Source organism: Cyanistes caeruleus, chromosome 6 (genome assembly GCF_971803275.1).
Source record: "Cyanistes caeruleus chromosome 6, bCyaCae1.hap1.1, whole genome shotgun sequence".
Lineage (NCBI taxonomy): Eukaryota > Metazoa > Chordata > Aves > Passeriformes > Paridae > Cyanistes > Cyanistes caeruleus.
Genome location: NC_141706.1, coordinates 31,205,774 through 31,266,219, shown reverse-complemented (window position 1 = coordinate 31,266,219; position 60,446 = coordinate 31,205,774). Strand labels below are relative to the sequence as shown.

Genomic DNA, 60,446 nt, shown 5'->3' with positions numbered 1-60,446 from the left:
TGCTGCGTAAAACCGATGTGTATTTATGGGTCGGGTATGGAGATAAGGGAATGACAGGCAAACACAGAGAGCTAACTGTCACTTAAGCTGCTGCAGTGAAGGTTTGTTAGTGACCTACGGTGCCTTTCTCATTTTAGCACAAATTAGTGAAAGAAAAGACTGAGGAGCAATGAAAATACCTGTTATGTTATTTTACAGAGATAGTTTCATCTGTTGGACTAGGTGGCTGCAATTGCACAGTAACTAATTTACACTTCCTCAGCAGCTCTTTCAAGGCTGAAAACTGTTGCTGGTCAAGTCTTGTGCATGTCCTGTATTGACCCTAATTTCTACAAGCACCCCTCACCTACAGTAGCTAAAGTAAACGCTGTGCCCTGTGCTGCATCCTGCTGCATGTTGTCTCAGCACCAGTGGGTGCTATAGCTACGGGTATATCCCAGCATCTGCCTCCCTTCATCGGAGTCGTCAAAGAGGAAAGTGATGTAGGGCTGCAACCAAACTGAAACAACTCAGGCAAAGCACTGCCCCAGGCTGTACCCCTCTCACTCATTCCAGCTCCAAAATCACTTAGACTGAAGGGCTCTGCGTTGCTGTGGAATTGTTTTTAACAGGTGCTAATAACAAGGAAACCTGAAAGGATTTCTCAGAAGCAGAGTCCATTCTTAAAATTGTTGTTTTGTCACATGGCTTTCAAGTGAATTCGTGCAGTCTTTTAAAACTGAATGCCAAGTTTACCTGCAGTCCTTGAGCTAAATCCATCATCTTATCATAGTTACTGCAAATTACGCTGAAAGCAATAAATTGTACAGTTTGGTCTAAGAAGTCTATACGCTTGTTAAGAGCTTGTTAAGAGAAAAGGCACTGCTTAGCACGATATTTTGGTCCTGACGTGGTCTGTGGTCCTCAGGAGCTCTGAAACTGAGGTTGAGGAGTCTTTACAGCCGAAGGACCTCAGCTCCTCCTAGTGAATTCACAGCCCGTGGCTCAGAGATGTGCTCACCTGGGGGGAGCCAGGCTGCTGAGCAGAGCACAGCGGCCCTCACTGAGGAAGGATTTGGCCAAAGATGTAGGTTAAAACCTTAGGTCTTGTTATGTGTTCAGCTAATTTGCTTGTAGTTTCTTTGGCAAGGACTTGGGGATGTGCACACGTGCACAGATTCACATATGCTTTCCATCTCCCCCTGTGTGGAAGCAGGCACCGCTCCTGTTTTTCCTGTGTAGGATCTGTGATCTATTCCGGTAGCTGCATCGTGCGGTGCTGCCTCCAGTAAATATTCACAGATTTCCTTGTAAGATGATGCTTTTTTCTTTTTTCCTCTCTCCTGTGTGGATACACAAAGGCATGTGTTGTACCTGCTTTACCCCATGGGATCTACATAATCAGGTCCACGGGTTTTAATGGATTTCAACCCCCTTCTGTCTATGGGTACAGTTTCCTGTCATGTTTGGAGCAGGAAGAGCCGAGTCTTTTTTGGTCTTAGCATTCCTGCTTGCCTAGGCATTGGGAAGAGTTCTCTGGCTATTTTCCTGTTTGATTTTTGTGTGTGTTTTGTTTTAAGCAGGACAGAGTGCATGTGTGTATGTAATCCATGTGCTCAATTAAGAGAGGCATCTGTTGGGTTTATTTCACATTGCCGAGGAAGGACTGCAAGCAGGGAGCATCTGCTCAGCTTTTTGTCAATGGCTTGTTTTTCATAATTTGCTCTACAGGGTGAATGTTTGGGGAGGGGGAGGTGGCTTTTTATATCTGAGTTTCATCTTAAATTTATTTTTTATGGTAGCTGGGGAAATTGGCTGGGATTTGAAAGTTAATTTCACTGTGAGAAGGTCTAAAGAGGGAGAAACAAAACCATCCCAAGTAAACAGTACTTATGTAACCTTAATAATACACTCAGAAGGACCCTTATGAATCATTATTTGCAGTATTTTAATGACAAAGTAAAAAGAATTTGTTATGGTGTTTTTTAAATGTCGCAGGGGGGTTTAATTTTTCATTTTTTGAAAAAAACCAGCACAATTTTGCTTAGATTTTATTTTGGGGAAAGATAGAAAAGGCATCCAATATTCAGATGATTTTTTGGCACTTTGTCAACAACAACAACAAAAACCTCTGATTTTAAAATAGAGCAGCAGTAGTTTCCTGTTCTTATAGTTTAGCTTTTGTGCATTCAGATGTTGGCTGTATTGCACCTAGCTGGTTTAGTGAGAGACTTAATTGCCTGTAAATGTCTGTGCTTCAAAGGCTACTAAACCTGCTGGGAGTGTTTATACAAGGGTGCTTTTTACACTTTTTTTTGGTGGAAATGTCCTCCAAGAGGGCTGTGGAGGATAATGACTTCGTGATGCCCCGGGAGGACACAGCTGCTGAGGTAGTTTAGGGAACTCAGGAGGAGAAAGCCTCAAACTCCCCCTAATCCCACAAGTGAAAGACAGATCTTACCCCTTGCAATCAAACAAACAAGGATACAATCTCACATGTGTAGATGGAGATGCTGGGCCAGAGTAACCTGTGGACAAGATTTGGATCTTACTAAAAGTGTTTAAAGAAATAGGATTAAAAAAAGATAGTAATAGTGTTTTGCTCTGTAAGTGAGCCCTAAGACAAGGCATTTATAAAGCCACTTTGAAATGGTATTAAATCTGCATCTTTGGTGTAATGAGTTGTCAGGGGAGAGGAAGAGTGAAGCATTAATAAAAATAACTTTCCTGACAGCTCAGTCCCACACCATAGCAAGTATATATATATACATATACATATATACACACACACACATATACACACATATATATGTATGTGTATATATAATTTAAATATTATCACAATATAAATATGTATAACATTTCAAAATGTCAGATGAATGTCACTCAGTTGAACAACTTTGTTGACATGTGCTAACACTGTAACTTTTTTTATAAAAAGCAGCTGATACCAGTTGGTGAGCAAAATGTTAATGCAGGACTGTGGGGACCAGGCAGGTGAGGCCACTTTTGGGGAGCTTTGCTAACCTGGGCTGTCACAGAATAACATGTGTAAAAGGACAAACCACAACAAACTTTGTAGTAGCAGGAAAGTATTTTCATTGCTTGAAAAAAAAAATAAAATTCAAACTTTGTCATCACATTAAAAACATTACATGAGAAGTAATAAACATATTTACACTTCTGTTTTGATTATAAATATACATTATATACAAAATAATGTTATAAAACGTAGAAAGTTCAGTGCTTCTGATTTTTTTTTTTAAATTACTGAAATACTAGGCTTCAAAATAAACTACAAACAGACAAACTAAAACCCATATTATTGATTTCTGAAGGTCATCTTCAAAATGGTCCTACGTGGTCGGAGCAGAAGGTCAGTAGTGGACAATATGAAGGGGTCTTGTCTGCACAGTTCAAGGGAGTAGATGGGCTAGTCCAACAACAGGCTTTACAAGGGCAGGAATATCGCTGTCAGAGAGATAGCACAGTCTGGGTTTCTTCTAAGAGATCTTGTTTCTCCCTCCTCATTCTGCCCCATGCCCTGGTCTCATTCATGAGTGTCACGGCACTTTCCACTGGGGTGTCTGGTATTATTGCTGTAAATATGTATAGAAGAAAGGAGCTCCTGCCCGCCTCTGGTTTCCAGGGACAGACACAGCACATTTTCCATGTAGCAGTAGGTCGGCAAGAAAGAAACAGGATGAGCCTAAAGCCTTCTAACTCTAATCTCCACCTATCTTGGCAGAGGGCATCTCAGTGGGTGCTTCACCACTGGGCATTTAGAACCGGAATGAAGAACAGGAGCTGGAGTTTTGCAACCAGATGGAGAAGTTGGGGGGGGATAAGTGGGTTTTGTCACACTGCTGCTGCTTCTTCAGAAAGTAAAACAGCTGCAATTTTGGGACTATTTGCAGTAAAAGGTGGCACCTAATTCAGAAACACGACATAAACCCCCGAGTTTGTGTCAAAATAGGGCAGGGGGAAGAGAATGAGGAAGGAGAAGAAAAGAAGTAATGTCTATTCACAATCACTGGTAGTGCAAAGGGCATGAAAACAGCTGAGACAGCTCAGCACATAAAGGTTCTAGGAGCTGATTGATTTTAAACGCATTCGTAAGGCTTTATATAGAGCTGGGATCACACCTCCTTCCCTATCAATGGGGACGAGGCAGTACACATTCCTTAGCACAACTTCCACAAAAATCATGTTCCCCATCGTGGCTTGAGACAATCAGTTCTCCAAAGCATCACCAAATGAGATGACATGTAAATTCGGTTTTCTTCTTTCCTCCTCCTCTCACCCCTTACACAGTCTCCAGTACATGCAGCAGGAGAGAGGAGATGCAAATGGATGTGTAGCAGGAAGTATCAACCACCTCTGCCCAGTACTGTTCAGGTAACTGCAAAAAGAGCAGTCAAGTTTCTGTTTGGGCTTGTTAGATTCTCTTGACACATTATAGGCACTTTTAAACCCAGAAAAAATTGAGACCTCATTTATATTGTATCCATTATCTGCATAGCAATGTGTCTTGCTTCGCACCTTCCATGGCAACATCTGTGACAGTTATGTGCCTCCTTATCTACCAGCACCTCCCATAACCAGAGTTCTGGAAAGCCAGGGGTCTGTCCATGAGGAACTGGCCTCAGCATCTTTTAAAACACCAACATTTTTAACCTCTCTCTTCCCTCTGCCTCCCCTTTTCAATAGCAAATAAGATTTCTGGTATCAAACATCAAACAAGGGCAGTAAGAATAAAAAGGTGTATTGCATCTTTCAGTAAATTCACAGTCTGTCCAGTTCACTCAGTTCCATCCTCCGCCTGAGAGCAGCAAGTTGCATGTAATTAAAAACAGTCCAATCCAGTTCTGAATTGTAAACAATGCAGCAGGAACGTCCATCTACTGGCATCACCAAATCTGAGGTGCAAATGGGCCGATCTTCAATCTTATACCTGTCAGGATATAAAATAACACCAGGAATGAGAAGGAATCACAGCATACAGAGTAGTACAGAACTAACAAACTATAATTCAGCTATGTCTAACCAAAGCAATTTAAGCCAAACATTACTGCAGTTTAACTCTTAGTGCTCAATGTTTTCAGCTGGACCCAGGGTCAAAGAATCACCAGCAAAAAAAAAATAGTCATCTGTGTGGCCTCTCTACCTGGTCTGAGAGGGAGAATGCGTACAAACCTGGGTGCTTGACATTAGGGAACTGTAAAAAGTACATAGTATAGTTAAATAGTTTGTGTTTAGAAGCATTAAGCCTGAATGATGTGGAGAGAGATTCTAGGGGTTGTCATTCTGAAAACAGAAACATTTCTGGAGATGCCTGATGTAAATTTGGGAGCCTAGCTTTGGTCAGCAGGATCTCCGAAGATACAGTATTTAGGTCACTTAATGGGAATGAAGAGTCTAGCTGTCATTTGTATCTTTGAATCCTTTCACTTAGTCTTAAACTTTTAATATTGTTGGTTGACTTGTGTTCCAGCTTGCTTTCAAGGGGAAATCTGATATCCACCTTGGAAAGGGAGACTGAATCCTGCAGATCTGACTTCACAGATCACTGCTGTATGGCACAGCAAGCTTCTCTTTCCTACAGGGTGAAAGTAGTCCTAAAGATGGCTACACTGAAGAAGACAGGTATTGGCTACTGTCAAATTGCCTTTAACTTCCACTGAGACCTTTTCCAAAAGGCTGATAATTCTTCAGGAACTGGCTGGTTCCTCAATACCTGCTTTTATGTCTTTAAAGTTCAGTGTTAGGCCTTTCCTTTTTCTGTGTCTCCAACTTTTCAATATAATGTAAAAATCGAGATGCTTTTATCGGTAGCAGCATTAACTTCTGTTAGAGAATATTTAGCTGGACCTTAAACACTAGGAGGTTGAAATTACCTTATAACAGACTTCCTAAATGCCTGTTATGCCTATCCACTAACACATTCCACTACCTTCCATCTTCAGCTAGAAATCAATAGCTTTGCCTGTTTCCACAGAACAAGGATTATCCATTGTAGTCACAGGAAAAAACATGGCTTTACATCAATGGGGCTAAGAACGATTATTATTTCCATTTTTTCTGACCACCTATTTAAGAGGAAATAATCCTACAATGTGCTGAATTTTTATGGGCTGATGTTCTGTGTTTTCATCTATTACTGACTTATCTATGCCCAAAACCTTTGGTTTAATAAAATCAGAGCGGCAAATTTTTTTTATTTTCCCCACTGTATGTTCTGTGTGGGCCACAGAAGAGGAGAGGAAAATGCTGGGAAGCATCACGCTCCCTGGAAATAAAGGAACCTTCTCAGAAACAATACTAAAGGATAATTTACCCTTTCACTTTGTGAATTTATGCCTGTCCACCTCTGTACCTACTTACCTCTGTGGCTATGATGCACTCATTCCTTTCTTCTGTTATCACGAAGACGGACTGGTACATTGAATCCCTCGGAGAGCATATCGCTGATATTCTGCATTCTGGCTTTTCACTAAGGCAGGGCAGAGAAAAAAGAACATTAGCTGACTACTAACAAACCTGACTCTCAAAATCTACCATGAATATGGAGCGGTGGAATGAGATAGCCATGAAGGTGTGGAAGGGAGATACATGGCATCAAGTTTCACATGTTCTGTGTCTGTCGGGATATTACGCTAGAGAAGTGGAAGTAAGGAACAGTGAGAGTCTTCCTATGCTCCTGCCACGTCCAGCCTCACAGCACATTCCTCAGAGCCCTTGGTAACAACCACACCAAGATCCCAGACAAGACCTTCAGCACATGAATCAGAAGACTGATAAGCCACTGAATACCCGCCCTTTTCTCCTTTTGAAAAAGAGTAGTTGTTTTCACTCCACCATTCGTCTCAGTAAGCAGATCATCTTGCCTTCTTACAAAGTGAAATACTTATTTTTAATCACTGTATGCCTTAGCTGTTGTTCCTCCAAGATCTACTGAGGAAGGACTGACACTTCTTACTTTCACCACTGGCCTAGCTACTGCGGGTTCCTTCACAGTGTCCATGCTAACAGCACCCTGCACAAACAGTCAAATTAACTGACTTAGCTAAAGATACCACTTGGTTGTGACACACGTACTCCAGTATGAAGATTCCTGGCTTCAATCTGGTTTGTTTTGTCTATTATCTGCTTGAGGTTTCTTTTTCTCTCTTATGCTCACCTGCCTCTAGACTGATAGGAAGATGAGTGGCTTTAGGAAAGACTATAATAGAAACTGCATTCTCACCTGTGTAGTCGGAGGGGAGACTTCTCTCCTAAACACTTTTCACTTTTGTAATATTTATCTTCTGGTGTCCCTCTACTCGTCAGGTCTTTTACCAGATTGTAGTCCAGTTTATGGTTCTTGGGTTTGTAGTTTGATTTCTCCAGCCCACAGTCCACTTCCAGGTCTTTATTTTTATTGGTGTTTTTCAACTGGGAAGCTGGAATGAGATTGTCCTTCTGGAAGTCAGACAGGTTGTTCATTGTCTCCAGCTCCTGCTCTGGGTGCATCCTCATCTGCCTGATGACCATTGCTATCATGCAGAACAGTATGAGCAAAGCCACCAGCCCCACCCCCATGGATATAGCAATCCAGGGGACTGGTTTAGGAGGAAGTGTGACGGGCACTGAATAAACTGGCAATTCACAGCGGTTGCCCATGAAGCCAGAAGGACAGTAGCAAACAAAGTTGGCACTATAAAGTCCACTGTAGCATGTGCCTCCATTCTCACACGGCCCAGAAGCACATTCATCTCTGGTTTTGATGTCACAGTTCCTGCCACTGTAGCCTGGCATGCATGTGCAGGTGTAATCGTTGATTAGATCATGACAAGTTCCCCCATTGGAACATGGGTTTCTGGCACAATCATTGATGTTTATCTCACATTTCTGACCAGAGAAACCAGCCCGACAGCGGCACACACGAATCTGCCCGAGGTAAAAGCAACTACCATCTGAGGGGAAAAAAAGTAAAACAAAAATTAGTTTGCAATGCACTTCACTCAGAGATCCAGATCTTTCCCCAGTCAGCATGTTATACTACCTCAAGAAGAGAGACGTTATTTTACAAAACAGCCGCATATCTAAAAGTTCATTCTAATTTACCTAATTGTACTACCGTGCATTAAAATTATGCCCCTTCTAAATATGTAATAGAGTTAATTTAATTTAATTCTGACATCTTCCCCATCATATGATAAACCTCATGCATTGTTTTGTTGCACAGAAAATGCCAGTCAAAGTCCCGCCCCAGCAAGAGACTAAAATTAGGGTGGATGTGGAATGCAGCGGGGGAGAGGGACTAATGTTCTAGAGGAAGAGTAGAGGTCAGATTGGATTTCTATCACTTCTGCACTGAAAAGCACAAATGAGTCAGGGTCATGAGATTTTTTGATAAAAAGTCTCACCATTTGCACACGGGTTGCTCGTGCACCTGTCTACTTTTTTTTCACAGTTTGACCCTGTGAAGCCGAAAGGGCAAACGCAAGCATAGCTGGCCCCTTGTTCCTTTTCCAAGCACGTGCCACCGTTGAAGCAAGGAGAATCTATACACGTCAGAGCGCTGTGCTCACAATGAGTGCCATAGTAGCCAGGGGGGCACAGGCAGTGATAACCGTTCTCCATATCCTGCAAAACACAGCATTAAGCCACTGTTATTTAATGGAAACCAATGATAGCTCCCTGCAGTCTTAGTTCTGGTCAGCAGCAAGCGCTGCTCAGTCCCTTCTCATCCACAGCCTGATGTGGCAGAAGCGACATCATCAGAGTAAACACCTGCAGGTCAGACTGTGAGGGACAGAGCTGTGCATCAGCCGTACTCAGTGTACAGCAGTAATCGTGCAGCTACCCACGCAGAGCAGATGCAGTTGTAGGGAGCACGCAGGCAGCTAGACAAAAACACTGCCAACACCACTGCTGTCTAATGGAATCCAGAGGTCTTCCCAGAGCAGAGTGATATGTGTTGACCTCACAGCTGTCATCAGGCCATTCATCCTCAGTGTGAGAACCCCTTTTTATTTCACAAGGGTTTAAGTTGCTTTGGCTTGAATAAGTCCCACCACTTAAATCATTACAAACTGTTTCTTCTTTCCAAGTACTGTATGTCCAAGGCCTTGGCAGAAGGGAGGTAGGGTCTTGTGCTTTAATCTAAAAATTGCATTTGCTTTAATCTAAACATGCATCAGATCCCATTTGATATCTATAATCAATCAGCCTTTACCAATCCCCCTTTGGTAAGAATCCATCATTAGGCTGAAACAGTAAACTACAAGAATCTATAAGTGTGGAATTCTGTTATACAGAAAGTTTCAGCTGATTGCCCCCATATTGTTTGATGCTATCTTCTCATAGCGGAAAGCAAAATTTTCTTTTATTTGCTATTAAAATACAGACTTAGTGCATGTCTCTGTATGAACGGTGGTTTGAGAAGCTTATTTTTAACAGATCTACTCCCTCATCAGCCCTGGATCTTGCCAAGTTCTCATAATGGCTGCCACAGAAACCCAAGGATCAGTTGACTAGTTCTAATCTAGATGATACATCTCCTCCTGTAACAGACTTCCTCCCCTGACACCTCTCGGAAAGGGTTCAGTACGATAGTTGTGAGCGTCAGCAATGAACCTGTGTCCTATCGAATTCCCATTATGTTGTTACAGAACCATCTCTGAAAAGGTACACCAGGGCTTGCTTCACACAAAGGCTTTACATTTAAAATGCCCCTACCGTGCAGCTACCGCCGTTCCTACAGGGATTGCTGTCACACTCGCTGATCTCGTGTTCGCAGTCGACGCCGGTGAAGCCGGGTTTGCACGCACACGTGTAGCTGCCCTGGCCGGTGTTCATGCAAGTTGCTCCATTTTTGCATGGCCTGTGGTGAGTGCAGTAGTTCAGATCTGCAAAGACACCAGGAGTTAGGAGACTATGTCTTTGACAGCTGGGAAAAGATATACATACGAAAAGGCTGTAGCCAAGAAAAAAGACAGAATTTCCAATGAAGCAATTAATTTTGCTATCAATGGGAATACTGGAGATTGTTATCCAGGTTATTATCAGTCATAATCAGATTACCATCTACCACATGAGCTCTGAATTTTCAGAGAGCTGGCAAAAATATAACTTTCTTAGTGTTTTGTATATTCTCCCTTTTTTTGTGGACATAAAACTGTTGCCTGCAATGGGATTTATGTACCAAATTGGAAAAAGTACTTCATAAGCGTGTGTTCTCCGAAACATACACCACAGCACTACGGCCACTTCATGTACAGCATGCTACACACTAAAAGAGCGAGCCCCATCTTTAAAAAGTGTGCTCTGAGGCACATTCTGGAAAGGCGGGGAGGAAAAATAAAAGATGTTTTGGCTTTGAGATTTAAATAAACACTAGAAATCTTTTATTGTTTGTTTGCTCTCTTTTTATGGATGTTAGTAGATTAAACTGTCAAACGCTCTGGCAAGCTTGACAGCTTTATTATTTTTTTTTTCCTTTAAATTTGAGACAGAGATTAAGCATAAGGTAAGTTCATAGGACATAAGAAAAGCTTTATTATCTCTATAAATACTATGGCGTAATTTGAATGCAACTGGTTAATAGATAACTATAAGCAGAAAAAAAAAAAAAAAAATCTGCAACTTTACTTTTCCTGCTTAATTCAGGCTTCACAATCTTAATCCTATAACTGTCCTGGAAACACTTAGCCTGCTTTGAGCACTTGATGATCTCAGTGCCAGCAGTGCATATACGGCCTTGAGGACATGACTGCTCAGCTGGCTACGGTTCAGTGATTGAGTGGGTTGAATAGGTGGAAGTGGTCTGGTGTACCTTAAAATGGAACCTGTACTTTTCATTCTTGCTTACATGATTTTTCTCTCATGCTCCAGACTTATCACATGAGTTAACTTCCTTGTATGCAAAATAAGGAAGGTTCAAATGGTGGTGTTTACTGCTGCTCAAAACTGTTTAGTAAATTGTTATATTTCTAAAAGGAAAAAGTTAAATTTCGTTTGAGCAGGCAGAAAACTTGTCTGTTCAACCAGATTGTTAGGTCTTTCTCCAAGAGAAACTTCTTCTGCAAGAGAAAAACTGCAGCTGCCAAAAAAGTTTCCTTGTTTTCAAACAAAATTACTACAAGAACTGGTATGTAAGGCTGCAGTGCTACAAACTTATGCCTGTGAAGATGTACCTTGGGGAAATTTAACTCCAGCTCCAGTGGGTCAGATTCCTTAATGCAGTACTAAGGAGTACCCAACCTAGAGCTGTAAGTGCAAGCTTCAGAACTAACCTTGATCACAGAAGAGGCCACCCCATCCTTCATCACATATGCACTGCCACTGTGTTTTACAAGTCCCGTGGCGGCAGCCTATGTGGGGAATGCATTCATCACAGTAGCGGCCTTGCCAACCGGGACGGCAGCTAAAAGAAAAGTCCAATTACAACATTAATGACATGGAGAAGAGTTGAAGTTTCTGTTACAAGGTGACATTTTAACTGATGTTCAGACTGCAATTGCCATCTACTCACATGCACTCTCCAGGCTTGTTGCAATATCCATTCTGTTCGGTACATCCAGCCAGACAGATGGCTGTGAAGAGAACATAAAAAAGCATAAATGTTTAGGTAAATACACATGGCGCTACAGAAGACACTTTTAAAGGATAAAAAGCTTTAAAAAACACTTAAAAAAAAAAAAGATTTTTACACTTTCAAACTTTGTTTTAAAACTTCTTGGTACAGGGAGTTCTGGAGCAGGAGGAAGTGAGTAAGGGAGCGCCAACACTTGTTAAGTTGTCCTTTAGTTTTTCTGTTTATGCAACAAACATGAACTCTTGCAACTCTTGCTAGAAAAGCAGCAAGAGAAAGTGGCTTTGGCTTGTCCTGATGAAGGGCTGAAAAAACCCAATGGTACCCTGAGCTCAAAGTAAAGGTTCCCACTACTATACGGCAACACCTGTCTCATGTCCTCTGGCTGCAGGAATGGTTGGCTGGTGGCAGACTTTGTGTGAGCAAGCTGCTACCCTTTTACCTTGCAGCAGCTACTGCTATTCAGGGCTATCAGCCAAGGTCCCTTTCCTGCCAGCTCGCTCTTCGCTGCTAAGGCTCGAAGAGGTGCAGCACGGCGTTGGGGTGGTTGCAGCCAAAGGGGACAAAGTCCTCAGCGCACAGCTTTTCCTCTCCAGACAGGGAGTGGAGAGGTCGGCATGAAAGCACGGCCCGGCCCACGGGAGGCCTCCGTGAGCTTTGGAGCCGCGGCCGCGTGTGCCCCCCGCCCCACCCCGCTGCCCGCGGCACTCACGCTCGGTGCAGTACTCGCCGGCCCAGCCGGGCAGGCAGGCCAGGCTCCCGTCCGCCGCACACACGTAGTGCCCGAAGCGGTCGTCGCGGCGCTTGCAGAGGCGGGAGCAGCTCTCGCCGTAGTAGTTCTCGCTGCAGACCACGCGGTAGGAGTAGCGCAGCTGGGTCTGCGGGCCCTGATGCACGTCCTGCGACCAGTCCTCGCCCACCGACAGCGACCGCTGGATGGACACCTGGCTGATGAGCCACTCCTCCGGGGGCGGCCGGGAGCCTGCGGGACAGCGGGCGAGGGTCAGCGGCTCGCAGCCCGCAAATCCGGGCCAGCGGAGCGGGACACCCCGCTCGCACATATGTATACACACACACACACACACACACACGCATCCACACGTACACACATATACACGTACACGGGCACGCGTGTGGATATTGCTGCATGCAAGGGTACAAAAAGGTGGCCACCAGGGTGTGCGAACCCGGGCCAAAGGGACTCGGCCGAGGGGCCTGTGAAAGGAGGGCTGCTGTGAAATATCCTTTTCCTCTCCTCTCAGAAAAACATCCCAAAGCCATTATTCCTTTCCAAAGGGCGGAATTCGAGCAAGGTGTAAAATACAGGAAAAGGCGGACGGGGCTTGCTGGCAGGCTCCCGGCTTTCTCACCGCAGCCCGCCTCGCTTTCCCACGCCAAAAATAAACCGGAGGAAACGCAATTGTGTTGGAGATTAGGCCGGGGCAGAATCAAAGCGGCCCCTGATGGATATCGTTGGGGGACCGGCTCCTGATGGCGGGATAAAGCCGGGCCCGGAGTTATGGTATAAACAGCTGAGCCGGGGGGGGCCCTCGGGGCCGGGGTAGGCGCGGGACGGGCCTGAGGGAGCTCCCGCCGCGCGGGCGCCCCCTGCCGGCGGCGCGCGCACTATTCACCTTCCGGCAGGTAATTGTCGGGCGCGTGCCAGGCCTGGATGATCAGGGAGAAGGTTCCCTGCGGGAGAGAAAGCAGCGTCAGCCCCGCAGCCCTCCGCGCCCGGCCCTGCCCTGCCCTGCCCTGCCCCGCGTTTGCTGCACGCTTCCCTCCCTCCTACAGACCAAAGATACACATCCCCACCTCCAAGCCCCCCAGCCCCTTGCTTTATTTCTCTTAATAACATTGGTTATCCCAAGTGCTTCTAATCTGGATGAGCTTTTTCACTGCGCCCTATTTTATTTATTTTATTTTTTTTTTTTTTAAAGGAAGTTATGGAAATAAGTCTAAAGGCAAAAGTAGTTTGTTTACATTACAGGTTATCAGCCCGCCGCGGTTAGCCTGCTCCTGCCACCCTCCTGCCCCACCATCGCAATCGGGTTTAAAGTAGAGTCTCACCGGCCACGTGAAGTTAAAGGGCAGCTTAATGGGGCTGTCAAATATCTCCGTATCCTTGATGCTGAAGGAGTTTATTCCCAGAACCGGGGTGATGATGCTGCCGAAAGTGCAGGAGCCCGGGGAAACCACTGCCTGAAAATGCTTCAAACAAACGCGAAAGAAGGTCCTGCAGTGGGGGGAGCAGGGCTTCCCGCTGGCCAGAGACCCGTGGCTATTCACGAATTCGTGTAGCTCCAGCTGGAAGACGCCGGAGCCGGACACCCTCTGCACAAAGGGGAGACACACAAAATAGCCAAATCAGACCTTACCCGGCTTTGCCATGCAAACTTGCTTCCATCACCCACTTTACATTTCGCGAACCCTTTTTTTTTTTTTTTTTTTTTTTTTTCGTGTGCGATTACCTGCTGCAAAATCGTTAACAGAAACGTCAAGCCAAAGATGCGCAAGGCTGTCATCCTTGTGTTATTCGAGCTTCCAGTTCTTAGTGGGTTTAGTTTTCCTTCTGTATTCCTCAAATGGACCAAGCAAGCGCTTCTTCGGTCGAGGGAGAAAAGAGAGGCGTCACGGCGATTCTCCTGGAGCAACCTGCTCTTCCAAATATTCCCCGAGCACCAGCAGAAATCGGAAGGTAAAATCCAGGTGTCGATCCGTCCTCTTCTGGGAATTAATCCTGCAGCCAGCCGCCGACCTCTGATCGCTGTCGTCGCCTTTATAAACTCCAAAGCCGGGTGGGTTTGGTGAGAGACGCGGAGGGGAGTGCTTAGTGTGGAACCGCTCCTCCTTTAACCGGTGCTAACAGCGCTCAGTAAATGGAAAACTTGCTTCGCTTCGAGCTGTTTATATAGTTGCCTCGCATCCTCACAAGCTCATTATGTAAACTGTCAGTCAGACTCACGGGCGATCCCTCCCCTTTTCCATCTTTCCTTTCTGGAAAAAAGAACCAAATGTTGCGGAGAGCCCTCATATCCCGAATTAATACCCTGCTGCCGCCGCCGCCGCCGCCGCTGCCGCGCTGCCCGCCGAGGAGCCGAGCTGATTACGAACGAGCCGAGCATCTGTTGAGATATTTACGGCGCTCACACTGCGAGAGAGAGTTCCCTCGAAAATCAGACGCCTCTCCGCAGGGCAGCTTTCTACGGCGGCCGAACAATAGAGGATGAAATGTTTCAAAAATACGCTTATTAGCTAGTTAGCTAGTTAGTTAGTTCCCCGTTGGCCTCCACCCCACCACTCCACGCGTGTCCCCCCTCCCCGGGCGGCGGGACGGGGCGGCGCGGTGCCCTGCAGCCCGGCGGGGGCTGGCCCCGGCTAGAAACCAAAAGTAAAAGGGTGTTTGCCCGGCAGGCGGGCACCCGGGGCGCAGCGCCCAGCTCTGGGGCGGCCGTGCCTCAGGCCCGGCCCCGCTGCTGACCCCGGCTAAGGGAGCCCACCGAGGAAAGGGTGCGCGATGGCAGGGGAGGCGGGCACGGCGGGGATCGACGGGCGCTCGGCCGCCCTTCCGAATTCGGCGGCGAACGAGCGCTCCTGCGAGGTGGCCGAGGTCGACAGCAGGGACGGAACTGGGTTTTCCCGAGCCTGCCCCGGCTCCCAGAAACACGGGCAAGGGGAAAACTCGGGCGCCTGCAGGCAAGCGGGGCGGGAGCGGGGCCGCGGGCCGTGTCTGGCCGCGGCCGGGTTGCGGTCTGGCGTGTGCCATAAAGCCCTTGGCCTGATTGCAGCGTGCGCTTATTGTTGGGTCGCGTGTCCCTCATTAAAGCCAAGCACAGAGAAGGCCTTTCATGTGGCTTTTTATTTCAGCTTGTTAAATGGATGGGAGGCCGGAGGGGGGGAGGGAAGGAGGGAGGGAGAGATAAACCCTCAGCTGTATGGTAATGAGGTGTTGCCACCTTTCTGCCAGCGCCCGGCGCGCCAGGCTGCGGGCCTCCTCGGCGTGGGTCACCCGGGGAGCAACGCGGGGAGCAGAGCGCTGCCGGTCCCCTTCCGCCCTTCTGCTCTCCCGAAGGGTCTGTCCTCGCAGCGTTACTTCCCCGCTCCCAGTTCTTTGGGGGGGGGGGATAAGGAAAGCCGGGGGTCTGGATCATTTGGAAGCGAGGCAGCATGGGGAGGGCACCCTCCAGCCAAACTTCCCAGCCCGTCGCGCTCCTTCGTACAGTAAAGCGGCTGCTCTCCCTGGAGACCGGCCTTGGGCCAGGATGTGGTCGGGGTCCAAACGCCCGAGGTGTCACCGGCAGGGCCGGGAGGGAGAATGGGTAACACGACACGGCTTCGCAGAGAAAGCGTGGGGGAAAGCCACGGGTACCGCCGCCGTGGATTGGTTTGGGCAGAGTCACAGGCTAGAAAACGGGGTCGCCGGCAAAAGAGGATTAGAACTTCTCCCCGTCCCCTCTTGCGCCTGTGAAAGCCGAAGCCGGGAGGAACAAACTCTGGCAATGTCGGAGGGCTGCACCCGAGGCCGGGCACCCTTGGCTTGGCTCCGTCCCGAGCAGCCCGGCTGTCGCCTGGGGTACGTGTTTGTGCGGACGGGAGCCGTGTCCGTGGTGGAGATAAACCGCGAGGCAAAGAGGCACAGGCGAGGAGCTCTTTTGTCTCGGCCTCGTAAACAAGTGGGAAGGAGGAATGTGTCGCCGCTGATGAACTCGGAATTTTGCAGCGATCCACCCGGCCAGATCCCGGCTTTACCAGCAGCAGCGTCAACTGTCAAAATCAAATCTGATGCTAATAGCTTCGGTACTAAATAAAATGAGAGGCCAGATAACATCAGTGCTTGATAAATGGTAATGAGTGTCTAACCTAGGGGAACAGAAGGGCTGTGGGGCTCTTTAATTCAGTATTGAAAGGCTAGCTGGGTACTGCAGGCTCTAGCAGATGTTAGTATGTGTGTGTTTTGATTTTTGACTTGTATTGGACGTTTATTAGGCTAACCAGAGCCACCCCACGCATGGCCACTTGGTCCAGGCACCATCTGGCACAAGCAGGGCGGCGTGCAAGAATAGGGCCTTGCTTTGGTGCTGAGGATCCACAGGCAGCATCTACCATATGGACCCGGAGCTAATGTAGGTTAAAGCAAGGCAAGCTCATCTCTGCTTTTCACAGCTCCGCCAAAGCTCTCTGCCATCCTGGCGGAGTGCACCTTGGCGGCTGGGGAAGAGCTGCCACCTCTGCCATCCCCTCGAAAGGGGTGCAAGCCCCCCAAGCACTCCACAGCCCGCTCAACCGCCCTTGGGTGGTCACTGCTTTTCCAGTCAAGCTTTGCACCTAGCTTTGCGTATTCCCGGCAGGAGCACACGTCGTTCCAGCTCCCCCCACGTGTCGTGCCCCCCAAAACCAAATATTTTCAGAAGATCGAGTGAGTGGTGCAAAACAGACGCTAAATCCTCCTCGAAACTCCAGACCATTATTTTGATTGCAGCTATAAAAAGAGTTCGTAATAAAATAATAACAGGGGAATATAATAAACCACCTGCTGCATGTTGACACACACGCACAGGGAGTTCAGATAAAATAAAAAAAAAAAAAAAAAAAGTTCCACTAATAGCATCAAACAGCTGAGCCTGAAAGTCGGCCGAGAGCAGATTAGAAGCACAACTCCGGCAAACTCTTTTCTGTGCCCAACACGCCATCCTGAGTCACTTGGAGATCCACGGCCCAGCCACCTCCCCTAAAATCCTCGGCTCAGTTCGAGGGGTACCTGTCCTCGGGACGTGGGCAAAGCCTGCAGAGCCCCCGGTTTTATCAAGCTGGGATGCTCACAGCCCCTCTTGGGATGCTGTGCACTGACCGCACCGGACGTACCCGGTGGTGATGCTTCCCCGTCCTTTCCACCCCGCTCCTTCTCTCTCCAGCTCACTTACTCGAGGTCAGGGCGCTTTCTTCCCCTCTTTCGCGCCCCATTTGCTGCCGATTTATCTCCAGGCTGCCCGGCTCAGCATACGCGTGGCCGGGCCAAACGCATCTCGCTAACGAGACAACGTTAATTAATTCCAGGCGGGTGAAAGTTGCCAGCCTGCCCAAGCCATCCCTCCCCCCGAGCCCTCGTGCCAGGCTGCCCTCCTCCGTTCCCGGGGGGACGTCCAGCGCTCCCCCACCCGCGGGATGTGCCCGAGCCCCCCCGCCCCCGGCCGCCCGTGTCCTGCTGCTCTCAGCCTGCCAAGCCCCGGCAAAGGGGCCGCGCAGGGCTCGCTATCGCCCGCACAGACGCAGCCAGCAGCACCTGCATCGCGACCATCAGCTCCGCTTTTCTTTTTTTCTGAAGGCTCCATGCTTTCTAATCTGCCCACCACCCACGGAGGAAAACTCCCGCCGAGAGTGGGTCTGGGCGTAAGCGGCTCCCGGGAATGTTGTTGCCACCATGCGCTTTCTGCGTGGCTTCTGCTGGGCTGCTTTTCAGGTCCTGAAGATACGGAGCACCCGTACCTAGGGCCGCGCCAGGACCTGCGTGATGCTCCGGTTCCACACGGGGTTTTTGGAATGGGACGTCCGGGTTTTTGGCATGGAATGGGCCCGAAGCTGTCCCTCCCTCCCTTGTGTCCCAGGTGTCCCAGCCTGTCCCCTAAAGCAACATGAAGCCACAGCCGGGCTGGCCTGGCTTCCCGGCCGGGTCAAGCTTAGCTGGGGGTGTCCTGTGTCTTCCCCTTTCCCCTAACCCGGGGGACCCTTCCCCGTGCCCGGGAGCGGTGCGGATGCCCGAGGGCTCACGCCCCTCCCCTGCCCTCAGCGCCAGCCGCTGCCCACCCACCTCCTCTTCTCCGCACTCATTTGGGAGCGGGGCGGGGAGCAGCGCACTCGTGCCTTGGAGCCCTTTAGTCACATTTCCCCGGGAGCCGAGCCGGAGCCGACCCCCTCACCCCCAGGGTCGTTGCCTGCGGGGCGCCCAGAAACCCCTCCCAATTCCAGAGCCCCGCAGGCTGTCCTACACTTCTTCAAATTTATCATAACAATTTTGTCGGCCAGTGCAGCATCCCCAGCGCAGCATCCCCAGCGCAGCATCCCCAGCGCCTGCAGGAGCGCGGTGCGGTGTTTTACTGTGCACCTTGCGCGCTTTTCTCGGGAGCGTTCCTGCTTCCTGGCTCTGCGGTTTGTTTCGGGGCTGGCCTCGCTGGTCGCCTTTTTGATCACGGAGTGAGTTTGATCTCTCAGTCAGTGACTCGCCCATTTATTCAGTGCTCGTCAGCCCCTCCATGCGCACAGCCCCGCTTTTTTGAGACGGATTCCCCGATGGCTTAAAAACCCCTTAGCTAGAAAGTTGCGCATCGATTCAGGGCTGACACACCCCGAGAGCCTCTAAGAAAAAAAAAAAAAAAAAGGAGAAAAGAAGAAGGGGAAAAAAAAAAAATCCCCCTTGCTTGTTTTGTTTCTGCCTAAATGCCCGTAGCGTGGAGCATCCCTCCAGGGAGCGCCGCTCGGAGGGGTGTTAATGTGGTCGATTTGGGGTACAAATGTTTGGAAATGTTTCCCGATTCGCACAGAAGGAGGGGGGATTTGCAAACTGTTGCTGCCACATGGCCCCTCCAGCCTGCCCATTCTCATTGTAATGAGGCCGGCGCGTGCCTCATCTGCCGCGGGGCGCTGCCACGGGCGGCCCGGACACGCCGCGCCGCAGCGGGGGCGGGCGGTACCGGCACGCAGCGCCCGGCAGCGCGGGGCCGGCCCGGGAGCCGGGGGAGCCCGCGGCAGCCGCCGCCGGCGGGCCCGGCCACGGCCGGACTGCGCTCCCCGCTGCCCGCTCACCCCGCGCCCAGCCCCGTGAAAAAAAAGCACATTTCTGTTAAAGGCTGTAACGATCACCATTGAGTCTCTCGCTACAAATCGATGGCTTCTTTTCCATACAAATGCCTGCTTATGCCTTTATGTTCTCCATCTGTTTGTAGCTAACACCTGCCATTCAATAAATCGATTTGGCCATTTAATGTAACAGCTTCCCGGGACATTTTTTCATGCCAGATGCCACAGCAGCTCCAAACCTCTACCCCAGCCCAGCACGGGGCTGTGCCTTGGCAGAAACCTGCTGCTGGGGTGTGGAGCAAAGTTGAAAAGTAAAGAAAATATTTAAAAGTCCTTTTAAAACTTTATTAAAAAAAAAAAAAAAAACCCAAAAACAAACCACTAGCCCCACTGATTTCACCCTTTTTCTGTAATGCTGTGGTTTCTGTGTGCCTGGGGAAGTGGCATCTGGTCCTCGCTACCGGTGGTAGGTGTAGGAGTGGTGCTGGGATTCCTGTGGGTCACAGGCATCAGGGCAGTTTGTGACATTTTTGGTTCCCTTTTATTTTACTCACCAATAGATACTTCGCATGTTTTAGGGAATTTCATGTTTTAAGGACGCAAAGACACGGCCTGCAGATTATCACTCCCTGACATGGGGCAAGTTTCCTTACAGGGACTTGTGGGATGAGAGAGCCCAACATTCTACTTGTTTCAGGGGGTTGCCCCTCTTTGAGAGGCCACTTTGATGGGTGCCAAGGTTGAGACCCCCAGCCTGCAGTCCCTGACAGGAAGGGCAAGGAGAGATGAGTGCTTGCCCATGTGCTGCTCTGCCCCACACCTTGGGTTTCCTTTTGGCTGTCCCAAAACACTTTCCCTGCTATGCTGACACAGAGGGAGAAAAGTGGATCTCTCTAGGTGTCACCCTGTAGGTCTCAGGGGAGGGAAAGCAGCATCTGGGGATATGGGAAAGTGATATAATATAGCATGGGGAAGTTACAGGACTGTCTTCTCATGGAGGAAGTGAGCAGCTCTGGGCCAGCTGAGTTCCTCCAGAGGAAGTGATTTCAGTACTGCTGGGATTTTGTTTGAATGCATTTGTTGTAAAATTTATTGTGCCTAGAGAATTTGAAAGGTGCCTTTGCTTTAAATTTGAATAAATACATAAAATGAAATGTAATACAAAAATAGTTAGGGATATACACATATTTCAGCTATGAGAGTCCGTTCCTTTCTTAATTAATTTAGTGCAGGCCATGGATACCATTTGTAAACGCATATGTAAAAGACTAATTTGCTTTGAAAGACACAAAGCCGTGCAGTTGTTTGCACTTTCACCCAAGATAGATGGATAAAATTGGGATTTCTCATAAACAGCACTCCTGGAAGCTGTGGCAGGAGCTGTGAGTAGTTACCTGGGAGATGACCAAATCTTTATTTTAAGCCTGAGAATTGTGGCTGAGATTGGCAGGGGAGAGTTTGAGGGGAGATTTCTTACTTGGAGCAGAAGTTCCCACATTTTGGTTTCATATATAAGTCGTGTATGGATCAACATTCATGGATGGGACAGTGGCCTGAAGCAGAATAACAAAACAAGTATAGGCTGCCTTCTTAAAGGGGAAGAATTCCCTTTGCAGTCTCCATAGTAAATGTCCCATGGGCCAGGCTTTGGGAACTCCTGCATCAGAAGGTCTGTGTCTTCAAACAGATGGCCAGGCAGCCCTTGGCTACTTAGAATATGTTTGGGGCTATATTATATAGCACTGAGTAAAGAGATCTGTCACAGAAAAACAGTAAAAGGCAGTTTTAACCCTTCCCCTGGGAAGGGTGTGGATCCACGCTCTGCCTGTTACCGTTCCCTCCTCTCCTGTCCCCTATCCCGAGCCCACGGGATGTTTGGTGGGGGCCCAGCATTGTGGCGCTCGCTTCACACAGTCAGAGGAGGAAGCCTCAGACCTCTGGCATGTGAGTTGGCAGAGCAAATCCCAGAGTGTGGCCTCAGTGCAGCCACTGTGCAGCCTGTCCCAGAGGAGAGCAGAGCAGAGCTGGGAATAACTTCTGGAGTGGCCAGAGGTGCAGGGGGCTGATGAGATGCCATCATCCCAGAGGGCTTGGGGCTGATCCCTCGTAGCAGGAGCTGTCCTGCCATCAAGGCATCGTGCCATGTCTTGGCTGAGTTCTTCTGTTTTCCTTGCTCTTCTGGTAGTCTGGTGCTGGGCAGAAGCTGTTAAACGTCCAGGGCTGAATTTCTGGAGGGATGTGTAGGCCAGTACTGGCAGGAAAAGGTCTGTGGGACTCCATGGAGTTGCACCTGTTTGTGCACCAGGATAAGCTGCAGCAGGGCAGCAGCAGCAGCAAACATCTCAGAGCTGCACACTGGTAAAAGTTAAAGGTATTTAAAATACAGCTGGCCACTTAAGTAAGAAAATCTACTTTGAAATCCCTTCACCAGAGGTAAAACTTGCTAATGACTGGAGACAAAGTCCTTCTTGACTTATATCCCTAGCATTTATGTTTATTTCTAGTAAGGAAAGGTTTTAACCAGGACCAGCTGCTTCCACAGCCAATCAAAACCAGTCCTAGATTGTCCAGATGGAGTCACTCAAGACAGAGACTTGAATGAGGGGCTGCCACCGGCTCCAGGATTTCTGGGTTTGTCCTATTTTAAGAAGATCTCGCATCCTGCAAACACTGCTTAAGGGAAATGATTGGGTGCAGAAATCCTAGTGGGAGCCCATGAGGCAGCCTCATGTGGAGATGTGGCAGTGTGGCATGCTGACATTTTGGCATAGCGTGGTGATGATTTTATGTTAGCATCAGCCTTCCAAGAGGAAAGTAAATATGTGACATATTGTTCAGGGAAACAAAACAAACCAGACAATGAGGTCCTGTGCCCAATGACTGATGTAGCCTCTGCAGGCCCATGTAAAACCTCTATTCCTTTGTGATCTGGGGATGCTGGGAGAATTAGTGCATCAGGGTATCCAATACCCATCCCTGGACCATCCAGCCCTCCTTGCTTTTTGTCTTTGTGTGCAGCCATGCAGGGAACAAACACAGAGCACCCGCAGAGTTTCTATTGTTTCTCCTGTCTAATGGCCCTACTTAGCCATGGAGGAGCGGGATGGATTTGCGCCTTGTGCACATTGTTCTTAGGGTTCAAAAGAATACTTAAACTAGAGCAGTAGTTAGTATGACAGTGGAATAGAAATGAACATTCACTCCAGTGGCTGTGGAAGGCACAGGGGCTTAGTTAATGGGACAAGGGAGAAGAAAATTAATGAATCTGTTTGTCTGTTGACCTACCAGCATAAATATCTTGTCACTCATATGTGACAGCAAATCTAGTTGGCCGGTAAGAGCCTGGCTTGTCCCAGCTTCCAGCTCTATTCTTTAAATCAAAAGTTTCATCAGGTAATTTAGCAGACTGAAAAAAGCTGGTACTTGACCACATAGTGAGTGCCAATCGGTTGAGCAATAAACACTTCGTTTGTGAGTGTTCAGTGATGTAAAACAGTGGTACACTGATGACCACTGGTACCAACTCCTTCCTCGAGCTCTGTGCTCACAGATGGTCACAGAGGTCATCTTTTGCAGCCTACACAGGAGCCTTTCTTGAACTGAGCGACTGTGAGGACTTCTCATGAGGCTCTCAAGCGCCCTCATATAGGACTATGCTGCCACCCTTAGCCAGCAGCGAGGGATCAAGAAGTCTTCTGTCACCTGGTGCCCTTTGTCAGGGGCTGCTTAAGGTTGGCAACCGCTAAAGTCTCTTCAGGTGACCAGATCATCTAGGTTAGAGCAGACAGCATCCCAAAGGCGACTAAGCTGTCCTGAAGCTGTCCTGAAGGAGCAATTAAACAGCTGGGTAAGGCTGACATACTGTCCTCTTTAAAAGCCTGGGGTGAGTCAAGGGCCCATCGTGTGCAGTTCTTCTCACACATACACACTCAAATGCCATGTGGGAACCCTGCTTCTCAGAGCATCTTTCCCAGCCTTTTAATAGGTACATAGGCTACATGAAATATCTACTTTTCCTCTTGAGTAAACACTGAGAGGTGGGACCATATCGTTCATTCTGGGAGGGGACTGAGCTAGACTGAGTGTCTGCAGAAAGCCTTCCCTCTCCATTGACTCCAGAGCACCCTACAGGACTTGATCAGGTGAGACCCTTTACTTTTAGAAAGCTAAAGCGAGGTGAGGTTGATCCCTTCCTTAGTGCCTGAGGAGAGCAGGGGTGATGTGCTTTACCCTGAAGCACAACAGCTCAGGTGGAATCTGAGCATCAGCCCCTGGCCAGTGCTTGGGATGTGTAGGTGAGATTAGGATCAGGAGTGTCTTATTTCTGTCAAGAGCACAATCCTTACGATAAAACCTGCAGCACTAGGTATAAGGTGGACATAAATACAGTCTCACAGATTGCTTGCATTTTGGCACTATTTCCATTGAAACTTGCCTTATGCCACATCGGGATGCCTGAGTAAAAGGCATCAGTACAGCCCAGAAAGGGTGCAAGCTGGGATATCTGGATTAAACCAGGGATCTCTACCACAATCATGGTGCTGAATGGATTAATTGGTAAAATCAGGTTGTGCACTGTGGATTAGATTTTGAGCACCCTTTCAACTTTGGGGGCAGGGGAATCTAATGCAGGATTCTGTTTTAGGCCCATTCCTTATAAAATCTGCAGTGTTGCAGTAAAGGTAGAGCAAAGAATGTTTAAAATAACATGTACCACAATTAATGAACTCCTTGTAGGTTACAGAGCATTTCCATTTCATTGTTTATACATTAAGGATGCTCCAAAACAGATAGTGTGATGAATCAATGGCTTTTAAAATATGTCTGGGTTTTATTACTTCATTAGGGGATCTCATAGTTAACCCTTGAATAATCAGCTTAAAAGCAGAAGGCAGATTTACTGGCATACGGTTTTACATGGATGCTTTGCTGGTCAAGTGCCAAGATATATAACAATTTAGATGTCCAATGTGTTTATTATGGAGTATCTGGCAGAGGCTTTAGCTTTCAGTCTCGACTGATACACAGTGGCAGCTCAAGTTGTTGGATAGCATCACCAAACTTGGATTCTTTAACTTTTGTGCTGGGAAACATCTTATTCTATTCATGATGAATTGACCAGAAAAGACACTTTACACGCTTATTTTGGTGCCTGCTTGTTTCCACATTTAAGAGTTTTGGCCACATTTTCATGTTGTTTTTCATTTCATTCTTGCTTCAGAACCCCTGCGGATGAGTGCTGCTTTTTGTCTCATTTTAGAAACAATTCACAGCTGATTAATTTCTACTAACCCTTCAAGTTGATGAAAACAGTAAGCATTCATTTGCAAGGACTAATTGTGGCCTCAAAGTATTCCTAGATGTAGCTTTTTTATTTGAGTTTTTGCAAGGCCTTTATGAGCCTTTTTTCCTCATAATTTCCCGTTTCTTCCATCAGAAAGGGTAGGAGGAGTTGCAACAGGAGGGTAGTCTATGTCCTACTGCCTTGAATTCTAACCACCATGATATCTGTTTTTTCTCAGATATCTGTTTTTTCTCAGACCAAGTCTATATGACAGGGGACAACTTGCTTTACGTTAGCTCTCCAGCTGTGACTGCCACCACTGGAGGTCCAACAGGGAAGCAACGACTGAAGATGCTGAAGATAAAAGTCTGTCAGGAATACAGCTGGTAGTCCAAATTCTGCTTGCTTGCTCCTACCTGCTCCTCTTGCCTGGGGGAGCCCACTTCACTGGTACACTAAGGGTAGGTGGCACAAGAGCCATATAATCCCACAAAATATCCTCCATGATGAACCTCTTTCTAAGTATCTGTTCTTGCTAGAGATGGTGAGAAAATAGTTAAAAATAGGCAACATATTCACCTGCCAATGTACTTCTGTGGTTCTCGTGAGGGTCTTACTGAAGGTGGCATCACTATTCTTAGCTGAGGCAAGGCAGCCCTGCCAGGAAGCTCCTCCTAATCCCAGAGGCAGGTGTTCCATGTGATGTGCGCTGACCTGAGCTCTGCCAGCACTACAGCAGGAGAGGAGCAGTGAAATGGAGAGAGAGGAAAGCTCTGTGACAGGAAAGACACCCTTGGTCTCTTGTGGTACAGTTTACAGTTTTGCTTGGAGACTGCAGCTGAGGCCAGAGACTGTGGGATATTTTGGATGGAGAACAAGCACTCGATAGGTTCTGAAAGTGATGTTGCTTGCTAAGATCTCTGCATAAAGAATGAAGGAAAGAGGGAAAAGGACATAAGAAAACAGTAAGAAGAGAAAAAGTATGGAGGTAATTTCTTTGTGTGGGGTGGAGGAGGTGAGACAGAAGATAGGGGGCTGGATTTAAAGGGGTGCCCAGGAAGTCTTCTTTAGCCCACAAACCCATGATATCCCAGATATGGGTGTATCTGCTCTTCTGAAGGCAACCATTTGGGAAAAGAACAATCAACAACTGAGTGCCTTTGCTGTGCATTGGATGGCATCAGTTTTCAGAACAGGTTCTTAGCTCTGACTCTTTCTCTTCTTATTTACCAGACTGGCAAATTGGTGAAATCAAGTTCAATTCTAAAGTTGCTGTTCACATTACTTTCATTCACATTACTTTTATCTGCACAGTCATTCAGAGGCAGCCAGCAAGTGTGATATTAGAAAATTAACAGAAATCCCCACACACAGAGTGGCTGCAGCCTGGATGAGGAAGTGCCAATAAAAGCAGCTGGTTTTAAGTACAATACTTAAAAAACAAGTACAATACTTAAAAAAACCTTTCTTAGCAAAACATAGCAACGTTCACAGTATGGTTGAGTTTTGTGGTGTATCAACACCAAAGTATTTTCAGTTCACTCCTAAAACACAGAGATTGGCAAGTTTTGTTGCTTAGAAATCTGCTGGAGAGTTAAAGGCTTGTATTGCTGTGGACACCAAAGCACCTCTAACAACAGACTCAGTACTGCCATATTTATTGAAGTGCTTTGTGTAGAGCTTAGCTAGCCTGGAAATGTGCTGCCCATAATCCTATCAGACACTGTTAAACCAATGAAAGCAGCCACCAAATTCTGTGTCAGTGGGTCACGGTTCAGACCAGGTTCCTGTGATGCCCCAAACTAATTTTTCTTGAATTCAATGCAGCTGGGAGATTTTTGACAGGCAACTTTGTAGGCTGATACTCTCCCTTACTAATGGATCCACTACAGCACAAACAGACAAAGCACAAGATATTCTGTGCCACTCATCTGTTGTGGTTTGACTCCAGCCTCTCACTCACTCCCTCTTGGTGGGGTGGGAGAGAGAATCAGAAGTGCAAATGTGAGAAAACTGATGGGATGGTATAAAGAAAATATATTAAAAAAGCAAAAACTGCAGGTATAAGCAAAGGAAAACAAGGAATGAGTTCACTACATCCCATGGGCAGGAAGGTATTCAGCTGGAATTTCCCCTGGAAAGCAGGGCTCAATCACTCAATTACAGTGACTTGGGAAGACAAATGCCGTAATTTCAAATATCCTCTTCCCTTCTTTTTCCCCTCTTCCCCCTCTACTCTATATATTGAACATGATGCCATAAAGTATGGAATATCCCTTTGGTGAGCTGGGGTCAGCTATCCCAGACATGTCTCCTCCAAAAAGCTTGTGCACCTCTACCCCCGTTGCTGGTAGGGTGGGACAAGAGGCAGGGAAGGTCTTGGCACTGTGTAAGAATTCTGTGCAGTACCAAAAACACTCCCGTGGTATCAATGCCATTTTCAGCACAACATAGTCCAAAACATAGTCCCCTAGTAGTTACTATGATGAAAACAAAGTCTATCCCAGCCAAAACCATGACAACATCTACTGTTCCTTTAAGGCAGTGTGTAGGGGTAGCCAGTAGCATTAGAAAGTTTGTACTACACCCATCAGAAAAGTTGTTTGCAACATGTGGATTGGTACCTGTGGGCAGTAAGGCAGAAGCCATCCAATTCATTGGATGTAAGACAGGTACTATGTAGGGGTGGCAGCGTCTTTGGTCACCGACACGTTGGCTGGTGACTTGAGGAGAAGCCACAAGTCCCTGAGCCAGCAGGTCCTGCTGGTGATTTTGCTGAGACTGCTGAGCTGCTGTTTTCCAGTAGTGGCTAGGTTTGGTCATTGTAGTGTGAAAAGTCCCAGGGTTGAATGAAATGTGGAGCTCTGAGCTGCTAACAGTTGCTAACAGCTGTGATTTATATTTCTTTGGCCTAACGGTTTGTAAGTCACAGAAGTAGTTTTTGTCTATGAAATTAGTGTCTATGTCTATTTGTAATTTCAAGTCCTTGAAATGTGAAGTGCAAAGTTTGTGGCTATACTTGGTAAGTTGTGTAGGGATGGTATGAAAGTACCTGACTCTCCAGAGTTGCTGTATCTATCCTGTCCTAATACAGAGCCACAGGAATCAAAGGCTTCCCTTAGCTGGGCTCAGGGCAGGGTTGTCCATCAGGATTTAGATTCAATTACTTTCCTCTGTGTCTAGGTGAGATCTTACTCTGTTTGGGGTACTGGACTGCCATTGCCAGATGGGATATCTGCAGAGGGAGAGGTTTTGGGGAATACAGCACCAAGCAGGCTGCAAGCCTAATTCAAACATGCAAATGAGGATCAGAGTTTTGCATTGATCAGAGAGGGGTTTTTTTTTTGAGAGATCCAGGTCTCCAATGGCTGTGAGGAAGTGCTGAAAGCTAGTCTAGTAAAGGAAGCAATTTCTGTGGAGATAACAGCTGATAATTTGTGCCAGCTCTTTATCAGTAAAGCAGCTCTCAAATCAGTGTAAACCAAAGTATGAAAACTCTGGGAGCAATGACTGTTTTGCCCTGGCCATTTCCCTGGAAGTTGGGTGTGTGGACGTGTGGAAGTATGCATGCTAGCGTTCAAGTGAGATTTCTTACTAGACCTATTGTTAATGTATGTTTTCTCTCTCCCCAAACCAAGGGAGTTACTTAAATAAATTGCCAGAAGTTCATAGATATGTGATGATTTCTGTGGAATTTGGTAGTGAGCTTGCTGGTAACACCTAACCCTGGGTATCTGTCTATTTTGATGGATTCTCATTCCAAAAAGGATGCAGAGAACCCCACCACGCTGGCACCACGTACATATCCAGGCTGCTTTTCCAGGACATTACCAGACATTGCATGCTAATAAAAGGCTTTCCCTTGCTCTCTGCATAGGCAGGGCCTGAATCCCAGGTGACATTTGATGGCCCTGTGTAATGTGGCAGCTGATCACTTCTGCCCAATCTCTGAAGCTCTCAATAGACCAAACTGTCTCATGCTTGCTGTCATTTTCACACCTTCCTTTGGGAGCATGCAGGTAGAATTTCAGAAGGTTTTAGGGCAGGACTTGGGGATAAAACTCAACTGTCTGTACTTCAGACTGCAATATTGTCATCTCTGGAGCTCTGCATGGGGCTCTGGTCTTTCTGTCCACGGGAAAGGGACAGGAAAGAACTACAAAGCATTTGAGGAGATGGAGTGGCAGCTCCACCCACATCTGCCAGCAGTGGAGTGAAGGAGCTGTGAGAGCACACTGTGAAATCTGAAGACAAAGCTTGAACAGCGTAGTTACCTGCAATGACTTCGGATTGATACAATGAGAAGAGACTGGTTAGCTCAGTGGTGTGTTTTCTACATAGAGAGCAAATGAATGCTTAACTGAAATTATGTCTTTATTTCTTCTAAATTATGTCTTTATTTCTTCCAGATTTCATCCAGAAATCAAAACTATAGGAAACCACTGGAATAAGTGAGAGCTGCCCATTTCTTTGGTGCATTGCTACCCACACACAGTCATGGACTATCAATATTTTTATTAATATTAACTATTAATATTTACAGCAAGTCTGCTCTCACCTACAAGCCCTGTCACTCAGTCTATTAACGTGGTTTCTTTGAATCTAGGTTTTGTCTCGATACAGCTGCATTAGTAATAGGTGAGGCTGTAGAGAGCTGCTATCACCTTGAAATTATGGTCTTGATCTTATCACCTGGTGAGCACAAAGCAGAGTTTAACTGCAGTGCAACTCAGAGGAACTGAAAGTGGGCTGTATGCACTCATTTATGGTAAATAAGGAGTTTGCTGAAAAAAGGTGGATTCTCTGTGAGTCAGCACCTGTACCTGCTTTTGTGGTGTGTCATACCCTAGTATTTACTGGACTTTGCAGGAAGGGCTGCATCCTTGTTCCTGTTATGATCAAGTGCTGTCCCCCCTGCCAGCAGGTACCATCTCTCAGCTGATGCTGTTTTGCTGTGAGCACAGAAATGATGGTGACTCTGTGCAGTGGATCAGCAGATGTGTGGTAACCTTTTCTGCTCTTCAGCCTTACCTCCAAGGAGAAAATTCACACTTTTTTTCTGCTTCCAACCCCCCCCCCCCCAATTCACAGAATTGCAGCTGGCTCAGCCAGGGCCCTTCAGAACATGGTTTTGTTGACCCAAGATTATTAATTTAGCAGATTTCCGTTGGAGATTCTCAAAAACGTGGGACTTGCTGGGTTAATCTTCATAAAAGATAGAAAAATTGGCAGCAGAATGGATTTTGAAAAAAACCCACAAATTAAAGTAAAGGAAAGAAGCGGGTGTGAAGTAAATTATTTGCCGTGGAGTGTTTTCCTTTCTGAACTTGCAGAGAATGTAAGGGTATTTCCTGGGGACAAGAATGTCACATTTAGAGGTGTCCTTCCTTTGCTAATAGAGAGGGAAAAATCCCTTAACAGTTAAATATTTCCTGTTCACACATGCCCATTACAGGCAGAAGAGGTTCTGTGATTAGTGTTTACTGGACCTTTGGGTCTTTGGTTTAGTTCCCACCTACATTTAATTTGCTGTGAAGAGTAAAGTTGGAGTACAAATGATTAAGGAAGTTTTTCCAAATCACGTTTCATTTCTGCCTGAGCAATTCCTGCAAAGAAGGAAACATGAAGTAATATATTTCTTGCATATCTCAGAGAAGTCTGAGGCCATTGCCAGAGGAGATTTCTGTTTATAAACCCACCTATTGGGTTTTTCCACCAGAGAGAAAAATTTTCTAGGTGATAACTCAGTTCAGTGCCCTGCCCTTTTGGTGTCTTTTTGAGAGCAGCTGAACTTCCATGAGCCCTGAAGAACAGAGTGTGCCACAGAGTTCTTGAAACATCCTGGGGATTTTCATGCTACAGCAGGAGCTTTGGGTCCAAAAACTGGTGTAAAACTTCTGGAGGCAAAGAGTCATCTCCCAGGTCTAAGCAACTAGGGCAGGGTACAGCCTTTTTGGTAGGCTCTTTGAATCTGATAGACCACTGACTATTTGCTGTCTCTTTATCCCTTACAACCTGATCTGGTTGAAGACATCCTTGCTCATTGCAGGGGTGTTGGATTACATGACCTTTAAAGGTCCCTTGTAACTCAAACTATTCCATGATTCTATATTGCAAACAGAAACAGTTTTTTCTGCCTTCCTATCAACATTCAGCTTAGGACTGGCTTCAGGACCTGGAGGAAAAGATGCAAGGCAGTTCTGATGTAGCTGATACGTTTACTTGAAGATGGCTGACATATCTAAAGAGTGAGTTTAGACCTCTTGGCTTCCACTGCTGCAGCCAGCTGCTCTTTCAGATGGGCTTGGACAAGTCTATCTTCAGCTTAGTGTCAAGCCTGACTTGCAAAAAAGGGTAAAGTACTTACGTTTTTTCCTTAACTAGTAGGTTCTGCATGTTCCTCATGTCTTGCAGTGGGTCTGGCTTTGCTAATGTCATGAATTCTTTACCCAAAGCAACCTGGAATGACACTGTTTGAGAAATGCTTCCTGTACAAGCATCTCCAGTACTCTTGACTCCCTTCTGAGTGAAGGGCATCTTGAGAGCAGTTTTTCTCTCAGACCTGGAAAGTGTAACCCCAGGTGTGATCCTGCCTTGCACTATGAATGTGACTGCAAGTGTGAGTATGTAGGGGAGCAACACACTCAAAACTTGTGAAGCTGCTGTTGAACATATGAACAATTTCCCTTTGAAAATCACGCTTGAATTCAATGCATTCAGCAGAGTGCTGTACAAACTGCAGAGCTTCTGTCCTGCTCTGACTGAGGTACTTTGGGAGTTGAGCCCATGGCTGTGCCTGCTGCAGAAACAACATCACCCAAGTAGCGACAGATTTGAGAGATGTGGGTATTTGGAGGTAGGAACAATTCAGGTTCCAGGTTTCAAATGCTGAGTGTGAAATGTGCAAGACTGTTTTTAATCATCCTTCAGCCCATTGTATTTCTATCATTAATCCTGCAGTGCAACTAACCTTCACAGTAGGTGAACTTTTTCCTTTTTCCCCTTGTCATACATCTAGGTCCCACTTTGTGCCCATTCTAATTATTACTGAAATACAGCATCTTTATGATGCCCTGATAGTCCAGAGACTCCAGTCCAGGGCAGGAAATTCCCATCATTAAGGGTTTGCTGAACTCTCTCTCTCCAGAAAATGACATTTACTAATTACATCATTTTGATGTATATGATACCCAATCCAAACATGTTATAAATTAGCAAAAGCTCATTTGTTTCATGAAAAGTATTGTTCTTCTTTTATTCAATGACCTTTTTGTTCCTCTACATCCTGGACCAATCAAGTGCCGGTGCAGTCGCTGACTTCTGAGCACAGACAATAGCTTATTCCGTCTATTCTGTTCAGATGACTGTAGGAATAGGCAGTCACTTTGTCATGTGGAGACTGGAGGTTGTATAAAACCCTTTTTCCCACCATTTACAGAGAGTCTGAATCCTGAGAGGAAAACCCTGTCATAATAATAATAATAATAATAATCCAGAAGCTAGAGTCCATTGAAGTTTTCTCAGCTTTATGATTTGGGTGGGGCTGGAATGCAGCTCTCCCCAGCCAAGGCTCCCTCAGATTTTTAGAGCTATAGCATGGATTGCCTTTCATTACATTTCTAGCAGCAGGTTGTATATTTTTCAATGAGCTTCATATGCAGTTTCCACAGAGAAGCTTCATTCACTCACAAAGGTAGTAGGTCCAGGAGCTGACTGGTGCAAATCCATTTCTTCTCCAAACATTCTGGGACAGGGAGTGCCTTTCTCCTGTGCCCTTGTCGAGCCGCCCAGCACAACAGTCCTGAGCTGGACTGGTTGTGGCTGTTGTTCAAACACACAACAATCCTCAGCCACCTTCTCCACGCTGCAGAGCCCTGTTACCAAGGCATGGTGGTAGGCTCTGCTCCAGATAAATCTTCCCATGGGGAATTTCTCTGGGAAGGCTCTTGGCTAGAGAATGGAAGGGGCAAGGTGCTGACAAATACCACCCTGGGACTGAGGCAAGGGGTGTTGAAGCACTGGGAAGATGCAGGTGGACGATGACAGGGGTTTCTTCTGTGCCAGGAGGCTCTGCCTGGCAGTTTGGTACCATCCATGCACCAAGACAGCTGCAAGATTGGTGTGGCCAGCCAGAAGGGAGCAGTGTCCAGCGGAACCTCCTGGGCAAGCTCGGAGCTCCTGGCCACCCCACACCCGCCACCTGTGCAGCTGCAGCCTGCAGCAGCCTCTCACTGTGCCACAGGGTCCCAGGGAGCAGGCAGGGACAGAGTGAGCAGGGAGCAGAGGCAGGAGGAGGATAGGACTGCTGTAAATCCCAGGAACGCAGCAGCACTCGAGTGCCGCTGCTATCCAGAGGGGAAGCACTGAGACACAAACTGAGAGGCGTCACACGTGTTTGGTAGGGCTAGGAGAGGGCTGAGAGACCTCATTAGCATCATTCATATATTTCTGAGCAGTCATTTAGTACTGCTCTTCTTCCTACCAGCCCATTTAGAAGGCAGCGTGTACCATTCACAACAAGTGTTTATCTTCCAGCTTTAAAGACAGACGTCAGAATATTTCCCTCCTTATTCATGCTCCGTTTTTTCTCACAGCCCAATTATTCATGACATCACCACCTTTTCCTCCTCAGCCCCAGACACAGTGTTTCTGTGGCTACAATTTCCTGGACAAGAGTTTCCAGTTTGCATTGTTGGGGGTGGGGGGAGGAGGGAAACAGGAGGGAAAAAAAAGAGGTTGTTTCGTGTGGAAATGTTAAATGAGAAACACAGCCATGGAAAACTCAGATGCGCTCACTCACACACACACACATGCACACACGCAGAGCAACAACAACAACAACCACCAAGGTTATTATAATTAATTTAAAATCTGTTTAGAAAAGGGTTCCTTTTATGTTGGACAGGCTCTTTAAGCAGCTCAAGAAGTATGAAAAACAGGAAATCAAACTGCCTCATTAGGAATTGACTCTGCTCAGTAATTAGAGGCTAGAAAACAAAACAAGGAAAAGCAGGTGGCGAGTGAGCTCCAAGCAAGCAGCTATTGTATCATTTCAGTGTTCTGCAGGCTAACAACATTATTTTTTTTCAGAAAAGTGTAACTTCCATGAAGAAATGACTATGAGAATCATCCAAAGTTTAATGGGAAAGTGCTGCTAGCTCAAAATCAATCCAGAGACTGCTAACTTGGCTCAGCCTGGGGTTTAATTCATAATTAGGCAGTATTTTGCTGCGTTTAAAAAGACAACTCTGTTCTCCAGCTTCGACTGCTCTCCCGCGAAAATCATGTTAAAAGTAATTACCAACTGATCCCATATTTTGCTGATACAATCAGATGAGATAACCCTAGACATTAATATCAATTATATCTTCTCACAATAACCTTTGCTGAGAAAATGCTGCCAGTGATTTCCAGCAAATAGCTGTTTATGTTTTAGTCATGCCAGAATAAGGCTTTGCTTGCTGCACTCATTTACTCCTTCATTTTTGAAGGAGTGTGCTTTTTGCAGAGCGCTCACTTCCACCCACAATTATTTGCCAAAACCAATTTTGAGTGGTGTGAGAATAGTCATGCTTAAGGAGTGCCTGCCCTGCACCTCAGGGATGTTTGCAGGGCTTTCACTGATCCAAGAAGGTCCACAATGCAAAGGGCAAACAATTGTGGGGACTGGATAGCTCTTTGTCGATCCAGAATATAAATTCGTTAATAAATCAAATAATTTCCCAACAATTAAGTAGAAAGATGCAAAAGATCTAAAAATCCAATGTAAACACCATCAAACTTTTTTGTGCGGGGAATAATGATGACGGAAATGGCTCTCTTCTCATGGTTCTCCTGTGGGCAGAAAATAGAAGCTACTTTTGTTGTACACATTTTTTTTTTTCAGTGGGAATTTTAGTCCAGTTCTCTAAAAACAACAAATACTAACCAATGATAAAGCATGAGTATTTACCTACTGTTTACTGCTGACATCCTGTCAGGATATGGTGCAGCTGAGTGAGTGCACTTTGGCTCAAGATGGGCCTGGTGACTTTGCAGGAAGAAGCCCTTGGTCAGGAATGCTGAGCAAATGGAGGCAGCAGAGCTGTGCAGTTTATCCCCTTGCTGGATGAGTATTTCATGGCTCTGTGGTGGCCTGTCCCTTAGGGCAGCTGGTGGCTGTGGTTTGTAGAGAGGGAAATGCTTCCCACAGTGTCTGCAAGGCTCGGGCATGGTGCGAGGCAAGTCTGGCAAAGGGAAGCTGGAAGCCAGCTGCAATCAAAACAGGTTCTCTGGTATAAACAGGGTGTCAGTAAGATTAAAAATCAGCCTTCCTGTGGCTGAGCTGAGCCACAGAACCAAGGAAGGGCTGCAATCGGCACTGGGCTGATTTATGCCAGGAGTGGTACCGCAGGAACAACTGTGGCTGCTGCACAGGTTTGTGATCTCTGGAATATTTTTTTTTCCTGTAACAAAACTGAGGTGGACAAAGAGGGAAGTGTCTGCAGGGTGTTCAGATTTACTTAGGAGCAGCCCATAGGGACAGTGGGAGCGTGGCAGGTTTGTACTTCTGGAGCAGTGCCCAAGGGCAGGATGTGTCCCAGGTCTAGAAAACCCATCAAATAAAAAAAGAAAAAAAAATAAAAAATTCTATTGTTTGTTATTAATAATGATTCCTTAAATCACTTACTTCTTCATGGAAAGGCTTCTAGCAGTAGGAACAGACATGGCTGAACCCTGCAGTTACAGAAGGAGTTCCCTGTAGCTTGCTGCTCTGCTGTCAGCAGTGAGCACAGGCACCTTTGTCACACACGAGCTCTCTCTTTCAGTCACTGCCTGCCCTGGACAGGCTGCATAGGGAGGGCGAGGTCAGCAAGGGATGCAGTGATGCACAGCCAGCCCAGAGCTGCCCTGGGCTGCACATCGCTGCCCGTGCTCTGCCTTGGGAGCGAGCTTTGTGCCAAACAGCTTTTGAAATCAAAAACTGGGATGCTTTTCTGTCCTGAAGACAGTTTTTTTGTAAAAGGTGGTGAGACTGATTTCTGCTGTTTGCTTGAGTGGAAGCACTGCATGCAGCACAAACATGCCCTATATTGCTTGATTTATTAAGCAGTTAAAGGGTTTCTTGTTCCTGGCCAGCAGACTGATATGGTGAATCAGTGCCTTGGTGGAACACTGGAAAGTGTTGTGTGTGGTGGAGGAGGAAAGGGGTGGGAGTGTCACCTTGCCAAAGGGTGCAGGTGAGCATTCCCAGATGCTTACAGACTGCACACCCATACGGGAAATGTGCCCCTTTCACCCTGCAGCTGGTGGCTGCCTTGGAGGACAGCTCTGGGCTGCTGGAAACCACCCTGCTGAACAAAGGGACCTTGTGCCAGCAAGGAAGATCAGATGTGTTGAAAGCACCACAGATTGCTAATCTTGCCTTGGTGGAGTAGCCCCAGAAAAGGTGGATGCAGATTTGATGGAGCTTTTCCCTCCCATCACTCTCCTCAGTGGGTTTCCTTCTCTCAGCAGTTTGTGTTGCTTTCCCGTTGTGGTCCATGTGTTTGCTGCAAAGCTAAGGGTTTCCTTACTGGCAAGTTGAACCTTATTACCAGATCTATTGACATTTACTATAAATGCTTAAGCTGGGCAAATAATCCATGAATATATGTTGACATTTCTAAACCAATTTGCTTTGGCTACTGCTCCACCTGTCTAGGGATTACTCTTCGCAAACATTCAATGGACTGACTTCTGCTGCAAATATTCACAGGAAAGGTCTTTCAGCATTTCAGAGGCCACATTTGAAACTAGCTCCTAAATGTGTGAGGGTTGGACCTGCCACTCTGAGTGTTTATTAGGGAGCAGATATACATTCACGGCTTAATTACCTGATTGCGAGCAACGCTGCTACTTAAAACCATGGCAACTGCAACATGGGAGGCCTTTGAACCCCATATTGCTACACTAAAACTAGACAGCCAAACATTAGAAACTGCATAAACCAGCATCACAAACAAACCTGTGAAAATCATAAATATATTTAAACAAAGAAAAAAAAATCTCTCAATACATCAAATGTGGATCATTTGTTTGATCCAGAAGTTCTTAGCAAGCACAGCTAATGATTTCCTGTGGTTTCACAGCACAGAGGCCGAGAGGGATGTGGGAAGGAATGCCACACTGCCTCTTGTATTGTTTAAATCAGGCTCTTGTAGGTGAAATTTGTGAACTCATGAGAATGAAAGTTTCGCAGCCCTGGCAGGGATCCAGGCAGAGTTTGGGCAGACATTGTACAAACTTCCCCGTGCATCTCCAGGGGCTGATTTACTGCAGGATGAATGGGGTCCCGAGCATCCCTGCTAACCCAGCCCAGCATTGCCCATGTCTACCAGTCTCACGGTGGGTGAGTGTCTGCCCTGCCCATCTTCGTGGCTCTGCCTCCTGCCATCCCTCTCTCCCTCAAGAGGAGGAGGAGGAGGTACTGCTCCCTCTTCCAAAGCAGCTTCTGTCCTGATTTGCATCAGGCTTGCTATTTCAGTCCTGGGAACCCCAAAGCTGCCAGATTAAGTTCTTTGGTTGTTTTTACACATGTCCCTTTGGGGCCGAGCTGAGCTGTTAAAAATAAGGCACTAGAAAGACAAATGGTTTCCGGGGGGGTTGGGGAGGGGAAAGGGAGAAGGGAAGAGGCTTAGGACAGCTGTAAAATGCTGCAAGGTTAAATAAAACTTTTGACTGCTTGTGTAGCTCTTCCTCATGTTCCTGAAACCACTGACGACCTGAAGAAGCTGGAGGAATCATTCTGCTTGCTGTATGTGGTTGTTTTGTTTTTGTTTTTTTTTTTAACTTGTTACACAAAACATTGTTTTTTCAATTTCAGGAAGTCTCTTGATGCCCTTTAGTTGATTTTGTTTTGCTTGTTATCTGGACAACTAATATTTTTTCCTGTTAGGGGGAAAAAAAGATTTTCCCAAGCAGATTAAAGATGTTTTTTAAGCATATGAATGGTGACATGGTTCACTTTCATTGCTTTGTTTATTTTTAATAATGAAAAACACCTTAATTTATCGTAGCAAGACGTCCATCCTGGAGTAAACCTTGAATTGAGTTTTCGCTTGTTGTTTCTGATTTGTTTGTGGCTTCTTATCTCAGGGAAGGCTGCAAGTGTTTTCTCATGCTTTTCTGAAGTCAAGGCAAGTGACAGAGTTTTCTTCACAGCACATTGATGTCTGCCAACAATGACAACTGCATTTGCAAGAAGGGCTGACTTTATTTGATGGTTTTGAAGCTTATTCTAAATGAATTAATTTAAAGAAGGGAGGCCCATCCAGCCCCAATATCAGGGGGATTGTTTGATGTGATCTCAGTTCTTTTTTAAAAAGAATAGAGGAAATGGCTTGTGAATGAGCAAAAGGGCAGCTGAGGTAAAGCCAACCATACTGATTTTTGGGAATGAGGATTCCGGGTGCCCTAATCCCTTCTCCTTTGCATCTTAGGTTCCTATTCCATGCTTTGCAAAAGCATCAACACTTCAGTGCCTTCAGGCTGGTGGTCTATTTTGCATCAATGCAGATGTAGGCAAGGCAAGAGGAAATCAGGCTGTTAAGATTTAAAGGAGAAAGGACGAAACTAAGAAGAGGATAGGATAAGGTGAAATAAATCTTAATCGTATATTGTGGGTAAAACCCCCAGATGTTGTGTGCACCACCGGTGAGTGGGTGCCAGGGGAACCCCATAAGGATGTCCTTCCCAGCCACAAATCCACAGCCTCCCCCAGCCTCATGCCAGGCTGGCTGCAAGAGCTGTGAGCAGCTGGGACTCGCAGGGGGCTCTGCCAGCCCCAGGGAAGCTGCAGTGCAATGGCCACGGCTCAGCCATAGGACCCAGATCTCTGAACCAGCGGTGGCTGGGGGTGGGCAGGCAGCAGCTGCAAGCACAACACATGTCCCTGTTTGTCCACCTGCTCACTGGTCTGCAGGAAACTTCTGGGGCTGTCCTGCCCACCAAAGGCTCGGAGGAAGTGTGCCCAAGATGTTTTTCCTTGGCACAAGGGACCTTCAGTGTTACAGGCCTGCACGTGCTGCCTGACCCTAGCGAGTTGCCTCCTCCAGGGACTGCAGATCGTTTCTTCCTGCTCCAACAGGGAGGTCCTGCTGCCCCTGCATGCCAGTGATGGCATTGGGATTATGTGGGTCTTTTTCAGCTCAATAACAGCATTATCCTTCCCAAACTGCACCACTGCTGTTCCTGTAGGAGTCACTGAGTTTTAACTGCTTGACACATTTTCAACTACTGGTGCAAATAATATCTCAAACTCATACTATGGATCAAAATCACAGAAATTGAGAAAATCTCATCTTGTGGAGTGGACATCCTCTCCCTCTCCCTCTCTAGTTTATATGAATTATTTGCTAAAGCTGCAGTAGGTATTTGCATTATCCCCACTTCTGCAGTGATCTGCATTTTATTAAGCCAGTCTACATGCAAGAGGCAGGCTAATTCCTACTGACCATTTCAAGTGTCCTGTAAGTACAGGGCAAGTTTGGGGAGCAGACACAGGTGAATTTATTAGTAGAGCTTGCAAGAGAGGTACAACCCCTTCCAACATGAGAGCTCACCTGACTTCATGAAATGACTCAAAGCAGAATTCAACTTTTGCCTTTTCTGACTGTCTAATAACAAAACCGGCCATACATCTCAAGCAGGTGCTTTCAAGGAAGAAAAACAAAATCCATCAGCAGGTTTATGGCACAATTTCAACAGTAGCTGGAAGGATCTGGGTCTGGTGGTGAGAACAGCTGCACCTAGGGACCTCTTGGACAAACAGCTGGACCAGACCCAACAGAGAGCTGTAATTGCCTCATTATTACGTTAGCCACTGAAACATGCAAGTTGTTGCACATAATCTCTTTTCCAAATGAAGGTGGTATAGCTACCACTATTTCTATAAGCTCTTACTGTGGCAGTAAAATCCCAAGTCAAGCCTGGAACACTTGGGTATTAATTTCTACACAAATGTGGGAGAAAACATTAACAGAAGGGAATGATAGAAAATCAAGATGGACAAATATATCAAAATCATGCTGTGCCTGTGCGTGCAGACACGTGCTGTCCTTGCACAGGGAGGACACACCAGCTCTGTCGGAAGGAAATGCCATTCTGGGAACAGAGACCAACAGGAGGATCCAGTGGCTGTGCCAGGCCTCGAAGGCACTGAAGAACTGCAGTGGTCCTGACCAGCCTCGCCTGGGGCTTCCCTACATCCATGGGCCCAGGGGTCCATTTAAGCTCAGGCCAGGCCTCCCAGCCTTTTAACCTCCTTGTCTTAACCTCTTTGTCAAATGCATTCAGAAGCTCACTTCCCTGTTTTCTACTGCTGACTTATCCAGCCTTTCATTTGTTTGACCTCATGGCAAGTGTGGGAAAAAGCTGAGAAGGGAGAGATGGAGGGTGGATGTGGGAGAGGGACAGGGAGGTTGTGAAGGACATGTCCCAAGTGGCAAACACCTCACTGAGGTCTCGCTGCTAATGCAAGCGGTTCAGACCGCTTGAAGAGATTCATAGGTTTGTTCTACAGCACTATTCATTTTCTGAAAAATTGAACACTTTTTAATAACAGGAGAACAAAGGCTGGAGGGGGTATAGCCAGCACTCCAAGCATGTAAAACTCAGAAAGGAAACCAAAATGTTTCTGATGAGGTTTAAATGTGAGCCTTGTAACAGTGCTGGGAAATGATGAAACATCCTAGGCATCCATCATTACCCTGATTTCGAGACAATAGGTCTGAGGGCCTGCTTGGTGCAGGGTTAGGTCAGCCTTTCCTGCCAACCTTGCAGGCACAGTTAGCTGTGAGCCCGAGGACACCCTTGCCAGGGGCACAGGGGGAAGCACAGGGGTGATGCAGGGAGTCGAGTGGACAACATCTGAGTTGGTAATGTACAGCCAAGAGCCTTGAAGTTCAGATCCTCTTCCTGTCTCCTTCTTTGCTTGGTGACTGTTGCTGCCTGGCTCAGATGGATGGCCTTGCCCATTCTTGGCCCCATTTCATGTGAACCCCAGAGACCCAGGGCAGAGGCTTGCTATGCTGCCCCCACCACTGGTGGAGCTGCACTTGGCCTGTCTCAGGTCCTGTGCTTGTTAAGCAGAGGTGATTACTCTTGCCCTTGTCACAGGGCTGATGAGCTGTTGATGACTATAATCAAATGAGATTATATTAATGAGGTCAGTGCTGCAGTGTCACTCTGTGTGGGCAGGGAGCTCAGGGCACTTGTTTGCTTTTGCCAGCCTTCCCTCATCTCCTTGTTAAAAAGCCCCCTCTTGGATTTCCCCAACTCCCTCAACACACGATACTTCACAGCGAGCCTTGGCTTTGCACTGGCACCTTCCCAAAGGGCTGCAGAGGGGCGTTCAGCCCAGAGCAAGGCTTGGCTTCCTCTGTTGGATTTCACATGTTATTTGTGCTTGCTGTACCCTGCTGCTCATGGTAAATGAGTGACTGTGTAGGATGCTGTGATGCTTCTAGCCTGATCTGGCACTCCAAACATGTACCCTGCAGCCAGCTGGCTTGCTCAGTGACTAGGTCAGCCTCTTCCCCTCCCTCGCCCTCCCTGTGATTCCTATTCTCTGTGCACAGTGCTTTGAGTGCTCTGGATGGAAACCTGCACAAGGAGTTGAGCTGTTGCTGTTGCCCTTCTTCTGTGTAACCTGCAGCTCAGCACCCCCCATGTGTGCATTCAGCCCTGACCACAGCCTCATGCCCAGCTCAGAGAGCATGAGGGGACTCATCTGAGACCAGGGCTTCACTCACTCTGTACTAGGCAGGCAGAGCAACAGGAACTTTAGCCAACATCTTCTCTTCCATGAAAACCACCCACAGGGCTTCACAGAGCTGTGTGTGTGAGCCTGTGTGTCCAGGGACACAGGACGCGTGTTCCCACTTTAGCCCTTCAGTGTAAATGGGCTCCCCAGGGAGTCCTGGCCGCCCTGATGCTGGAAGAGACACAGCTGCAAAGCATCACTCAGAGATGAAAGCAACCATGGGAGAAATGGATGTTGTTTCATATGCCTCTCAATAGCTGATAGTATTGAAGTTAGAGCTACTGCTTACAGCTTAATCTCTTACCTGATTTTTGGGGCAAGATCACATGGTGAGGTCCTTGCTTGCAGCCATACAGCAGTCATTCTTAAGGATGCAGAACGATGAGTTATGGTTCTGTGAGATACAGTAGAAAGAAAATCTTGATCTTGAAAGGGGGGAAAAGCCTCTAAACACTTAGGCTTACTGCAAAAATAACCAAGAGAGCTAGGAAAAAACTTACCCAAATATATTCCAGTATGTATAAATAAGCTCTCTTTTCTACAATGTTCTTCACTACAAAAGGAAATGTCACGTTGAGTCAACTTGTGACCCAGATGAAATTACATGTATTTGTTTATTTTACTTATTCTCCTGTTTACAATGTGTTGCACTTGGTGGACATATTTTTGTGCATGCTGCTGCGTTCCAGCATCAATATTATCAAAATGCATTTTCATGTTTGCCACCCAGACACTGGCTGAGGAATTGTGTTTCTGGGTACCAGTCACATAAATGAACGATGTCTGCGTGTGTTTGTGTGTGTGCATGTGCACTTGCTAACTCAGGACTCATAGCTCTGCAAACTAAACCTAATTATGCATACAAAATAGTGATGAAAGACTTTCTGCTTTTTATCAGCTACATGATTTTAAGAAGGAGGAGGAGGAGATAGGTTTGCTGCTCAGACCATTTCCAGGAAAGTGTTTCAGTGTACCCTACAATTAATTTTAACCCCTTGTTTTAAGGTCTGTTATGTATAAGGCATTGCAAGATACCAGTCCAAGGAATACACGGGATGCTCCTTTGTGCTGTCTAGTGTTAGTGGCTCTGCAATGACTTGCAGGCAGTGAATGTGAACTTGTTGGTTGATGGTGGATTTGGTGGAGGGGGTGGCTGTTCCTGCTGTGTGTTTGCTGTGTGGCATTATTTTGGACTCCTCTTGGGGTGCCGTGTGCCTCACAGGTGGGGATGTCCAACTGCTTGGGAATCATCCGTAGCTGTAATGCATTACTTTACTTGATAAGAAGCTATTTTCTCACTAGCCACCTGGATGCTTCCCATAAAAACTGCACACCAAAGGTCTATTCATGTTGGCCTACACAATGGATTTCCTTTCCATGAGCATTCTTGGAAATAAAGCTCTGCTCCCTGAATGTTTGTGAATAACAAGGTTTATGGATCCCATCTAAACAAAGCAACAGTTTTAGTAGAAAAAACATATTGTTTTGCTGCGTTTTCCCAGCTCCAGGTTATTTCAGCAGCCCACCAGTGGCTCCAGCTTGTGTTTGAGTGTTAGCACACTCAAGGGTTGGCTTGGAGAAGGGTTGGCTCAGGAGAATGTTGCAGGATGGAGACCAGAGCCCTGGATTGTTTTATCGCAGGAATTGGATTAACTCATATGAGCTCATTCTCTGGTCTTCATTGCATTGTGTTTGGCGGTTCCTGCAGCACAATTGCATCTAGGTTAAATGGCATTGTTCTGGAATCAGTGAGCGAACAATCCTATATTGACTAGGTGTGAGGGAAGGACAAGGTGATCTCATAAGTTTTCACCATTTTTGGTGCCTGTTTTTCACTTGTATGTCCATTCTTATAACCTTTTCTCTCTGCCTGAAGGTGATAATTCTCCACGTGCAATAGAGGGTTTTGCTTCATGAAACACTGGAGTTTGGCTCAACCAGGCAAGTGCATTTGGCAGAACAACTTGCTCTCCACTAACATTGGCCAGGAGAGACTCTTACCCAGTCAGGCACTGGACTATGGGCCTGACTTAAGTAAGTGACTTGTCAGCCATGCCTGTTTGTACTTGTCAGCACCAGCTGTCCTGCTTTCCTCCATCTCCACTGAGCGCTGCTCTCCTGAGGGGAGGTTGTGGAAAAGTCACAGTGCACCGGTGCAGAGAAGACTGATTGTTGTGGGTGTCACCAAGATCCTGAAGAACTACATCATTCAGGCTCACTGAGGTGCAGTGCACTGTGGTCATCTGAGTAGATCTCATGCTGTATGAGCTGTATGAACTGTATGAGCTGCCCTCAGAGTGCATGTGCAGGTCTGTCTTGGACTTCCCTGGGGACAAAATAAGGACTGTGCCAGACCAACAAAAGTGTTTGGACAGCTAATGTCAGAAAATAAACTTCTGACACTGTGAAACTCTGGGTCTTGTTTTCTTTGTTACTGACATCCAAGCACTCTCCTTTTAAAGCCTTCATTGGTTAATGGTGAAATGCAGCTTTCACTGAACACGTCGACTGTGCGTCACAGATCTGAGTACAGATCAGGCAAGAAATCTTGGTTAAAGGCCAGAAAAAAATCTGCCTTGAACAATAAAAATAGGGAAGTTTAGTTTTGACTTGAAGGTGAAAGAAACTGAAAGATCTAATTTTTTTTTATCTTCTCCCTGGAATCTTAACCTTAATGGTGAGAGTATTTTAGGAGTGAGAATGTGAGGATGGAAGACTTTCCTATATCATTCTTCCAAAAGCAATGCTGGGTTTCCTCCAAAGATTTGGAGGACATTCTCCATATGATTTGTTTCTGGTTTTGTGTCTTTTTGGTGACCCTTTTTGCATTGAATGGGAGCATCTGTAGCTCTTGGAGGGCAGATGTTACAGAGGGGCTGACAGGCAGCAATGGTCCTGGGGGAAATGGGATGCCTGTTGGTGGAACAAAGGGTGTGGAGTCACTGTGTAAGTGCCTGAGCTCTTTGTATATGCCCAAAGACTGATCAGGCTGCAGGATGGGAGAGCTACCCCCAGGTTTGTCAGTGGTATGAGAAGCTCTGATTATCTCCCTGTTATGGTGATGAGAGACTGTGATCTGCACCCACCACCCTGGTGGGACCTGCAGCACTTAGACCTCTGAAACTTTGAAGTGCATAAACTTACCCCTGAACCTTCACAGAAACCCTGAAATAAGAGGTGGTGGATTTAGTTGGAGGCAGCTGTTGAAGGTGGATAGGCCTTCCAGTCCTAAAACTGTTTAATAGGGAGAACTTTGCCACCAGGACTTCCTTTCTTCATCTCAATTTCTGTCTGTCAGCATCAGTTTCTGTGCAAATCCCAAATTTCAGTTCAGAGACAGTTAGAGTGGCTTAATCCCTGTCACAGTATTTATTTTATCATAATCATGTTTTATGTAGTGCTTCCTATGCACATATGACAGTGTCTAGGGACATGTGGTGTGTGCCAGGCAGTGGGAGGGGTCCTCCTCCTGCTGGCTGCTGGACAGGAATCTGCCCAGGTCTCCCTCCTGCTGTGTTTTATGAACCTTCAGGCACTTCTGTGTGCAGGTCAGATACACCTGCCCATGGGTCAGAAGTAGCACAGGCATCTCTAGGACCTGTCTGGATGCTGCAAGGCAGGGTGAGTTGGAAGCATGGTAAGTCATGCTGGCAGTACTGGTTTGGGCTAATCTAAGGAAGTTGGGTGACAAAACTCTGTCCCAGGACAATTTTAGAGGTTTTTGCTTTTTCCTATTGCAGTGGCCACCTCCAAAGATACACTGCCTTTCCTGTAATAGGAAGCTACAGATAAAACTTCTCATCCATTCAGAGACTTACCCAGCTTGTGTTTTCCTAAAGACATCAAGGAATATCTTCTGAAAAGAGACCAGTGATATTTTCATGTTCCAGTGAGGGAAACTGAGGCACCAGTCAATGAAGTGATGGATAGACCAAGTGCAACTTGAACATTAAGTGCACACACTCTTACCAGTATGCCCCTCCACCACATCCTCATGTAGAAAACTCCAGCTGGGAGAGAGGGACAGGGAGCTGAACGTGTCAGAGGTACTCCTGCAGAGAGGGAGAGGCTGCTTGCCTCGGGGATCAGTACAGAAAATACCTGTGCAATGAGCAGTAGGTGCTGTTGCACGGGCATGTCAGGGAAAGGTCTATTCCTGTCAGATACATTGGATAAATGGTTTTGGAATGGTTCACTGGCATGAACATACATCCTCAAAATAGTGTCAGGAGCAGAGGAACTGCAGTGATACGAAGGCGATGTACCAGTTTTCGGCACTGGAGAGTAGGAAGATAGATTAGGAAGGAACATGGGTGCATTTAATTCTCCATTCTTCCCCAAATCTCTTTTAAAAATCCCTGGAGCTGAGAAAGGTTTCCCATCCAGGGGAGGCCTCATGACCATGCTAAGGCAAGGTAGAGTTGTAGTGCCATTGTGGGATCATGAAAAAAATCCTATTCCTTGTGGGGTTCCATCTCTGGCAGACATCAGAAAGTGGGTGGAAGATGATGGATGGAAGGTGGGATTTTCGGACTATATGGACCTTGAAGAAGCAGATGTATCCTGGAGACCTGGGGAAATTTCAGACTCCTTTCCAAACTGTTTAGGTGGAATCAAGGCATGTTGTGGATGTGAGTGAAGGGAAGGGCTGTACAGCTATTCAGTAGTCCAGGCTTGGGCACACCAGTGCCCTTCCTGTGATGGGACAATGTGGCTGGAGGAAGGAGGGGGGTTTAGAGGTTGCAGCCCCCAGCCTCCCTCCTACAAACTCTGCCTCACACACAAAACACAGCCCTTGTTGGTGGAGCGATGCTGCAGCTGCCATGAGAGATCCAGGCAAATCCCATAATAGGGGTGTGGAAAGAAAAAGCAACCCAGCAATGAAAAGAGGCCTCCACCATGTGCAGGTTATTTTCAAAGGATGGCATTTGTGTTTTCCCAGGCAACAGCGGGCCAGGATGCAACTTGGGTGGGCAGGTGATCAGGGCGAAGCAGAGAGCTACCATCTCCAGCCAAGATGGGGATGCTGTTTACAATAAACAGAAAGCTGTAAGAGAAGGGAGGGACTGTGAGAGGGAGCTGGAGAGATCTCCATGGAGACACTTAACCTGCTCCAATGGGTGCCTTTGGAGACTGGCACTGACCAAGGCCCTAGGAACAAAGGCACCTGGCATGGGCACAGCAGGATCCCTGCCACACATGCTGTCTGCAGGGAGGTGGAGATTTCCAGACCTGTTATTCAGCACAGAAGAAAAATGGTATTGAAATGACATTAAGGTTGGGACCCAAGCCATAGAAAGCCAAGAAATTCAAAAAGTGACAGTCAGCTGTTTACTTTCAGCGAGAGGCCCAAAGCCCTGGGAGGAGGGGGAGTGGGCAGAGGAGAGAGAGGGCAGGGAAAGGATGCTGCCTTTGCTGGGCTGAGTGTGGTGACTTGCTTTGTCTCTCAGGATGGCAACAAGTATCTTCTATTACTATTTTGGAACAATTATTATGAAATCCTTTGCATTTATTATTATTCTTTTATTATTTTGGAGCTATACGTGACAGTGTGAGAGAGGTAAGAATTGAGGAAGGGACGTTCCTGGAGGATAAAGCACTAGATGGTAATTTTGTGATTCACCCGCAGGAACACGCAACACCTGTTCATCTTCCTGGGGATATGGCCGATTTCACTGCCTCCTCCCTGCCTGTTCCAGCCCCTTAGGAAGGCCTGGACTAATATCTGCAGCTGAGCTCTGACTACTTTACTTTTTGACACTGAAGTCGAAATTCCTCCCTGTCCCTTTCCAGCCCTGGGGAAAGTGAGGATGTGTGCCCTAGTGTACATTTCAGCTGTTAACAGTCTGGGTACACCCTCTGCTCACTGTGGTGCTTGACCACCCTGAAGCCATGGTGCTCTTTGAGGGAGAAAGGGGTCTGAGGCTGTGGCTGCTCACTTTGGGGTCTCACAGGGTGTCTGCATAGTGACAAGACCAGACTCGTGACCCCAAGCTTGCTCACAGCCAGCACACTGCAGGTACAGCCTTCAACCTCAGACTCAGATACTCCCCTCACTTTTCCTGAGCAGTCTGGGGAATGCCACCAGCTACTCCTCTGCAAGTGTTCTTCCAAACAGAAAGCAAGATTCATGGCATTAGGAGCAGACAAGATATGGAGCGGTACTCGGTAAGCCGCGGTACTTTCGTGGCGGGCACGCACCTGACCTGTGCTGCACGAGCATTTCCAACCATCCTGTTTGAAGGAGGAAGGCTGAGGATGCAAGGCTGCAGTTCCCTGCACTGATGTGGGAGGGTGAAGGGAAATGACAGGGAGGAACCAGCCCTTTTACCTTCTTTTCAGGAGAGCCCACGATGTGGAATTCCATGAAGTGATGGTGTGGTCTGAGCACACAGAGGTGGAAACCACCCAGTCCACTAGCATAAACAAAGGAAATGCAGAAGTTATTTACTCTAAAATTAATAAAAGAGTGATCTGTCTCAAAGGGGAAATGCACAGACCATGGGGGTTTGGGAAGCATCAATAAGATAGGAGGGGGAGTAGGCCAGAGAGAAAGGTTTCATCTGCAGCCTTAAGATCAGCTTTTGCAGTGCTGTCATGCTCTGGGCTCTCTTGGGAACAGCACAGCAAGCCCAGGAGGACAGCCTTGAAGGAAGGTGGCAGTGGTTCACACACTGAAGGTGTCAGTGGGCTCTGTTTCTGTACAGGAGGGAAAAAGGACAAACCAAACTATCCATCACACAGCACCAAAGTTCATGAAGTACTTTCAGGGGGAGTTTTCCTGTGAGTCTCAGGTCCATCAGAGACACCAACACCAACAGATCGATGGTCTGAACAGAAGAAGCAGTGGGAGATGCCCTCAGGACTAGAATGGCTTTTGGAGGGCATTACTCCTGACAGTCATGTTATGTAGCCCAGATGTCCTCTGACTTTCAAATGTTATCTTTGAGATCTCCAACATATCTTCATTCTTACCCTCATGACAGTCCTCTAGGCTCTTCCCCTTTGGGCTATTAGGAAGAAAAGCTCCACAGGGGGGACAGAGAGGGATGAAAGAATGGCCACATTTGAATGGATTTAGATCCAAAACAAGAGCAGTAGGCCACTACTGGGGATGCACTGCTGTGACTCAAGACATGCAATCATCAATTACCTGAATTACTAATTTGCATTTCCACATGAAGAGTTACTTTTCTGAGCGCTGGCATTGCATGTAACCTCTAAAAGCTACAAAGTTATGTAAACCAATTGATTGATTGATTAATAGACCAAAGATTTTTAACATCATTTTCAACACAATGTTTCTTTAATGAAGCAATGCCAGCTACTAGCACAGCTACTAACTTCTTCTGAAAATGCTGGATAAATGCCTGCTCTTGCTGGTTTTCCACACAGCTGGAAAAAATTCCTTGAGTGGAAAAGTCCCTAGGCAGACAGCATACATCAAAAAAGATCCTCTGTGGATGCTGTATGAGCATGCACTCCTTTGGAGTCTTTCCCAGATGCAGGATCAACCTGGGGAAGGTGCATTTATGAGGGACCTGGCTCTGCAGTGGTTGTCCAGAGGTCCCCATCAAATGGTGGGGCAGAGCTGGGCTGTTGTTTGCTGCTTACAAGTGGCCAGGAATTTTGTTCACAGACAGTCTTCCAAGGAAGGCACACCTTCTCTTGAAAGACTTCTTTGGTGCTTTAGAGGACCTGCCAGAAAGCCTCCTGGCAGCTGTGTGGGATTATCCATGCTGGGACTTCTCTCTCCATCAGGCTTGGCCCAGCTTGCTGTCCCACATCCGTGTGGGCAGGTGGCACCACAGCCTGCGCTTGTTGTCTGCCTCACAGCGGGTCAGCAGGTCTGGGGGTCACCGTGCCCGCTCCAAGCTGCGGCACAGCTGGGCACTGGGACAGATGTGCACTCAAGGACTGGGAGGCAGTGGGATCTGCCATGCCTCTGCCACAGGTAACAAGGGAGATGCAATGAATCATGAGTCTGGATCTCAGTTGTGTCCTGCCTTGGGAGATGTTGGCTCTGGGCTGCCCATGTCCACCACCAGGTAGAATGAGTCACACAGATCCCTTTTTTCCCTTTAATTTTCACCCTCTTCTTTATTTGCAGAGACCCCACAGTACTAGAAATAGTTTTGCTGAAGCATTTGGGTAGCTCCCTGATCCAGAGGCTGGAAGCAAAATCTGCTTTTGGTTCAAAATAAAATCTGCAATGGTTCAAAATAAAACCATTGCTACTGAGGCACAGGGGAATAGATGGGAGAGACTATCTTTAGTAGTCTTAATGTATTGTAGTCTTGCAGTGTTTTTTTTCATTTAAACATAATTTGACATTAAATATAATGTCTTCTCATAGTGTGGAAAAAATGGACGCTAGGATTCTTCTTCAGAACAGAGAACCTTAGATTAATTGACCAAAAATTATTGCTTGCACAGAATCTTTCATTCCAGACCATAATATTTTCTATAAATATATGTTGGGCCCTGTAACAAATTGTAAGGGCTCCAGGCTAGCTCTTTTAATGAAGCTGAGGCAGTCTGTTGAGCAAATCAACTATTTCATCAGCCTGTATTTATATTACAATAAATTACACTGTAGTATGACAAATTCACCATCTGGTCACTTACTGCTCTACATATCTGTATTGTATTATTGGTTTAGACCATAGTGGCAGGATTCATCCCTATTTTATTTAGAAGATAGGTGTTTAGTCTAAGTCAGTTGTGGGGAGGCATCTTCAAATAGCAGCTTAACTGCTCCTCCCCCTCTAACACCATTTATCTTGGGGTGGAATGAATTATCCTTTGGAAATACCTCTCTTTCTCCCTCCATTTACCTTGGACACTGCAAAGATGACTGGCCTTGACCAAATGACAAAGTGTTACATTGGCTTGGGCTGCATGGACATCTCCTCTGGATATGCATGCAGCAAATATGAACATGTGAATACAAAATATGTCAGTTAATATCTGCAAAGAAGGATGCTTTAAATGCACCCAGCTGGGCTCAGACTTTCAAGACTGAAGGCCCATAGCTAACAGCCTAAAGGCTTTATTTAGATATTAAATCAATTATTAGTTGTCTGAGTAAGTGTTCTGGACCAAGGAGTCTGGATTTAGCCACATTGTAGAGTCATTTCCTGGAAGTTTTTCTTTTGTTGTGTCTCTTATAACTCTGAATATCTCCTCAATTTTCTATATTTACTTTCTTTCCCTCCTTTTGTTGAGTGCATTGTACAAATCCCTGGCTATGACAATGTCCTTTTTTACCAGGAAATGCTCTGAACATCACACCAGAGCAGTTGCTGTTTAGTGGTGAGGTCATTTCAAGAGAAAGGTTTTGCAACACGTGCAAGGATTATTTTGCCTGGAGACAGACGACCAGGTCTGGGAACCCCAATCAGACAGGGCACACAGAGAAATGCTGATGAAACCTGTGCTCTACTGAAGTCTCCTCAGTAGGAAGAGTGAGCAGAATCCTTCAAGAAGAATAGGGATTCCATGCATTTTCCAGGTGCATGTGGTAAAGAAAAAAACAGATTACCTGGAAAGCACAGACCATATGCAACTTGTGGTCTGTGGGTCATTGTGGGTCATCATGATTGTGTGCACCAGGAAAAAATTGTCTCACTAAAATACAATGATCAAGTTTTCTTAAGGTATCTGAATTTGATTCTTGCCTTCTGTCATTGGTGGCCATTTAAAAAACCAAATTCACTTGGCTATATCCTTGCTCTTTAAAACCAGTATAGGCAAGGGTGTGTACACTGAGTCCATGAATATGGCTGCCAGGGATCATGTCTTCTGCATTCAGAAAGGTCACCTGAAGCCACACTAATAGAGGCAAATATGAGGCATGCAAGCCCGGCCACAGCATGGAGGCTGTTGAATACATGTGGCCCTTCCTGAAGGGTTCCTGTCCTCCACAGGCCATTTGTGGGAAAGCTGCACCTGCCTCTTATCTCTGCTCCTCTCTGTGCATTCTCACAGCCCATGCTGACTGCTCAGCTCTAGCTCTGTCAGGAGCAGGCAGGCTTTTGGAGCTGTTCAAACAAGCCATTAAATTACACAGGCCATTCAAAACGGAGAATTTGCTGAGGTGGTGGCTCTTACCCAACCCGCAGTTTCCATGAAAAGAAAGTTCTAGTTTTCTTAAACTGGTGCTTGTCCTGCAAAGGTACCATGCAAGAGTTATCAGCCTGCCAGGCTGAGTGGAGAACCTGAATCAAAACAAGTTTTTTCCAGCCATGAACAAGACAGACACATGGATGGATCAAACTGGAGATGTGAACACACATATATTAAGCCCAGATTGAATGGTGCAAACGAGATTGAATGACCCTTGTTAGTAAGTAAGACATTGCTAACTGAGGCATGCAGAACCTTTTCTTCCTTGTTTTAGCACTCTAAAACACTGCATCCTCATCCGGATCAGAGAACTGAGATGAAATGTCACCTCTCTATAAGAAACTGTGCCTTCCCCTACGCTTCCAGCAACAGCAAAGCAAACAATGCTTCACATTTGTTGCCAAATCCTATTGTAGTGTCATTTATTTTTTTCTCTGTGAATGCACTGTCCTTCTCTGTACTTCCACAGTACAAGCTCACTCTGATACCAAAGGCACCAGTGCTGCTGCAGGCTCTCCACCAGCAGTTTTGCACCATGACATTTCAAAGTGAGGAAGGCTCAATGTGATGATGCCATAGAAATGCAGCAGCCTAACGTCAGGAGCTCAGGCTGTCTCAAATGCAGGTTTTCAGGCAGTGGTGTACAGTGCTCCAGAAAAGCCAAGCACAGGGACTGTCTTGGTGCATCACCATTGAGAACTCTTGATGTGGATGTGGGTGAATGGTCAATACCACATACAAGAAGAGGGTTTTTTTCTCAGTTCATTTTTCCAGTATCTCACTTAGCAAATCCAGTTAAGACTTGAAACACTTGCATCAACAGCCATCTCATAAAGTTTATGCTTCCCCACATAGGCCAAGGAAGTTTATAGCTTGCTCTAAAAAAAGTTCATGAGAATAGGCAAAAATTCTGCATTTGTCACAGACAGTTCACAAACAAAAAATTTGATTTTTATGCATCTGTGGGGATAAGTGAGATTCCCGCTCAGCCTGAGCAGTACCATAGCCAAGCCCTGGAGTGTTCCCTTAAACAGCTCTCTGAAATTCCCAGAGTCACTGTCTGAAACCAGCACTTCAGTGTGTGACCTTTTGCGGGTTACAGTAGTGTTAGGCACTGGGCCACTCTCATGCAAGTTCCGTGAAACCTCAGCCCATTGCTAAACTTCCATATTGATATATTTTCTGGTTCCAGTGGCGCATAAAAGAAACAAACTCCAGAAAGCCCCGCTCTGGATTTTCCCTTGCTCTCTTGTGAATCTTAGATCCATCATGTTATTTGTTAGTATTGCCCATCCTCTCACATAGGTTCTGTCGAGTGTCCAGGAAGAGCTGCCCACCTTGCCCTTGCTGATATACTCAAAACCCAGAAAGGAGTAGCTGAAGACAAACTTCAGCCTGCTTCTTTTGCCTGGTTTCCATCTCAGTGACATATTCTTTTTTTTCTCATTGTCTGTAAGTGGCAGGAAGTGATCACACTACATTTTGTCCCAGTTCACCTGGGACAGCATCTGCAGTGCTTCTTCATCAGTTTTACATTGAAGAAGGACAGGTCTTCTCCTCCTCCCTGCTCTGTGCCTTTGCAGGTGCATTGCATATTTCTGCCTGCAAAGACACCCCTGATGGCAATGAGCTCACTCAGAGGAAGACTCCTCTTTCTTTGCAAGGGCTCCTTTGGGATTGTAATCTCTGTCTAAGCATCCTCTCCTTTGGCAAGTAACCAATAGCCACATCTTTGTGTCCTGATGACTCTGAGCACCCAGGTTAGCCCTCGGAAACATGAGTAGCCAGCACAAATAGTGACCAGCTGTGTACCTAAACAGCCTGAAGTGTGAAAGAGAGCAAATCCTGCAATGCTGCTGCATGCCCACTCATATGGGCGTTCATCTAATTCAGCCACTACTGTCTTTCATGCGTTAGTGCCACATCTTTTGCCTTATCTCATTCTTCCTTTGCATTTCTACATCCTTTGTTGGAGTCAGAGGCACAGAGTGTGTGCCCTTATCTCTGATACCTGGCTCTGACATCCAAGAAAGCATTGAATTTCATATAACAGCATGGAAACAACTGCTAAAGTTAAATAGAAAAACTGGGAGTGTGTAAGTTAGAGAGTTTTCTTAAGTCACTGGGTGAAAAAGTTAAAGTTTAAAATTAAAGCTAGTTTAGAAAATAAAAAACAAAATAGAGGATTTAAGGTGTTGTCTCTTCTTCCTTCTTCTTCCTTCTTCCTTCATCTTCAGAGGTTTTTGGGTAGTAATACATGATTGGATAAAAAGTGCCACAGTGCAGCACACAGGTGTTGGGTCATTACGTCACTAAGAAAAATAATATACTTGGCATTTGTTAATTGGATAAATAGACATATAAAAAGCCTTGAAGAAGATCTTTGTTAGCCATTTTGAACCTTTCTATCTTAGTGCAGGTAACTCCTTTTACCTTGTATATATGTAATATAGATAAGAGAAGAATAAACAACCAAGTCCGAACAAGAGAAAACTGCCTCTCTCTCATCAATCTCAGTCCAAGGGGGAAAAAGAACCCAGCCACAAGTGTCCCATCAGGACAATCCTTCTCCATAACTTTAAGTCTCAGCTCTCTTGTGATGTATGTTCTTCTGTGGTGCCCCTCACAGAAGGGATTCAAAGAAGGTCCTCCAAGGCAGATGTGAAGTTAGGTGTGATGAATGGGGACACTGATTACTCTGTCCTTACCTGCTTGGCACTAATGGCTCCTGAGCCAAAATATGGGGATAAAGAATCTGGAAAAACCCATCTTGAAGCTCAGGAAGGGTTAATGCAGCTGCATCTGGCTGGCAAAGGAACACAGTAGCAGGAAAACCCAAAATGGGGACATATTTGTGCACAAGGGGACAGAAGTGCTGGGAGAGGCCATGCTGGGGCTGGGGCTGATGTCAGTATGCCTTTGTTGGCACCTCATCCTCCCTGCAATGTCAGATCTTGCCACAGCTTTTAGTACTGCTAGTGTTTAATGACTTGAGATCTCTGCAAATCAGAAAATGGGGAATGGGAAAGCAAACAAATCCTTTCTCCACCCTTTGCACCTCTCTTTCCCCACCTTTCTGTTGAGCCTCACCCTTTCCTGCAGGAATATCTCAGCATGGGTAGTGACAGTCTTTGCCCCACTTGGGCTGCAGTGATGCATGGGATGTGCAGCTGGCTCTCTCTGGACACTGCAGCTCAGTGACACACGGGAGAAAATATCCCTGGGAAGCCACACAGCATGGCAGAGTGGAGCGCTTAAATAGTACAAAAGAAAGATGTTGTTTGCACGTGGTGGAGCCTCTGTGAGCACCAAGGGTGGCTTGTCCTTCCCTGTCTTGCCAAGCTCCCTGTGGGACACAGAAGAGCTGAAGTGCTGTTCACTTTGGCTATTTTGGGAGTAAATAGCAAAATGGTGAATAGCAAAAAACCCTATTTAAGGTTTGCAGAAGTTTCTATGTTTTCTCTCTTCTTCAGAAAAAAAAAAACCCTATGAAAACCTTCTAAATGTCTCTGTTTTTGTAAAAAAATTGCCCTTGACTAGTGTCCAAATAGCAACCCACAAAGAGAACATTTCAATGTTAGCGAGTGAGTGCAGAAGGCTGGGATTACTGCTGAATGCATGATTTGTGGTTATTGCCCAAGCCTACTTACATTGTCTCACAGTTTACCAGATGCCTTTGTTTCTTCATTTTCCACATATGAAACTGGACAACAAAGATTAAAAATCCTGGACCCCTCTTTTCAGCTCTTTTCAGTGGAAAGCTTCCTTCTCAGGCTCACTTTTCATCAGGGAGAGTGCTCAGATCCCTCCCTGTTCAAGGCAATGGCAGAGCACCATCCTATTGCTGGCCTGGGGGCGTGCAGATCCTCCTGCCTTGCTTTGGACCTGTCCCACCGGGTGTCAGCCATATGCTGGAGCGGGCCTGTTCAGTGCATGGGTATTGCAGCAGGGCGGGCTTTCTCCATATGAATCTAAGCTGCAGTAGGAATGGAGCTGGAAATTCTCTTGGAGTATTCTCAGCCTTCTGCTGAGCCCTAATTGCTCCCAAAAGGCATCGATGCTTTGGAGACACAGTCATGGGCAACTACTTGTGCATTTCTTTGTAAGTATTTTCTCTCAAAAGGTCTGATATCTGCTGCTTAAGTTGTCTGTTTGCGGTGCTTGGCTGCTTCATCACGTGGTGTTTCTGTTTCCTAACTGGACAAATGGGCCAGCCTTTTGAGCAAGACTTCCCAGGTTTTCAAACCTAGAAATTGGTTTACATGAAGTTTTACATCCACAGTTTCACTTCTGGGAAGGTGCTCACTAGCAGAAATCTATCGCAGTACTCTTTCCAAACTTTGCAGGGGCTCAATGCCAAATCAAACCAAAAACCACTTTCATTTTTTGCATCCTTTTCCAGTTAGAAAAGGTGAGGTCTGCTATGGTCTACGGATTTTGCAGTGTGATTCCCCTAGAGCAGACAGGGAGTCTCTCCCCACCCCAGTTTTCCCAACTGCCAGTTCTTCACCCCGGCTTTGCCATTCCCTTCTCCTCCCAAAAATGCCTGTGATACGAGTCTCCCCCTTTTCCTCTCACTACACCAGCCAGCCTTCTCAAACTGAAAGGCCAGGCGCTCTGAAGGCAGGTGCTCAGAGGGAGCGCAGCGGTGCAGGGCCATGACGGACAGGAAGCCTTTTACTCTAATTAGTCTGCAGAAGTTTGGCATTTCTCCGTGGAGCTGTTTCCCCACTGATGAGGAGCACGTATCCAGCTCTTCCTTCTCACCTCGCACGTCCCAGCCTCCCGCCGTCTCCTGCTGGGCTGCAGGGGTTCAGTCGTGGATCACGTTGCTTGGAGGAAGCAGGCAGGGGATATGTGAGGAGATAAACACTCTTTTCTGATGCTGGGAGGGATTTCTTTCAACTCGGCCACGTTCACGACCTGAACCTGGATCATTTTTGTTACTCACTCCTGCTCAACTCCTCCCTGTTGGCCCAGACTTGCCAGGCTTTTGTCTGGTTAATCAGTACAACTCCTTCCAGGACTTCCTGGGGGCTCGTTGGCCACTGGGTTATGAAGACCCATGAGTTCATTGTTTAAATTAAGTTCTTCTATATGGAAACACCACTGGTTTCCCATATGGTCTTGGCAAAGCCACCATCCGCTCCCCACCTAAATTAAATTTCACTAATTGAATTAGTTACCATTTTATCAGCTGCCGCTTTGCAGTAGTTTGTGAACCCCCAGGGGTTCAGGCCACGCGCAGTCAAGAGCTTCCCCACCTCACTCTCTCATTTATCATCGTGACAATGCGCAGCGCTGGGAGAAGCAGGGGGGTGGAGAGTACTGTGCCCTTCCCAAGCATCCCAGCCATCTCTGAGCATCCTAATGACTGACCTCTGTGAGTGAAGCAGCCCTGCGCTGACCCCAGACTGCTGAAAGGAAGCATTCTCCCCTTTGTAAAAATCCCCCTGCGATGGTGGCGGGGGCCAGGCTGAATGCAGGAGTGTCAGAAGGGAAGCCCCGCACACAGGCAGTGGCGCCCTGGGATACTGCAGCTTCCATATGCCAGGGGACTAATAGTGACAGGCCTGGGCTCAGGGGACAATGCCATCACGCTGTCCCGCGGGCGAGAGAGGAGAGGGGACACGTGGAAAGGGACAGCCTGAAGTGGGTCTGCCAGCGTCTGGCAGCGGAGCGTGGAGTGTGAAGCGTGTCACCTGCTGCAGCCCCGCCTTCCCTCAGCAGGCACCAGGGGCTCAGCTGTTGCTGTATCCCAGCTGGATGCTGGGGACGCAGTGCCAGAGTGGGGCGGTGGGTGCCCAGCACTGCCACAGGTGCTTCTGGCTGCTGGACTGCATCCACTGTTGAGGGCTGTGGCTGTCTGCAGGTGCTGATGGCCATTTGGAAAAGTATTGGCTCTCACATTACAGCTTGTGGGAGCTAGGGAAATGTAAGAGGCACAGAAGCATCATCACCCCATGCATCCTGACCCCCAGCACTATCATCTTCTCTCTGTGGAGGAGGAGAGGGATGCATAGAAGCATCAGACTAGGGATGTAACCCTCTGGGCTCAAACCTCCTAGAAAGCAGGAAATGCTTTCTAGGAACATGTCAGCACTGCGTAATCTTAGTGGTGTGGGAATGCCTCTGTGATGGAAACCAGGGATGATAAGCCCAGCAGGGATATGCAGGCTTAGCAAAATGAGCTTAGCAACCCCACCAGTTTGTATTTAGACCCCTTGCTGAAGGTAGACCCCTTCCCTTCACTCAGATGCTGCCAGACCTGAATTTGCTTTGCAGATAAAGCAGACCGTCATCGGTAGTGATGATCAAATTCAGTATTTGCAGGACACACCCACATAAGACCCATCAACATCTCCAGCCGAACTTCACCACTTCCAAGATAACTTGTTTTTCCTCTGTGGACCTGTGATACAGAAGAAACTTAGATATGCCTGGACAGAGGGAAACCAAACCTGAGAATGAAGCTGCTACTGCAGTTTGGAGCAGGGACAGCATGCTTCTCTCCACCCACACACTTCGCCTTTCTGAGCCATGTACTTGAAGAAAAAACAAACAAACAAAAATCTGGTAAAAAATGATCGAAGCTGAATGTGCATTTCACTGAAATCTGGCTAACACCCAACATATCACATGTCCTTGATAAAATGCCGACTTGTTTCAGAAACTCTACAGTGGTGTTCGAATATCTGAGAAAAAACAGTCTCAGGAGTATTTGCTAGTCTTTCATGATCAGCAATGGGTTGATGATTAAAGTTATAACTAGCCATTGATTTGTAGTTCCTGACCAATTTTTACTTTTCCTCACAAATCATCAAAAAATAGAGAGGTCACAGAAACAAATGAGTCAGAAAGTGTTAAGAACAGATTTCTTGGATAGTAAGTGGGATTTATTCAAGCTGATTACTGGTTTCACCTTTTTGATTCATATTGCAGGTTTTCACCTGGTTTTCTGTTAAGTCCTATCTATTGGCTTCCATTTTTACCTCTGCAAATAGACTTTGACAGAGATCAGTACCGATTTTCAAATCAGACCATGGCTGCATTAGTGAGGTTATGAAAGAAAGCACATAAGCTGTGAAAATGTGTGCAAAGTCTGGAACCCATCAAAGTACAACAAAGGCAGTAGGTCTGAAACCTCAGCATGGTTCAGAGGTTTGGATCTACATCAGTGGTGGTGATAGCAATGTGGAAATGTCTACGCTGGTGAGTGATTTAAAGCAGCAGTTGCAGCACCAGCACAAAGAAGAGAGTGTTGGGCCAGAGGTGGGAGCAGGGAGATGAGGTGAAGGAAACAGGCACCTGCAGAGGGACACCTGGCTGTGGGGTGTTGAGAAGGGATGGCTGGAACAAGAAGAAGCAAGGGGAGAAGGTGTGGGATGTGTACTCTGGATGGCACTGGGTGTTCAACCAGCCTGCCTCACCTGACACTGTTGTGAGGCATGGATGGAAACGGCCTGTGAGTCCACCACCTCTGCACCTTCTGATGCAACAAGTTTAAACATGGCTGGACTTGGGTGCAATCTCTGGACACAACAGATACATTCTTATAGGTCTGTGCTGCACCTCTGCTCACTCCCTGTCCATGCAGAGCTCTTGTTGAGCAATCCCCAAAATGTTTACTTTGCTTTTGGAAGACAATGGAAATTTACTCCAGAGCTTTACCTCATCACTGCTGGGACATTTATATGCAGCAGTGTTTCCAGCACCGTTTTGGTTCTTCCTCTGTCTGGTTCCTCCAGTACCAGAGGCATCTGGCTTTGCTGCAGTATTGTTTTCCACCCAATTTCATCTGAACCCATTACCTCTGGTACTTCTGTGAACACTTCATCCACATACTCTTCTGAATTTGCATCAGCCAAAACATTAGTCATTAAAACTTCCTCTTCTCCACACAGAACAAAAACTCTCCTTTCCACAGATGAGCCCTGAGGAGCCAGAGGCTCTGCATGGGATCACATTCCCTCTCCATGTGGTTCTGTCTGCGGGGCACCTTCAGGAGAGCAGACAGATTTGCCAGCACCCATCCGCTAGCTCCATCTAGTGAAAAGACTATCGCGGCACCCATCAGCTTGGGGACGAGGGCCCAGCTCCCCAGACTTCCCAGGCCTCTGGCAGGATCATCCTGGCTTCTTCAAATCCCCAGGTGGGTTGTGCTGTGGAATGTGAAGGTGGCTGTGGGCAGAGAGCCGCTGGGGCTGTGGCCGCAGCAGGACGTGGAGAGGTGAGGGAGCAGGACAAGGCATGGTGTGTTGGCTCCATGGGTTCTATGGCTCCTCTCGCTGAGTGAGGACTGAGCTGGAGCATCTCCTACTGATATGGGGGCTAGAGTGCTCCTTCTCCCAGGGTGGTGAATTCACAGTGTGTTTACCACGTAAATCTGGTCTTTACACAGACCTGCTTCCAACTGTCAATGCTTTCATGTCTCTTGGCACCCCATTTCTGTGACTACCAGCATCATCCGCTGCCTGTCATAGATGCCAGCTCTAAGAACTTCATTCTTCCCCTAGACTGGCTTGTTGAGGACAGAGAGATGAATGCAGTGAACCTACATTTGCATCATCTGCAAGAGAAAAATGGTGCTTTAGCTGAGTCTCTTTGTGTCTGCACAGGTTGAACAGTGTCCTGTTCTTTTTACAGCAGGCACAACACAGCCCACCACTCTACGGAGCTTCATCATTCCCTGCGGGAAAGAGGTGCTTTTGTGCTGCCCAGAGCTGACACAGTCTTTCCTTTTCCATTACTGGCACTCATGGTTCTTTTGGCGAGCCATGCCCCACCCAATTACCTGTTCCTCTAAGCCTATTAGGATGATGGCTTAGCTTTGTCTGTTTCCTTGGCTGCTGAACCCTTTGGCTTCAACCAGGTTGTTTTTCCAAACTCTAGCTGAAGTGCAT

At 46.8% G+C, this 60,446-nt stretch overlaps 1 protein-coding gene across 4 annotated transcripts; it reads right to left on the bottom strand.

The window, feature by feature from the left end:
• Nucleotides 1-3,054: 3,054 nt before the first annotated feature.
• DLL4 (delta like canonical Notch ligand 4) lies at nt 3,055-15,401 on the bottom strand. Of its 4 annotated transcripts, none has more exons than XM_086892819.1 (12): nt 15,058-15,401; nt 14,029-14,554; nt 13,628-13,891; nt 13,192-13,249; nt 12,270-12,539; nt 11,498-11,558; nt 11,259-11,389; nt 9,703-9,872; nt 8,388-8,607; nt 7,226-7,934; nt 6,364-6,472; nt 3,055-4,933 (listed from the first exon to the last, which is right to left on the bottom strand). In XM_086892819.1, the coding sequence occupies exons 2-12, from the start codon at nt 14,080-14,082 to the stop codon at nt 4,928-4,930; spliced, it is 2,052 nt and encodes a 683-aa protein (XP_086748945.1). In that variant the 5' UTR covers nt 14,083-14,554; nt 15,058-15,401; the 3' UTR covers nt 3,055-4,927. The 4 variants fall into 4 exon arrangements, with proteins under 4 accessions (XP_086748945.1, XP_086748944.1, XP_086748946.1 ...); XM_086892818.1 differs by having other exon boundaries at nt 14,029-14,760; nt 15,058-15,391; XM_086892817.1 differs by lacking the exons at nt 3,055-4,933; nt 15,058-15,401 and having other exon boundaries at nt 6,319-6,472; nt 14,029-14,544.
• Between the last annotated feature and the right edge of the window lie 45,045 nt (nt 15,402-60,446).

Bases quoted from the DNA above. Each gene is read 5' to 3' on its own strand.
- DLL4 (XM_086892817.1), bottom strand. From the start codon at position 14,082: ATGACAGCCTTGCGCATCTTTGGCTTGACGTTTCTGTTAACGATTTTG. The intron at 13,892-14,028 runs GTAATCGCACAC...CCCTTTGTGCAG, and splicing joins TGTTAACGATTTTGCAGCAG to AGGGTGTCCGGCTCCGGCGT. The intron at 6,473-7,225 runs GTGAGAATGCAG...GCCCTGCCTTAG, and splicing joins TCTCCCCTCCGACTACACAG to TGAAAAGCCAGAATGCAGAA.